At 40.0% G+C, this 72,089-nt stretch overlaps 1 protein-coding gene across 5 annotated transcripts; it reads right to left on the bottom strand.

The window, feature by feature from the left end:
• Positions 1 to 21,401: 21,401 nt before the first annotated feature.
• On the bottom strand, positions 21,402 to 70,076 carry chl1a (cell adhesion molecule L1-like a). 5 transcript variants are annotated; one of them, XM_082518228.1, is made up of 30 exons: positions 55,401 to 55,713; positions 52,082 to 52,244; positions 51,615 to 51,723; positions 51,328 to 51,515; positions 51,103 to 51,225; positions 48,962 to 49,132; positions 48,583 to 48,621; positions 48,324 to 48,435; positions 48,037 to 48,218; positions 47,765 to 47,899; positions 47,099 to 47,239; positions 45,297 to 45,408; positions 44,101 to 44,264; positions 43,619 to 43,784; positions 43,148 to 43,272; positions 42,875 to 42,979; positions 40,646 to 40,843; positions 40,436 to 40,506; positions 40,104 to 40,326; positions 39,166 to 39,281; positions 38,539 to 38,743; positions 38,214 to 38,336; positions 36,279 to 36,464; positions 30,931 to 30,969; positions 30,422 to 30,484; positions 29,859 to 29,972; positions 29,414 to 29,575; positions 28,912 to 29,088; positions 27,867 to 27,939; positions 21,402 to 22,216 (listed from the first exon to the last, which is right to left on the bottom strand). In XM_082518228.1, the coding sequence occupies exons 2-30, from the start codon at positions 52,161 to 52,163 to the stop codon at positions 22,003 to 22,005; spliced, it is 3,918 nt and encodes a 1,305-aa protein (XP_082374354.1). In that variant the 5' UTR covers positions 52,164 to 52,244; positions 55,401 to 55,713; the 3' UTR covers positions 21,402 to 22,002. The 5 variants fall into 5 exon arrangements, with proteins under 5 accessions (XP_082374354.1, XP_082374355.1, XP_082374356.1 ...); XM_082518229.1 differs by lacking the exons at positions 30,931 to 30,969; positions 55,401 to 55,713 and adding an exon at positions 69,890 to 70,075; XM_082518230.1 differs by lacking the exons at positions 30,422 to 30,484; positions 30,931 to 30,969; positions 55,401 to 55,713 and adding an exon at positions 69,890 to 70,075.
• Positions 70,077 to 72,089: the final 2,013 nt, after the last annotated feature.

Below are 72,089 nucleotides of genomic sequence, written 5' to 3'. Positions count from 1 at the left end.
CCTGGAATATAGATCAACACGGGGAAAATGCAAAAGCACATGGATGAAAAAATGGCGGGGGAAAAGAGATAGATTGAGTCATGAATTTGAATAAGTGTGGAGGGAAATGGCACAGGTTAATAACAGGGATAAATCATATCTTTCTCACGGCTTGAGGCTGTGGCTTGTCAATCCTTCTTTGTCGTTAGTCATCCTCTCTCAAAGACCTGACAGAAATACAAACGCATAAATAGAGGAGACAGAAATCTCTAGCAGCAATTCTGACCTTGCTTCTCAGAAAAATCAAATGAACAAAGTGACTTAGATTCAAAAGCAGACAGTGCAAAAGCGCTTTGCTCATATCTTTACACCAGTTTCGTCTGTTTTCAAAACTCAAGAACACACACTTTTTAATTAATTATTATGGGGATGCTCAGAATGAATACAATGCATTCGACCACCCCCCCCCCAAAAAAAGAAACGTATCTATGAGACAATTCTATTCTTGTGAAAACGGTGTATGAAATACATCTTTACATATAGTATGATGTTCCAAACTTAGCCACTACCTAGGTCAATATTCAAGTCGCCTATTAATTTTTCATGACCAAGGATTCACAGGTAGCAAATTTCACAGCTCGTCATTGGAACGATTGTGTTTCGAGCAGGAGTTAGCCTGAAACACAATAGCTCCGAGGATACCCGAGCTCCTCTGGGGTAAACTGAGGTTAATAACAATAATATGCAGTGGCTTTCTTGGGTCTTGAGGTCAGACATTGTGTTCTCACAATGTTAGGTTCCGCTAAACATTCATAAGCCCAGTGAAAATTGATTGATACGGGCATATAGCCAATAGTTCTCCTGTGGCTGATGCAAAGAAAAGCTTGGCTCATCCATTAATGAAAAAGGAAAAGCATGAACAAAATGTTAAAATCCAATGTAATGATTTCAGATAGTTAGTGTTTCTTTGGTGAGGTTTAGCGCTGTTTTCGCTAAGATTTTCCCACTCCATAATTAAGTGAGATGTTGATATTTTTGAAATGTCAACATTACTGCTGTAGTTAAAGGAAAAGAAGAATGAAGCCAGGTAATGGCGCATCAGTCAGCACAGGAAATGTAAGAAATTTCTATCAAAGATAACAAAGCAAGAGCGTGAATTACACGACCTGGGGAACGTGTTAAATAACATGCGCCGTTGCAAAACGTGTGCGTGTCTGTAGAATTTGCACTCGGGCTAGAAGGAAATCAGGAACGCTGATTGGTAGCGAGAAGAAGAATGGAGATGAGGCACAAAAGTAGCTGAAACTTTTAACAAGCGAGCAGTGTGATAAGATGGGACTCCAGAATGATGTTTGAGCCATTATGCCTGTGAGACAGACTTTCAGTCACACACACTGATATGCACAGTTTCCATAGCGACACACGTTTTTTTTGTGCCGAAAATATTACTTTTTTGTCCGATAAAATAAAACATAAAGGTTCAGTCAATGGGAAGGATTGCTGAATTTTAAATGTGTGAGTGTCAAAAAGGAAGTATCAGTCTAACTTTTTAACTCAGATGGATTTGCCAGATGTCTCACTTTGTGGCTCTGAGTGTTAGCTTTGTTTTCTCAACTTGCAACACATCACAGTTAATGTGACATAAAAATATTCAATTATGCAGCAGGTATATATTTTCTGAAATGTTTTTGTATATGGACTATATTTTCTTCTGCACTCACAGGTTGGGACACATCCTGCACTTCTCTTGCCTCTGATTTTTGGCAGTTAAGAGGAGCTTAACAAAATTTATTTTGAGTGTTTATGAGGGAACCATGATAACTGGTTTGAGAGTAACTGGCTTAACTATTAAAACAAGTGTAAAACCAGACAGGAGTGTAAATAGTACAAAAATAAAATTAATCTACATAAAATTGACCCTTTAATGAATCAGATATCAGTTGTGTGACTTCTGTTATGTTGCCTGGTTTGTGAGTGCACACGATTTTACACACTTTCGCCCAAAAGTGTCATCTCCAACTAACAAACACACAGAGACCCGACTCTGCAGATGTTCCTCCAGAGAAGCTGCTTGTCTGTTTGTGCTGCTCAAATATAAACTGTGTGAAGGCTGACAGCGACTGGGAACATCCACGGCGCCACAGTGAAAGTATTTTATTGCCACTTTAACTTGCTGGACAGTTGGCCCTTCTGCTTTGGCTTCTTTTAGTGATCACTAGAGCTAATATTTCTACAGATACTTAATTTTTGATCATGGGGTTGCACAAAGACAGCTATCATGTTATTAGAGGAGATGGCAAAAGTACACAAGTAGAAATACTTGTGTTTAAAAAATACTCTAGTTAAAGTTGAAGTGCTGATTCAACATATTTATTCAAGTAAAAGAGGAAAAAGTATAGGCTCTGAAATTTAGCAGACACATTTAGTAAGAAAGTTGCTCTCTGAAGGGCATTTCTACCAGCTAGTTTTATCCAAAGCTAATCCAACCTGATGCTAAATTAATATAATAATAAAATAATATTAGTAAAAAACTTTTTTTCTCTTTCTTTTTACTGTGCCTCCACACTTCAACAGTACAGGCTGTGATCAGCTGACCTGCTCTTACTGCTGCTCTGAGGTTTACTGCTCTTTATTGATTTACACAGCTGAATTTAGCAAGATGTAACCCACTATTTCAATTAGTATCAAGCTCGGCTTGCCAAAAAATATATCCAGCAAAATTACATGGTCGGTGTAAATGGCTGCATTAATAATAAATGAGTCTGGAAAATAATACACAAAATTCACAAAATATTCACATAAATAAATAAAGTGTCCCGGGTACTTAAATTTAATAATCGAAATTTTAATCATATACGTAGTAGCTTAAATATGAATGTTGCAAAAACTTATTTTTACTCAATGATTATTTCTCATATAGATTATTGTTTGACGTCTTGGTCACTTGCTTGTCCAACAACACTTAAAATTATTGAAAATATTTATAAAAGAAGTTTAAAATTACTTAACAAAAAATTGACTTCCTATCCCCACTGTCATGTGTTAAAAAACATAAATTATTGAACTTCAATAATTTAGTGAAACTTAAAAGAGTGTGCTTAATATATAAAGTTTTACACTCCCTTGCTCCACCACCACTAAAGGAGTTCATTAGGCGTAAAGAAAGCTTAGAAAGGACCACTCGAGCCACAACCTGCTGAGACTTGTTTATACCCCACAGATGGACAGCATTTGGGCAGAACGTCCTCTCTATCCAGGGTGGCCATGGTGGAACAGTCTTCCTCAATCCATTAGAGAATGCTCTACATTCAAATTGTTTAAGATACAGGTTAAAAATTGGTTATGGACAAATCAAGTGTGTGATCATGTATAAGTTGTATAGTTTTAATGTTTTACTTGGGAATAGAATGGTATGTATGTGTGAGTTTGGTGATGGAGTTCTTATTATGTATAAATTATGAACTTTTTTATGAATTAATATGTCCATTTTCTGGACAACAGATGGAAATTAGCCTTTGGCTATAATCTGGTATGTTTACATTCATGTAACTTCTTTTTTTACATGTATGTTCATTAACATCCACTGTCCCAAATAAATAAATTAAATTTTATGTGTCCTGTGTGTAAAGGCCTTAAGAATTAGCCAGCTATTGTGACTAGCTATGCTAACCTGCTGCACTCAGTTTATTATGGTGCTTTAAAGCCACACTGCTGCAGAGACAAAGGAAATAAACAACCACAAATATTTTCATCACCTCCAAAAGTAGGAAGAATAAAATACACATGAGCAAAGACAACATTTTAGGCACTAACAACAGATACTCAGCACCACTGTAGTTAGCATCTGAGGGTAGTTGTTACAATAGTAATAGCCTACATAATCAACAGTGTTGGGGTCTTTACTTTAAAAAGTTGTGTATTACGTATTGCTTGTTGCCTTATTATTATAATACAAAACGTAAAACACATTGCAAAATAATTTATTACACTACTTTCATGTTACTCTGTAACACTTCATATCAATTACCACTTTAATTGTACAAACAAGTACAGATACTGCTCATCGTTGCCTTTGTTGAACATCATGCTGAGCTGGGGTTGGCATGCATTCACCTTTAACATCACTCTGGATTCTTGGTCAGGTTTGTTTTAGCATCCTGTCTGTGCAAATGCAAATAGCTGATCCTGTATTTGCAGTGTAATGCAGTTGTTTCTGTCTTGGACTTGGTTTGCACTTCACTGTCACAGCAACAAGGTAATGTTCATATATCCATGATTCAAATGTTACAGACTGCTCCTTTTTCCTCCTACCTGGCAACACACTGAACTCTGCTGAATAGAAAAAGCATGGCTGATGTTATTTTTGTTAGTTTTTTTATTTCTATATGCCCAATCCTGCAGATAAATGGATAACCTGTGTAACACAAGTAATGACATAATAACTGTATACTATATAATTACTGACATAATAACGGTAATCTGATTGCTAAATTTAGTACAATTATCTGTTACAGTACTGCATTACTGAAAAGTAATCTATTGTTGTAACATATTGTAGCATATTACACTCCACACCGCTAATCAAAACTTGCTTCCAACCACTGACCCATCACTGTCAGTCTGAGTTACTCTGCAATTAAAGGGATCATTGCAATCTGGCCCACACACCAGTGCTAGGTTCGGTTTTGAAGTAGTGTATTTGCATGCAGCGACATACTCTAATTTTGACAGCAGCTGTGAACAAACAGAGTGGCTAGTCGTTCATGCAACGTGCTGAATTCATATTGCATTTGGGCGAGACAGACCTTACAAAGCTAACTGGCAGACAGAGTAAGAAAACCTTGTATTGCCCACTAAGTCGGTGCTCCTAAAAGGACGTAACCTCATGTCAAAAACCTGATATTTAGCATGCAGACATGAGCGTGATATCCATCTAACAACTCTTAGCAAGAACACAAATCATCATATCAAAGTGGTCCCTTTCTAAAAAGCATTCAAAGACATCAACAGGTACAGTTTGAATTTTCCAGAGTGAACAAGCTATGAAGCGTGACAACGTGAGTGACAAGGATGTGATAAATTCTGTGCAGTGATGTTTGATTAAACAAATGAGAGGAATAAGACTGCAAACAGAGTGGCGGTTCTTTTCCAAGCTGCTATTTCACCTCATGAATGTCAATGAGGAGGTGGTGCGAGGTTATATATAGTCGAAGATTGAATGCTGGATCTATCCCTCTGCCTGATAATGCCCCTCTGTTTGTCTTCATGTGTAGATGGAGAGATGTTTACGCTTACAGCTACAGAGCCCTAGCATCACGCTCAGCTCTCCCATACAGAAAGAGGCAGAAAGAGTAAAGAGAACGAAAGGAAGGCTTAGAAATAGAAGGACAACGAGCCTGAGTTATATTTGTAGAAAATGCCTGTAGCAGGCACGCAGACACAAATACACTCACATGCAGATAACTCAGTAGACAGTGTGTGGGCCATGCCCTTCCTGTGACGCCAGCTCAGTGGACACACACAGCATGCAGGAGTCATCCCTGGCTGCCATGGATAATTACCATAATGACTGTAAAGGCCCAGACCTCCAGACCACTGTAAAAATAGCCCACGAGCATATACAATACCAAAATACTAACTGATGTCTTATTGAAATAAAAATTAGACAAGTGAGGCATTGATGTGTGGCATCTCACTAATCCCGCCATCTTTTTGACATTGTGAATATTATTCATGGTCAGCAGTCAGAATTAATGATGATGAAAAAGCCTTCCATAAACTGTATATAGTACAGGCTCATATACACAAAAACTTGTATTTCTTCACAAATGCTGAGATATTACCTCAGTGCTCTCTAGGACATACCTGCAATTGCCCTGCCAACGTTTTTCAAAGGGTAAATAATCTTGAAGCTTCACAGATCATACAGAGCTGCTGAATAATGCATGCTCAAAATTACAGTTGCCGCGATAGCCGCCTCAGTTGTATCACCGCACCCTCTCTCTCTCCTATTGATCACGGCCCATAATTCCCTCTGTCTAAAAAGCGGGATGTCACAGGAAAGACTCCGATAGGATATTCTGCTTTGTCATCCTTGGGAGAAAAAAAATGAGTCCCCCTGTCTGCAGTCTCACTGCAAGTGAAAATTGCACACTCCACCAACCCAAGGATACGAGCTTTGGAAATAATGCCTGTGGAAAAGCCTGAAATAACACTCGGAATACATACGTACCTCTGCTTTGGTGATTCTCTGTGTTGAACCATCCTCATTGCTTGGTTTACTACACATTACTTGTGTCTATGGTTTTCTATAACCCTCAGCAGGATGAAGTCCATAAACAAAGCCATTATTTATGACTGTGGGCAGCTCACAACCAGTTCAAGTGAACATGGAAACTCCGCAGTTTATTTAAAAAGACCAACTGATGATGATGATATAGCTTGAAAAATAGCTCAAATCCAACTAATTCCCATAAAATATAAATGATTTTCATGATGTTTGACCTTGTTTTTATTTGTTTGTGTCAAAAACGTTTCAATAACATGTATTTTGCACTTTTTTTTAAATGCACAGTAAGCTTCCTCTTGAAATGCCTGAAATTAAAAGGACTGTGTGGTAAAACATGGGGTGGCTTTTATTGTGAAGCATTCACTGCAGAAGCAGTGGGGTTTTTTGTTGTTTGTTTGGGGGAGATTAGCAGTGAAAGGTATTTGACCAAACTGAAAAGAAAAAAATTGCAACCATTTTCAGAATCTTTTTATTTATCTTTAATAAATGTTTTAATAATAATTGTAGGAAACTGCATGAAGGATTGGAACTCCTCAGCAAAATAACCAACCCCCTTCACTGTGCTCTGCTGTTGTGTGGAAATCGGCTTGCACTGCGCAGCAATTATTGATCGACTTCTTTACTAATATTGTGAGTTTGTTCGGTTGTCTTGTAAACCGATACAGTACTAGTTCTTCTGTTGTATTCTGACAAATCAACTGCTTGCAGGGATTGTTTTCTGCCTCCAGAATTGCCTTCTGTTGTAGCTACCACAAACCACCGGTACTGCTAAGGGATTATTTTAACTATGACTTTGACTGTGCTTAGACATTTCAAGTTGCTAATAAAAGAAACTTATTTATGTACTGTCATTTCTGATACAATTACCAAAAAAAATAAAGAAGTCTTTTGATTTAAGCCTTTCAACTATTACATCAGATTTTTAAAATTGCTTTTTTCTCAGTAACAATGCTGGAGATTTACAAACCTACCTACCTGTTGACAACACATGTAATACTTCGTCTTCTTCTTTTGGCCTTTAGGAGTCGCCAAAGTGGATCAGCTGCCCCCATCTCAGCCTATCTCTAGCATCTTCTTCTGCCACAACAGTCCTCTACATGTCCTCCTTCACAACATCCTCAAGTCTTTCTCTGCGATGGTCCTATTTTCCTCCTGTCTAGTAGCTCCATCTTCAGTATTCTTTGTCCAGCATGTCCAGTATCCCTCCTCTGCACATGTCCAAACCATACATCACATCAGGTCTCACTTCAATCTTGTAAACCTTCCCTTTCACTCTTGCTGCTATCCTTCAGACACAAATCGCTCTTTGCACTTGTCTTCATCCACTCCACCCTGCCTCCACCCTCTTCTTCATCTCTTTCGTACACTATCACTTCTTTCGAAGGCGTCCATTTTTTTCACTCTCCCTGTGTTTATACACCACTTTGCATTTAATCATTTGTTACTATTAATTTCTGTTTCCCTTTTAAAAGGGAGTTTGTCCGTCCCACTATTCCTTCACCAAGTTATTGCAATTTGGTGCCATATAAATAAAACTGAAGCAAATTGAATTGAGTCCACCTCCCTCCCTCTCATTCACATATATTCTGTCTTTCTACGTCTGACTTTAATTCCTGAACATACCTCCACCTCCACAAAGACTCCTGCCGGCTCTCGTCTGTTAACCTGTACCCACGTTTAATTTAGGTAACATTTTATGCCGTATGTTCTTCCAGACACAACCATTCCCATATATCCCAATTCAGATATAGTACTACAGGTGCTGAATCCACTGAAAAGTTTTCCCTTTACTCTGCAGAACACAAGAGAGCACGACATCAAGTTTCTCCCTGATAGAATTGTGATTTTACGATCTGCTGTGTTGTTTTCTGATTACACTCCCCACTGTGTCATGGATGCCTTCCAAAAACTTTATATACCACTGAGCTACCTACTGTCTGGGGAGACAGAAACACATGGTCCTTCAATAAAAGATAATAGAAGTGACAATAAGATTTACCATCTTCATTCATCTTGTTCATTACCATCTTCAGGATACTGGAAAAAAGCCAAACCACAAACCCTCAAAGCCCACCAGGTATTCTGGAATAACGCTTATGTGAGGCAGCTGGTAATTCATTACATGTAATAGGATGCTACAGTGTAGTTGTGCTTCAGGGCTACTACTTATTCAGTCTTTGATAAGAGATATAAAACCTATTCCTTATAAGTTTCTCTGTGAAAGAAGCTTAAAGTAAAAACTCTGAAGAAGGGCTTCTATAACAAATACACCAGATGGACAATAAATCCAGTATAGAGGATGCTTACACAATAAAATAAAAATACTTCCATATAAATATATACTTTCATTCTCTGTGTGTGGTGCCTGAGATCAGTGTCACCATAGAAGCTCTTTTTTCTCTCAGACTGCAGTGAAAGGCGAAAATTGGTCTCTAAGGACAAAAGTAGTATTAATATACTGTAACTTTAAAAAGGTGTCGAGGTACGGTGAAGTAACTTTTTTGAATGCGTGGCCCCGTTGAGGTGTTATTAGCCACATAAATGTCAAGCAAGTGCCTTACCGTGGAGCTTTGATCCATGTCTGAACATGCTGCCTCCTTGCAGGAATCATAACAAATTAATGATTACACCACGTAGGTGTGAGATTGGGGCTCTTTACTGGGGCGAGAAGAGCTCACAGGGCAATGAGATCAATAATAGTCTATGAACAGCTCATGACCTTTCGTTCCCTTTTAAGCTTCACTCCCTTGATAGGGTCTGTTGGCTTCCTATCATTACTTTGCATGCTGTTATCAATGTGGAGTCACCAAAACAGCGTGGTCATTAGATGTTTATACACATTTTACTTTTTTCCTTTGCGGGAACAAATATAGAGGAGGAAAAAAAATGACTGACTGGCTGAAAATTGCTGTCCCAACGAGCAAAGTTCCATCCAAATACAGCAAACGACATATAGAAAAGAGTGAATTTCACACTCCGCCTTCTATAGAGGCGAATTAGGCTCCATCACAGCTGAATAAGTATGATGGGAAAGCACAGTGAGAGGCTTTCTAGTAATCGTGCATGTCAGGAGAGATTTCTCTCAGGCAGAAAATATGGAGTTAAGAAGAAGAGTGAAGTGCAGATAAATGAGGTAGGCAAGGCTTGATGGATTCCAGAGGAGGATGACTGACCACTAATTGAGGAAGAGGCGCCCCTGTTGTGTCTTACTGCATGTCGCTGAGACAATGTAGGGCAAATTAGGTTTCTCTGAAGACATACAGGAGATATAAGGCGTGATGGAGTATAATGGAGGCAAATGAAATGAGGTGATTTAGACTGAAAGATGCAGAGGATGCAGCTCCTTAGGGGAGCTTGCAACCACTGGAGTGTAAAACGTTATAAGAACTTAGGCATTATGAGTGCCGACAAGTCAAACTTCTTATCATAGGCTGTAGAGATGTCAAATCCAACAGCGCAGGTAAAGTTTGACATGGAGGCCGATTTCACCAAGTTCACGCTATGTGAACATCGGAGGATGAGCCATGAATATGTCATCGAATGTGTACGCTTGTATGTGTATGGAGTGAATGTCAGAAAGTCAGGTTTATTTCTGTTGTCTCCAAAACAAATGTGGGATTCTGTCACAGTTTGAGGGGTTTTGTAATCCTCTTGTTAGCCATTTTTGGTTCCAAACACTGCTTCGGTTTCTAAAATGAACCAAACGCTGAGGGACCACTGATTGTTAAAAATGTTTTAAATTCTACCAGCTCCATTAAAATGATCAGTATCCATGAAAAAGAGGATTTATGAGGTTTAGTGGAATTAGATGTTAGCAGGAAATTAGCAACCTAGCTTCCACTTAAAGATAATATATAGTGTTTTTACTGAATAATTTCTAAAAAAAAAAAAAAACCCAAAACAAAACAAAAAATACAAATCTGCTGTAACTTTGCAAGTAAACAAGGAAGAAAAAAAATGAAATAGCAGCAAAATATGAAGAGCTAGGGAAGTTGGATTAGCTGACATATAATGATGTGCTACCTGGTGGCTAGCTACGTAGCTGTGATTATGCTAATGTGAACGCATTTGCACAGAGATGTTATGAGTTACCGGTCAATGACCATTGATGGTCCCTGATGGGCACAGCCAGATGCCATCACATAGCAGGAAGAAGACGCTGAAAATAAACCAAACCTCAGCCAAGAGAACATCTGAGATGATCCATCCACAACCAGAGTTAGGTGTGATGTATTACAAAGTAATCCCGTAGTGTAATCACAGCATATTTTTCAGTAATACAGTAATGTGATACTGTACTAAACTGAGTAATTACATTACATTTACAATTATGCCATTGCTTCCATTACAAAGGCTCTTCAGTTATAGAAAACTAACAAGCTCTTTTTACATCCTGCTAGCTTGTGCAACAATCAGCTGATTTCAGTTTGTGTGCCTGGAGGAGAAAAACAGTGGAGTGGCTACAGATTCTGTAATTCATTTTATTACATTACTTTTATTTTTATTGCATACAAGGATAAGAATGTGATGGTAAAGTGCAAACTAGATCCAGGACAGAAACTATTGAATTATACTGCTAACACAACTTTAGGTCTCAGTAAGCATCTGCACACATCGCATGCTAACAAAAAGAACCCAGAGTGATGTTAGAGCTGAGTGCATGCCAACTCCAGCCTAGCAGCCAGTGCCCGATCTTCAACAGGTAACAGAGACAATTAGAAGCAGTCAGGCTTGCAAGATTTTTGCCTCAATTTCTGCCTGTTTCTGCGGTAGAATCACTGTGTCTCTTTGGGCTTGTTTCTATCTTTGCTCTGTTTTGCTAGTTTTGTGTTTATATGCAAAAACTAAAAGAAAGATCCTATTGGATGGATTTGCGTTGGTGTGTTTAGCTATAGCGTTATGTTTACTTTGTTAATTGGTAGTTATGTGTATGCCTTTGAGATCATTTTAATAAGTAATGCGCAAGTATTGCAACAGCTATTGTAACAAATTACCTTCTCCAGCGTGTAATTAAATAACATAGTGCATTCCTTTTAAGAAAAGTAAATTACTTTTTTTAGTAACAACCCTGACACGGTCCACAACACGAGGCTAGTCATCAGTATGTTGCTGCTGCCATATTTTTGTGGGGCTCGTTTGTATTAACTAAAACGAAAGCACAAGACACATTAAAACGATGACAGCCTCAATGAACACAGTAATCACTTAGACCCAGGATCATCACATATCCAGCAGATAATTTTGATTGTTTTTTTATATGTCACAATCATCATTTCCTTTATGTTTCACTCTGTGCTTTCTGTTTTCTGTGCCTTCCTCTGTTGTCTGGGTATGGCTCTGTGCTCCATATCTATCCATTACTTCCTGAAGAGTCTTTTCTTGTGTGGCTTGTGTTTTCCTTTCCTCCTTTTGTTCTTTTTCCAGCCCTCATTAATGTCTGATTGAGTTCACCTGTTCCTGATTACCCTTCTCTCCCAGATGAGTATTCAGGCTGTGTACCTTCCTCTAGTCTTTTTCAGTTCACCAAAATGCCATTCTTCTGCCTAGTGTTTCCCTTTATGTTCCCACAATCTATCAGTGATTACCATAAAATATTATCAGTATCAAATACATGATCTGTAAGTATACCAGAGCATACTGACACCTGGCTTATGTCCTCCACATCAAAAAGTGTTTTGCTAAACAATAAATCTTTTTCTGGATGGTTTGCTCTAATTCCCATTCTGAAGATGCATGCTGCTGTCATTTCGAGCTCTGTTACATCCAAAACATTACAAATTATCCGCAAGAAGCAAGGTAAACAGAAGGCGCAAGTTTGTCAAAGCAATAACATCTAGTACCACTGACCTTGTATCCTAGAAGTGTTTGAAAGGTGCCTTCAAGGGAGATCACATCATTATAATAAATGTTGTAATAATGAAAAACACATTAAAAAGAATAGAAAACCCAGTAAACACATAGTACCCATCTGTGCTCATTGCACCAGTATGTGACTGTGTGTGTACGGGCATGCGGTTGAATTCTCAGTGGTAAACATAGCATGCAAAAGGATCAAGTAGTTTCATGGTGTAGTGCTGTACAGAACCATTACAGTAATCAGCCTGTGTTGAAGGGAATTGAAGGAACCGAACATGCAGCCTTTTCTGTTCGTGCTCCAGCAGGATTTGGAGTCGATTGTGTGATTATGTCTGGCCAAATGATGCCTTTTGCACCAGTTTTATTTGCCATTTTCATTCATTGTGATGTTTCTCAGTTTCACAGTGAATTGAGATATTAAAGAGCAGCACAACTGGGAGGGTGAAATGGAAATCACACATGTATATTGGGCATTACCCATGGGATGTAACTTTAATACACATGTAACATGAATGGATAGGTCGAATCCACAATTGAATAGTTCTCTGTCTCTCTGTGTTAGCTTTGCAGCGGACTGGTAACTGTCCAGGGTGTACCCCACCTCTCGCCCTACATCTGCTACCCACACACAAAAAGCTCAAACTCAGCAGATTAGAAATAACTAATATGAACACAGTATCAGCTATTAATAAATAAAAACAAGATAATGTTTTTTATTCATTTGAGCATTGGGCCTTTTAGATGTTGTTTTCCTATTAGATCAAATCTTAGATGGAAGTATATGGTTCTAAATATTTTACTTAATGAAAACCTTATTTATTATTATGTGTGAATTTGTTCATATGTCTGTCCTGATTTTTGGGGCAGCACAGTGATGTGTTAATTATTTTTGTTACTTCAGGCAGAGCACAAAAGCTCATTATCGGTGTGTGTTTGAAAGGAGCAATAACAATGAATGGGGCCATTGTGCAGAAGTCGGCTTTCACTGCGTGTATGCATGCATATTTTATTTAACTTCTATGACTCTTCAGATTTGCCTATATGGAAGTATCTCACTATTTTGAAAACATGGAAAATAAATTTAGGTCTGAGCAGAAGGAACAGCCATTGTTAGCACGCTATGTACTAAGGACAAATTAAAGGAGAATGTAACATAAAGCAGTGCAGTAAGGTTTTAGGTCACCATGATATACCAGAAGAACTACAGTGTTCTTTGGCATTTACTATACAAATCTCTCTGTAAGGGATAAAATCCACTATTTCTAAAGATAATTTGGCATTTTATTCATAATAGTGCTAATAAAAGTGTTGGATTGAAAGTGTAATTGTGAAGATCATAGCATGTGATTCACATCATTTTCATATGCCTGGAACACACCACCTTCGCAAGGATAAAAATGTTTCCTCACAGAGCACCATAACAACTTGATTAGTGCTGATTAGTGACCTTTCGCTTCCTGGAAGAAAGTGGACCTAAACATGCTAGCAAATTACCGAGCTTGCAGCTCCTATCACTAAAGAAATCAAGTATTCATTTGCTATGCTGTTGGTGTACGTTACAAATCCACGCATCCACTTGTCAAGAACAGGGTGAAGCTTGACTCATATATTATATACTCCATATCGCCAAAAGTATTAATTCATCCACCCAGATGTTCCAATCACTTGCCATCAGTCGCGTTGAAATATTCCTCAATCGACTGTTAGTGTGTCCCTCAGATTAGCCTACGAACAGTGAGTAGAGATCTTCATGGAATGGGTTCCCATGGTCAAGCAGATGCATCCAAGCCTTACAACACCAAGCGCAATGCTAAGTGTCGGATGCAGTGGTCACTCAACTCTAGAGCAGTGGAGACGAGTTCTTTGTAGTGACAAATCACGCACAAAGCCAAATCCAAAAAGACATGAATGAGCGAGTTTGGTGTGGAAGAACTTGACTGGTCTACACAGAGTCCTCACCTCAACTAGGGTTGCCAACCGTCCCTTAAAATACGGAATCGTCCCGTATTTCGAAACAAAAGTACACGTCCCGTATTGAGCTAATAAGGGACGCACTTTGTCCCGTAATACAGTGAGAATCAAAAGTAGTCTATAACTTTTAATGGAATTAACGCTTTGTTTGAAAACATAATTCCCAGCCCCTCTCCTGCTTTGTGACCAATGAGCTGACAGCACACTTATGACAATTCGAGTATGACAATTTAGATTACCGCTCATCTCATTGGTCGAGGAAAGGTCGCTTACGGAGAAAATACCGGAAGACAACAGATGACCACAACAAGAAGCATGGCCAACAGGGAAACAAACGCCGACACGGCGGTGCAAGTCTCGGACGACAGTACACCTAAAGCTGGGCAGACACTGTGCGATTTTTTCAGTCACGTTATTCAGCTCCTGCTCAAACTGCACGATTGACTCGCAGGGGTTAGAAGTTGGTAGGTCACGATGCAGGGTCTCACACTATACCGCCCGATGCTCTGATGCGACCTGAGTGCTCACACTGTGCCTCCATAACACGAAGGTTATAACAGAAAATCTGTCGCGCTCTCTCTCTCTCCGTCTTACACTCACACAGACACACACACCACCACCATCAACTTTGCTAAATTGCTAATGAAAAACATGATCAGGCAGCTGTGATTGAGCAGCAGTGTAAATCCAACTGTTTTCACGGTTGTTGTGGTCGTGATAATTTTGTGATGCCACATCGAAAAGGCTCGGATGAGCTTTCCAAAGTTCTACAAGTTGTGCCTCCATCGCTTGTGTCCAGATCACACGCTGCACAGCCGTGCTGCTCCATCTTTTACACCAACGTTTACGTGTTTGCGCGCGAGCAGTGTGAGCGGCTGTGATGAGACCCTCACGAGCGATTGATGATCGGGAGCTGGTCGTGAGGTGTTAATCACTTCTCGTTACCCCACGTATACTACACGATGCACGATGAAGGCCAAAATCGGTCAAAAATCAGCTCAAAATGGGCCTAAAACCGCACAACCCCAGCATTAGAGCAGCAATGTTTGTTCCCCTCAGAGAAAGGGAAGAATGGGAAAAGGAAAACACCTGGCTGGAAAAAGTTAATATGGGCATGTGCAATGAATATCAGCGCTATGTGGCCAGAAGTGTGATAATATAATTTATTTTGTAATAAACAACTGCAAGGATAGATGATTACAACAAATAGATGACTAATACATAAAAGTAATACATAGATGAATAATGATGATGAGTTAAGATGCGTAATCATGGGAACAAGCGGGTTTACAAACAGGAGCAGCTGATTAGCATTAGAAAAGCTGAAATAATATTTCAACTGAAGCCGATTGTACTAAATGCACTAAATGTGCACTGTTACAAGAATGTTTTTCTTTCTATTGTTTTAAGTTAAGCAGGACAGAGTTCTTTTAAAGAAAGATTTACTTATATTCTCAAAAGTTAAGCATGACAGGCTTCTGTTTAAGAAGGAGACCTGTTTTATTGTGTTAATGTTTTCATTTTGAGCTAAAAATAAATGGCTAAATGATCATTTGTTTCACATGTGTTCATATCACAAAGAATACACATCTACTTAAATCAAATTCAAGTCAAAGGGTTAAAAAAATAATTTCACACACAAAAAAAGAGCTAGAAAATTCACCACACTGGGAAGGGTGAAGACAACTGGGTCGCCCGGCCCTGGCCACGAGGTGTCCCTTATTTATTTTTCAGGGAGTTGGCAACCCTAACCTCAACTCAATAGAAGACCTGCGGGATGTGGGAAGACTAAGTCAGGCATCCTTATCCAGCATCAGTCTCTGATCTCATAAATGCCCTTCTGGAAGAATAGTAAAAAATTCCCATGAACAAATCCCTAACCCTTGTAGAAAGCCTCCCCAAAAGAAACTGAAATTAAAACTGTTATAGCTGCAAAGGGTTCGCTGACATCCTCTTAAATCCTGTGGATTAAGAATGGGATATCACTCAAATTCGTATCTGTGCACTTTTGGAAAAATACTCTATATAAGCTATTGTCATTATGTTGAAGTAAACGTTAACAAATGTTCTTGCTGACAGTATGCTCAACATGTCACTTTAATCACTATTCATGCTGAAATACAAGCCAGCTGAGCGGTGTTTGTGGCTGAAGCTCCTGCCATCTGCGCCACAACAATGTATCCTCTTCCAAAGTCACTAAAGAGCTTTTCCCCCTTGCCACAATTTAATTCCTGCCACAGAGCGTGATTTGATGTTAACTGTTTAATTGTACCGTGGCGTGCACCTGTGTGGCAGAACCTGCAATTATTGTTTCTTCACTCATTTATTCAGGATTTTCTTTTAATTTTCCTCCACCATCAGCAAGTTGTTTTAGCACTGTTGCTAAAGCTTGTTTTCAAGTACAATATGTGACATTACTTTAAATTAGCAAGGCGAACCTAATGCACCCACAGAAACATTTCCCCAGTTAGACACAGTATTAATGAAGTTCATCTGTAACTGTGTTTTGGGCTCAAAGAAAAGTACTTACACCTGTCTTTCGTGCATCTTTCCACAATTCAGTCTGTGCTCATTAGATTTATTGTCGCAACCAGAGACCAAATGCAAGCAGCAGACTTAAAATGTGATGGGTAGGTGGCAGTCAGGTCAGGTCGACATGGGATTGAGGAAAATTTGCACAGTCATTAGCAACACATCTGGAAAAACACATTTGCCAGACAACAGTCACTGCCTCCATCATGTCCATGTCCCCACGACTCATCACTTCTTTATCATAGTTATTACACCACAGGGATCTTCACTGACCCACTTACATCTCATCGTTCAAACTTTAAGCCCAATAACGTTTATTATGAGATTGCTTTTTTCTTTTTCCTTTTCTTTTTTGAGACATTTAAAGACTTCCATGTTAGTGGTCCAGTTAAATTACTTGACATGTACAACAGGATCAAAAGCCCTAATGCATCTTACGCGGCCCCGGTGTGTTATGCAAATAGAAGTGTTTTAATGAAGGCATCATGAATAATTCAGGAGTGGTGTTCCACAACAAATACACCACAGGAGCAAATTCTCAGGAAAAAAAAAAAGGATTGCTTTGGAAAAATAAAAAGTGAAGTATCTCTGGCTTTCGCTTCATATCCACAACTGCTCATCACTTTCTTATTAACAAATGTCAGCAAATGGAAATAACTCATTTAACTGCTTTGTAAAGTGCAACACATGCACTCGCTGCATCCACTCAATTTTTCTCTCGCTGCCACCTGCCTTTTTGAGCATTAATTTTAAAAAAATGAATGTAAGGGCAAAGCTTCAGACTCAATTTGTCTTTTCGCAGTGTTGCTTGTATAATACCAGAGTGTGATTACTGCCTGCAAAGCAAAGAAAAGAGGGACGCTCTCCAAGCGAACTGAATGATTATTAACAAGCTGCTGGCGTCCTAAATATAACACCAAAAACATCAACATTCAAACAAGAACAAATTTTTAAAAAAGACACGTTTGTTTTACCTGTGCTAGTTAACGGCTTGGCTTAGCTGGACAACACATGCTTCAACCATGTGACGTGGCTGTGTCACATGGTTCCAGCAGGCTATTGTGTACGGATTGTCTTTGATGCCAAGTTGTTGCCTTGACAGCCCTGAGCTAAGCAAGAAAGGTGAGAATTATTCTCCACCCACACAGCACTTAGAAGTCTCTTATCTAATACTCCAGCAGTAATCAAGATGAAATCCTTCTCTGGATCAAACTCAGGACATGTTGACCTAAAATGACCGGGGCCGCGTTCTTTAATTTCAAATTCCGCTTCGTCATGCTTCGTTGTTTTTTTTAATGTGTTTTCATTATCTAAACGACAGCCAGCGTGAGCATCATTTTCTGCATCTCCACCCACTGCCACTTCGCTGTCGCTCACAGTGATGCGGACGCACCGCAAATGAATATCTCAATGTCCACTATGACCTGTGCAGATGTCTCCGCCAAAGCGCCCCCCTGGTCAGTGACATAGCCAGGCTGACTTTGTAATCATATTACTAATGCATGTCTCATTAGTTTGTGCCAAGGCTGAGTGTCTCTGCTTCCTCCTGCTCTTCTCATCCTCTCTCTCTCTCTCTCTCTCTCTCACACACACACACACACACACACACACACACACACACACACACACACACACAAAACCACACACAACCATCTAGTCAATTGCTGGCTGGCATTTGAGAGTGTCTGGGCTTGCATCTAAAGCAGTTTACTGGGGAAATAATAGCCCTCTAAATGGATTCTCTGTATGCAGAATCATCCCATTCTATTTGAATTCTGGTGAGACAAATTAAATTTTGCCAGGTGAGTCTTGCACCATGTTGAGACGACAAAAGAATGAGAGGCAGGGGAGGAAAAGCTAAATTAGACGAGAGTTCTGGGTGCGACTGTGACAGATCTTGTTTGAGATATCGATGCATTTAGATTTGATTTATTTTCGTTCTTTCAAAAGTGAAATCAATAGAAGGTATGCGTTAGGAAACTTAATGAAAGACTGAGAGAGAGACAGACAAAATGCATCTTCAACTATTCCCATTAGTTTCTTGAAAGCGTGTCGAAACGATGACTTGCTCCACAGCTGTTCTTTTTGTCTCCTGTTAGTTTGCATTGGATTTTGGTAAAACAGTAAGCATCCCACATCCTCCTTAAAAAAAAATTCCGACCTGGGGAAGGCCATTACAGAAAATATTACGCTGTTATTTGTCATGAGCTGCCTATCTTAGCTACTTTTCTCCCCCTGCACTGTTGCTGAAAGATGCTTGAGTGAAAGTAATGTTGCCAAGGAACCTTCAACGCTTGCCCACCTTTCTTTACTTTTAACCATTTTCTCAAGCAAACCTCTCACAGATTGAACATGCAAACTTTTATGTGTTGCTTTAAATAGGTCCGACTGGATCTAATGCTGAGTTAACTCCTGATATTGATCCCATGGAAAAAGCTTTAAGTGCATTCCTTCAAAACAAAAAAGATCTTCCTTAAGAGCATCTTCAGAAACAACTGTCACTACTGCCCTTTCCATGAACCACACAGCGTTCAATATTGATGAGATCATTCTTTTTCACTTGGTTTTTGTAGCATAACTGCAATATGTGGCACCCCGAGAAAACGACTTGTTTTCGCACAGCATCCTGTCCTTGCAGCGTCAGTCGGTTTAAAGTTGGTACCATGCCGAGGCAAACACGCAGCATGCATGAGCATACTATCAATTTCCTCCCACCAGGCAGTTTCCAAGGCACTTGGCCTAAATATCAACTCCAGTCAAATCGACTGAAAGGGAGTGATCTGCTTCGGGCTGTGATCTATAAGTTTGTGTGTGAGTGTGCTGCACTCTCCAGTGATAACAACAGCAAAATGCTTTACAACAAGTACTGGCAGTCCTTTGAACGAGGATTTGAATGATACTAACGGCCTGACCTGTAATCGTTCCAAAACAGAGCTAACATAACTTTATTTGCAAGGGTCACTTATAGGTCCTCAAAATAGATTTAGTAAAGCCCAAAAAAAGGAAAAAAAAGCTGGCTGTGTGACACTCGGAAGAGCTTTGACTAGAATAATCTTCTGTTGTTGTTTAGAGGCTTTAACGTTTCACTGAGAAAGCAATTTTAAAACGGATGAGGGCGTAATCCCTGACAATACTGGGATTATCTCTTTAAATGACCTTTATCTTGCCATGAGCATAGAGTGCTTTTCAACTCCACTATCCCAAGTCTGGTTTGATTACAACATGAATGCCTCTTTAAAATCACAAGGCTGTGGACAGGCTATATAGCTGCATGGAACCTGTGCATTCAAAAGGAAAGATAAGGGCATCAGGTGTATTTCAGAGATATGGAACAAGCCAAGTGGAACGCTGCTCCAAAATAATAATAATAGAAAAGTTTACTAAATGCTCAGATCGTGACTTACAAAAATGTGTTACTACTACCCATCTCGCTGTCTTGTGAATTTTAAACTCACATTTGAAGCTGTTGATTTTTTTTTTAGTTACTTATTTTTTGATTTTGAAACAAACAAATATGGTAAATACAGAAGAAAGCTGTTGGCTGTTTTTTTTTTTTTTTTTTTTTTTGAACAGCTCAAAAATAACAGAGTGAAGCAGAGGGGTAGCTGGGCTGAGTGATTTAAAGAGGCTCCCACCAAATGACAGATTAGTCAATCATCTCCCGTCTTCGTTAGTTGGAATTTCTGCCTCATCAAAGGTGCAACATTTTCCCCTCAGAACTTGAAGGGAAGTGCAAGTATCGCTTTGGTTCAGATAATTGGAGCCTTGGGACCTGGTACAGTAATGGGAAAGAGATTGACTAAAAAGTTGACTATATTTCACAACTTGTGTTGTTTTTAAGTCTAAGGCTCTCTTTATTATCCACTGTTCTTTTCTCATGTTCTTTAGAACGTGTGCAAATGTTTGTCTTTAATATATTTGAAATAGTTGCAGTTCTATAAGTATAGGTATGTAAGTGATATGCTTTCCACAAGGATCTCCTTTAGTTTTCAAATGGTCTTTGTACCTTAAGAGGGTTCAAAGGTTAATCTTGCACCTAAAAACGAGCATCTAACCAAAGAAACCTTTAGCACTGCTGTATCCCAGTTTTCTTAGTTCTGCTTATCGAATAGGTCAAATTTCAACTTTGAGTTATATTCCTAATGAATATTTTAGCAACATGCATTATGCATGTGGCGATTTGCAGCACGTACTGCAGAGATAACGGGAAAAATATTGTGGGGATTTAGAGTGTGTTTGACCTTTCATAAAGTCGAGCTTAATTCAGCCGTGAGTGTATCATTTTTCAGTGTTGCTTTGTGAACGAAATTTCACAAAGAATGGGTTTCCATCATGTATTTCCATCCCTCGTCCAATGAGAGGACATCTCTCTTCAACTTCAACGGGATTTTTTCTAAGTTGCCAAAAATGAACTGATGCTGATGAGTCACCAAGTGGAAAAAGAAGAGAACGTACCCGACATTAAGAATTTGACAGGAAAAAAAAAAGTCTTGCTTCCCGGTAATTCTTCGAGGATGTAGAGTGATTCATCCTGTTATATCCTGGATATTTAAGGCACATAACTGAAAAAGTCCCAAAAAATTACAAATAGGTTTATGACAAATTGTTGTGAGTGCTGAGGGCTTGAGGTGAAACCTTTTTTTTTTTTCATGATTGCACTCCACTGCAAATGCAAGAAGATAACTCATCTGTCTTTCTAAAAACTAATAAATGCTGCTGAAACATTTGTCTGTTTGATATGTAAAAGCAAGAAAGCACACGTTTGATATATTGACACAAAAAGAACATCAACATTTTGATTATAAAAAAATTACAAATGATCAACTTTGACATTTGCATATTAACAACCAAACTGTACAGTAAAAGAACAGTATTGTAATCATAAGAGTGATTCTGTCTTCAATAAATATGACACCCTGCGTTGAACTATACGGCATGAATATGTAAACATGCTGCAAACACATAAGCATATCTACTGTATGTGTTAGTTTCATCTGCTGTGTAAAAAAATGTTTTGACGTTTAAATGCACACTTACTCTGTGGAAAGTGATTTATCTTATGCCTTTGTTACAGTAAAAAACAAAAAAAAATTAACAATGTAGATGTAAAACTGTGGCTGAAAGGTTAAAAACACTTCATCATTAATAAAATTATCAAACTTTAAAATCTTACATACAGGATGTACAAAAACACACTTTCCCCCCTTTTTTCTTACCATTAAAGGCTGTGGGCAAAACTTCTACCCGCTTTTTTTTTTTTGCTTGAGTCAGTTCCCTTATTTGGGTGTTTGAGCTTTACTGAATGTTGGGAATCTGAATGAAAAAGTATCCTGAAAGGATCTCAAGTAGAAGTCAGTTCAGTTGGAGCTCGGCTTTTATACGTTCACAAGACTGGGTCCGTTGGGCTCGCTAACAGAGCCTCTATGCCTGTGTCCAGAGTACTCCCCAATAAATGAGCCGTCCTCATTGAACTCTCTTCCACCGTCTGCATAGTCGCCTAGGGTGTATCTGCTGACACTGTCCCCAGTTGCATCATCTCCTTTCAGGGAACACAGGCTACCGCCCTTCAGTGGCTTTTCATCGCTGTCGCTGTCATTAAGAAGAACAGAGAAGGATGGCTGAGGTCAGCGGTGCAGTGGGTAAAATAAACTCGTGGTATAGCACATCAAACAGTTTTGAGCGCAAAACATGTCGCCTTAAGAGGCCGTCTTTGACACGAGCACACTGCACACTATGTATTTCACACGAAATTAAAAGCTACACACACAAACACCAGCAAACAGAGAATAATCAGCACATATAGCCTGCCAAATACTTGCTAAGAGAAACACGGGCTCATGAAGCAAGTTCTTATGGTTTCAATACATCACTAGAGGCAGTAGGCAGGGGTGGATCCAGCGGCTGCACAGCAGGAAAGGGAGCACAAGGGAGGCAGGAACGGGTTGGTACAATCACTTCACTAATTGCTAATTGCCAGGGCTTCAGGACCGAAGGCAATTTCAAATCTCTTTAGAGCCAGCAATGGAAATTGCCAGAGAGCAGTGAGAAAGAAGCCGAGAGGGAGGTGTGTGTGTGTGTGTGTTTGTGTGTTGGGGTGGAGGGCGGAGTGGAGGGTAAAGGCTGAGAAAGGGAGAAGGAAGAGAGGAGTGGAGGTGGGGCATATGCAATCCCAGACAAACAGCCTGTCATTCGTAGTATTCCCATGGGCCCACACTCCGGCTGAGGAGATTAGATGCCAATTTAAGGCTGGGCGACTGGCCAACTTGCAGGTGTCTTGCTACAAGACGTGGGGGTCACCTCAAAGCACTGAGGATATTTTTCCTCCCTGTCTTTCTTTTCAAATTCCCTAAACGATCAGTGTTTGGCAACACCTCTATCCCTCTCTCACGCGCGCGCCCGCTCTCTCTCTCTTTGTATTCATAACACAGAGCGTCTGCGTTGCTCAGGTGGCACATGCATGATAGCGCCATTTGAGATATATTGCAGTTGACACCTGTGTCAAACAAAAGCTCAACATTTTGAGCAGGATTTTAGCACAGAGACCCGGTTCAAGCTGAGATTTTAAAATGGCTCTCCTTCGCAGGGATTTTTTAATAACCAATCTTATCTGCCCGTTTTCATGAGGCCGTTTACAATGCAAGCCACATAAGGTCCACATTTCAGCCCTTATCAAACCTTCTTTCTCTGACGACTCTAGAGTGCTGCAGATAAGTGGCTGTTATCTAAGAGCAGTGGAATGCCACCGCCGCTGCAGCCCGCCCACAGTGACTTTGAATGCCATGATAAAATGGGGCTGAGTGCTTTTGAGCCCCTCACTCAAAAGCTACAGGTGGAAAGGGGGGGGGGGGGGGGGGGAGGTAATTAAATTTGTCTTCCTGTTGACCTATGTTGACTTGGTTTTTTGGGGTTGGGTAGAGTGGGGGCAGCAAAACTTCAGGTGCAAGGTGTATTTTTCCCGATCGTGAAGCTGAAGTTGTTTGTATTCTAGTTTCAAGGTGTCTGGAGAAATAACTTCCCTGCATCTGCTGCCTTCTCCCAAATTGCACATAAAAATATGAGCAGTATGAGAACATGAGAGCTTTCACCAGACTAGGAAGGGGAAAAAAAGAAAAAGAAACACATAAACCGGCTGAGGAAAAAATTGCATCACACGCTTGGCTAACGGCCTGCTCCAGCCATGACACCTGCTGTTCTTGCAGTGGACAGAGGGGCAAAGCAATAGAGGGCTGTCTACAAAGAGAAATCATCTGAAGCATAATTACCACTTGTCAGCTCCCCAGACACGTGGCATACCGGTGGGTGGTCTATTGCCTTTAGAGATTCAAAGGGCACTACAGAGCCCTGAATCCAGCTCTAAAGCCAGGAAAACAACATCATAGTAAGGCTAAGGGCACTCTGGGGGACAGTAGTCAGAACAGACTCATGAAACTAACCATGAGAAGCATTCTAAACAGATAGTTGCAGCAAAGCATCTGCACTGGCTCACAAACAAACACCAGGGTTTCTCCTGCCCTGTGAGCTCCGAAATAAAGTTTGTCAGAAAGAAATTCAATATCACAGCATTCTCCGTTTTTTGCCAGTTCTTCACATGTGGAAAAAAAGGAAAAAAAAAACTTGGGCACATTCTTGAGACTTTCTCTACCATTTCATCAACCTTGCAGAAAATAGTACTTTACCAAAAGGATGCCTGGAAGTCTTGCAGCACCTATGCAGAATCGTAGCCACCACTTCATTTTTTCTTTTTTTTTAAAGCATGCAGCCCTAAATGAATACATGTAACCTATATTGAGCCAATTAATGCATAATACAGTCGCAAAACTACTAGAAATGAGTCACTCAGAGGGTGTGGACACAGTTATTTCTTGCTTGCCCTCACTGTGTGAGCGTTTCTCTTTCAGAATACAAAATCTTCAGAGTACAGAATCACACAAATGTGATTTATTAAAGTTTGTGGCTAGCAGTTTACTGCACGTTGCACCATTTCTTATCTGGCAGCTGATTTGGCTGCGATAGTTGCTGCTAAGAGTGTTAATTTATTTGGAAAGTCAGAGGGAGAAGTTATGAGAATGAGCATATAAATAGGACTGGTGGATGGCCCAAAGCTGTGAGTGCTGTGCCAAAGCTTTGGCTCTGTCCTCTACCACTTCACCGTGATTATTTGGAGCTGTGCCCCAACATATTTGTGGTCGTCAGTAATACTGCTACTTTGATTCAACAGAGCAGAACTTCATGTGGAGCATCAGGAGGAGAACAGCTGTCCAGGAAAAAAAAAAGAAATTTAATTAAATTTTAAAAACGCATATGTGCCAGGTACCTTTACAACTGTTTATACTGACCCTGTAATAGAGGTGACGTGTCCACTGCATACCTTGTCTCTTGCCCTATGATGGCCAAGAAAGGCCCCAGTCTCCCATGAACTGGATAGCAGGTGAACCAGGGCTGTTAAACATAAGGCCCGGGAGCCAGAATCGGCCCACCAAAGTCTCCAATCCAGCATGTTAAAGAGCTTTAGAAAATGTGAAGGAGTGCATAGATTTAGCACTTTTAAGTATATTTTTTACAGTTTTAAGTTTTACAGTGTTTCCTGACAAAGACTGCTCCCTTACACCAAACACTAACAGATAAACACTGAAATAACAGGGACGTTCTTGTTTTCCTACTATTACAGTAAAATGAATTTTTACTCGTTTTTATAATGAATTTTCTGTGAATTAATGAAAACTTTATATTTTATAATTTTTATAATTACAGGCCAGCTGTGGAAATGGAGTAACATAGTTTTCTGTAAATTTACACATTTATCATAAGTGGGTCCCATATGTGGCGCACGTTGTAAATTGAGTTTGACAGCACTGGGTTAAAAATAAATAAATGGATGGATAGTATCAAAAATGTCTCTAGATGCTCAGACCTGGAGCAGGTTAGAATATGTCCTTGTAATTTTAACTGTAATCTTACAGAAAGTGATTGTTCCCACAGCTGGCTGAGAGTAAGATTCCTTGATTTGACTTAATAAATAGCTGCAGCTTCACACGGCATGCACGAAAAAACAAAAAACAAAACAGGGATGCCTACTCTGGATAAACACTCCGACTGAGCGATTGGATTTACCAAGAGAACAGCTGCCACAGCCTCTGAGACCCCACAGGCGTTTCCCCTTGCTCCAGAACGAACAGCTTTCTCAGGAAACGCATGGATGGCATTTTTTCTTAGTCAATTTCTTGCTCTATCATCAGGTCCGCTCATTTTTGACCTGCTAATTTACACGTCTCTTGCTAATTTGTTTTCATTACTGAAACGAACCGACTGCATCTGTTCATTTAGTAGATTTCCTGCAACACTTTTCACTCCCATTGGCACGTTTTATCACAATTGCGACATCAAGCAAATCTGAGCCACAAAGTAACTGTGGTCCGTAATACAAAAACAGGGTCATGGACACTGGACAATCCATTCTTTCCTGTTTAACAGAATTACAGTCTTGGCAAGAAGCACAGGAACGCAATTGGCAGCAACCACACAATTGTGAGTAATCATGTTCTGAATAATACGATGACGAGAAGAATCAAAGCAGGCAGAAGAGGCTATTTTAGGTGCTTTCTGCACAAACAAACACACCATTGTCACACAGTTGCCGCAATGCTGTCAAGCAAAATAGGATTCGCTCGATTCCCCAAAATTATCACCGTAGCAGCTAAACAATGCAAACAATGGAAATTCAACAGCTATTATAAAGTACAACAGCTGCCTGCCTCGGGCTCAAAGGCCTGGTTTTTCACCGTATATTTTCCATCAGCAATTATCGTGTATCCAGAATCTGTGCGTGTGCAGTAGGAGCTTCCTCTTTTTTAAAACTACTTAAAATTATTTAAGTAAATCTGCATCTATTAAGTTCCCAAGTAAGCTGAGGCACTACAGACAGGAACTAGTTATGTTTCAATAACCTTTATTATCCCTAAAGTCATCTTTCCATGTTAAAGTTTGCTAAACTATTTTATATATACATATGAGCAAGCACTTGGCAACAGTGGGAAGGAAGAACTCCCTTTAAACAGGAAGAACTATTAGTGGGTCTAAGACTTAAAGCTAAACTGAAATTAAAACTTCCTTTTGTAAAAACAAGAAGCATGAAAGAGAACAAGACTTGCAAACTAAACGAGCTTCCTGTTTCTAAGTGGAATCCAGTCTTAACAGTATGGCGTGTCTTTCACTATGCGGCCGACTGCAAATGTCTAACTTTTTACGCAACACAACTGTATTTGAAAGGAGAACTTTGTCAGTAACACAGGCTCATGTCAGTAGTGTGAGACTGCAGTGAAATCACAGTTTAATTGTTGTCTAGATTTACCAAAAAAAACCCAGTTTAAATAGCTGGTATCAGAGCTGTTGTCTGAAAAAGATCTTTTAAAGACTGATCATATCTATAAATCTTTTCTCTGTTGGATTTTGAAGCCGTGCAAATGCCAAGTAAACAAATGCATTTCGAGGTTTGTTGATGCCTCCAGCCTGCCCCAGCTGCAGTCAAGGGTGTTTGTTAACTTTTTACCTGAGAATTTTCATAAGGGAGGGCAAAAACTATGGACATTAGAAGTCTATGGAATAATTGTAATATTTAGACCTTTTGACTAAAATTTGCAGCATTTATGTCAAAGAAATATATGCAGTAAGTTGCGTTACATAGAATGACAGCAAGTTAAAAAAAAAAAACACCAATAAAACACTCAAACGCACACACAAAAGGAGGCAAGCAGTGCACAAATATCCCCCCCCCCCCCCCCCCCCAAAAAAATCTTAATGTCTATATAAAAGCATACACAGACTAGCACACAAATGGCCTACTGATGCCTAAAGCAACTACGTGACTTAAGCACTTTGCAGAACAGACACATGCACGTCATCAGGAGTAAAAGAACATGATTCCAACTAAAAGGGAACAAAGCTTGTGCTGTGTGTTAACCACTACTTTTAACTACACCGTGTGATTACCTAGCCCATTAAATGACGAGAACACTGGCTTCTAGGTTCATCCTGGTAAAGCTCATGAATGCGTGGTTTGCTTTTAGGTTGGGAGGGAAAGACATCACAGTGATACATGACAAAAAAATTATTTTTCAGCCAGAAAACATTTAACATATGCACAACATATTAATTACAGCATAGTGATTTTTGAGATAATAAAAAATAGATATTTCTCATCAATCTTTGGTACTGCAGCGTGCAGAAAAGGGGTATAGCTCACCTGTAGTCACAGAAGGTGTCATCATTCATTTTCTGTGACTCCGTGTCAGAGTGGGGCTCTTCCTTTTCTTTCACTGCAGAGAGGGCAAGACAGGCACTTCAGCACCATTGTTAGTGCAGCACTTTCACACAAAGATGCAATCACATTTTACTCGTGTGTGCATCCATAAGTCTCCAGATTCAGATTTATTTTAGAAGATCTTGTCTTTACCATCCTACAAAGGGAAAATAACTCAAACAGCAGTATTTCTGGAAACTGCAGAAATGTCAAAACTGGACATATCTAAGCTTAAAAGATCCACTTAGCGATACGCAATCTCAACACTGTAAGATTAGAAATTGAGAAGTCACGACCAAAAGCATCTGAGAACAGCTAAATCTGTGTAAACATTACATTAAGTCTTTACATGGAAACCCTCTCTTCTGCGTGTCTAGCACAAAGTGCTAGATGTCAGCTCTTTGTGCAAACAACACTTTGAAAAGACCAGTTGCGTTTGAGAAAGCTAAAAGAGGGGTTCCTTGAAAAGAACTGGATGGGCAAAAGGGGGGAATCCAAAGGAGCTGATGAAAAATTCAGTACTTTTTGTCTACAGCTACAGCAGGCAAAGAAGTGGAGTAGGCAGAAGATGGGGAAGCATAAAGGTTCAGAGGAAAGAAACAGAGTGAACAGACACTTTGCAGGCAGGCCCATTGTGAGACTGAATTTGACTCTGATACATGGCAGCACAATAGTGAGATGGAAGAGCTCGGAAGGTCTCCTCAGGTGAGCAGTGGAGAGGAGTGCAACAAAGGCAGCTGATTCCCGCTTGTCTGTCTTGACAAGTATGAAATCAGCGGTACTAAGACAACTAACACGGCCGCACCAATTGTTTGCAGCTTGTAGCTGCTGTGCAAAGGTGACCCACATGCATAAACAGGTTTGAGCTCAGGGTTGAGGCCCAAGTTATAAAAAAAGCATCATCCTGATAAATTGGTAGTAGTTTTAGGATTTCAATTTTAGCTCAAAATGACTTAGGGGACTCAACCCTGGCTAAGGACTAACTGACCTTTTTCCATGGCGAGATTTTCTTGTCGCTGTGGCGATGGCGTACCTGCATACTTGCCACCTTTGTTTTTCCGCAGAAAGCAGGCAATGACCACAACAAGGGTGAGCAGTGCCACAGCGCACATGGTCCCAATCATCCAGCCGTGGGTTGAAAAGCTGCTCTGCTGACTTGCAGCACCTGAAAACAAGTGAAAGAGAGCTCAAGAACCAGCTTTACACACCGACTCTATTAGGTGGGCCCAACCACTCGAGCACTCTTAAACAACTTGATCTTTGATTGAAAAAAAAAAATGTGATGAGCTCAGGTTTGATGTCACACTGACTCTTTACTCAGATGTTAGACAGGAAGAAGACAAAAGCAAATGTGCATGGATTCATAAGAAAGAAATGAATAAATTCACACGTTCAGCACAGTCACTCACTCACTCAGTCAGTTTGATAATGATATGCTGGTGTTGTTATCACTAAAATCTACTGACGCTGACAGTCTTTGCTTCTCTCACCTTTGGTGCGTGTCTCGATAACGTCTTCGAAAATACTAGCGTTATCGAGCAGCCTCTTAGCCATGAGGCGCACAGTGTACACCGTCCCCGGTTCGAGCCCGTCAATTATGTGGAAACTTTGAGAAGCGTTTACAGCCTCTGAAATCCGCCAGTTCCCATCACCTACACAGCCAAGCACAGGAAGTGCACAAGCAGCAAGTCTGTATTAGCAGAAGAGGATGTGCTGTTGGCGACTAATAAATGGTTCTCCAGTATTATGGTTACACTAAATATAACTTAAACACATCTGAATCCATTTTTAAAGGGAAGGGATTGAAGCAACCAAGGAGGCTTACGCTATATTTTTTAGGTGTTAATATAAAACATCCCTAGGTGTACCTGAACATGATACAACCTTAAATTCCTATCAATTTTTAGCAAGGCGGGGACAGGAAAAGTAGCTTACGGTTATTCATATAAGCCACATAAAGCTGCAAGCTCCTCTGCTCTTCTCTGGCAGTCCAGCTGATTTTGGCAAAGGTGTCACTCACGTAAGAGCTTATGTTCAACAGGGCTGGAACTGATAAAGAAAGAAGAAATAGGGGGAAGTAAATAAGGAGGAAAGGAAAACACAGACAGGCAGAGAGAAAAGGAGAGAGAAGGCAGGAAAAGAGGATTAGCAGAGGCAAATAGGATCCCCTGCAGCTTGAGAACAATCCGTCTAGCAGAAACCCTTCAAAAAGACAGTTCAAAAGGCATTTCCCGGCCCCAGACTTAATTGAGTGGAGTTGGATTTGGGCTCATAAAGGGTAGATATATAGATCGTGGGCGGGAGTGACATCTAGTTTTCCCTCTACGTTAAATAAAGCTGGCATTTCGTGGCGCACCCCCCACCACCACGAGTAGATATCAGAGCAGATTGAAACAACTCCATGCCTCGAATACTGTTGTTACTTGAAAGTTCAAGTACATCAAGACGAGCTCACAGGCTTAATATTGGCTGCGCATGTGTGAGTGTGAGCTATATACCTAAAGGAGGATGAGTAGAATTGCCTGAGATAGAGCTGGGAACAGAGAGAGAGCAGTTGTAGCCTGGAATGAAAGAGAAACCTCAGATGTTAGATTCCTTCTACAAAAGCTGTCAAGTCTAATATATTGTGCAACAAGCGAGACTACATAAAGGCGGAATTTGTTAGAGCGACTGGGAAAACTGCATTAATGGCAGTAACTGCACAAGCACAGCGCAACTTATACCGCGGTAGACACCCTGTAACTGCAGCACAACAATAAATCTGACTTGCAAATTTAAACCATAACTGTCACTTTCCGGCAAATGATTTGCACAAAGAAATGTCTTTCTGTCTCTCCCGAAGTGGTATACAGGACTCACCCAAATTATATTTGTACAACTATAAAGGACATGTTTTTGCTGAGGCTATGGAAAGCTACTTGCTACACCAACACGCCTACAACCTCGTCTGTCTCTACCACCACTTCTATGTTGGCTAGCTACACCAGCTGCAGGCGGTGATACATACTGCTCTGAGCAGGGGCCACAGCTGGAGTCTGGGACAAATCTTCAGAGGGATAAAAAGAAATCGAAGAAGCAGAAGATTACATGTTTATGAAAATCCCGCTTTAAGGTTTATAGACCAGGCACACAAACACATGCTGACACATTTGCAGGGCCACCGGAGAACAAAAGTGCATTCTCACAAACATATACAAGCTCTGTGTGTGTAGCTGCATCAAGTGCTGTTTGGATTTGAAGTCTGGTTGACATCTGCACCACTAGAGGGCACTGTGCAACCAAAAGATGACACCTATGTTTTTTTTCTGACAGTTACCTACGGAAAATTACTAATAACCTTATTCTAGTGATGATACGTGCATATATAGCAAATAAAAACAAGAAAACACAAATATTTTTCGTTTTTTAAAAATGACTGAATTCCTGTTTTTTGTCTAAATTTGATCTGGTTTCTCTAATTCGTCATTTTAAACAAAGAGCTTGCACATACAAACATAAAAAATTATTTTGGTAATAACCAGTGTTATAATTTAGTCCCTTATATTGAGGGCTGGTCTTCATACGATGAAGCTAAACATGTGCTACAGAGGTGTTTCCATGGAGAACAGAGAAGAGGATAACATCTGGAGAGGTGAAAAGCACCAGCAACAATACCAGCAAAGTATATAATTATAGCTAGCAATATAGTTATTGGTTAATTGAGGTTATTTAACAATTTTGACATTTTTCACCCTTTTATGTCTGAAATGCTGCATTGTTTATTTCAGAGCTGTTTCTTTAAATATATGGAATACACAGATGCAGATGCTCAGCCTCAATTAAAATGACCTGTCTTTATTTATAGCCAGCTAAACTCTTCATGTGTTTAGTGAAGCAATTAAGTATTAAATGTAGGATATAACCTCAAACTAAGCTACAAAGAAAACGAAGCTGCGCCTTGTGTTTGTGGGGTAATTCAAACTCCTCATCATCAGCCGTCAGGTAATGAGTGATGTGTCGGCATGTATGATGGGATAGTCGACAGCCGCACATCACCTCAGCAGGAGAATAACAGTGATTGCTGAATGGCATCGAAAGGGTTTATCCCGATTCAGCTTGAGCCCAAAAATTTAAAAAGGAGGGAAATGAAGATGAGTAATGTGTACAGGGTAAAGGTAAGGCATTTGTTAACAATGTAGATTCGCTTGTGAGGTGGAAAGGGGAGCTAGTGTTTGAGCCGCCTTGCTAAAAAAATGTCAGCAAGCAGACATGTTGTGGATGATAAAGGCTGTGTTCACAGTTACACGCGGTTCCTTTTAAACTGCAACATAAACACTGCTCTGCCTCTGGTTTTACTACTTGCACTTCAAAACAGATGCTCGTTTATTGCATTTTAATATGCTATTTTGTTTTCATCTTGTGTTGCCGTCCGCACATTTGCAAGAACGCTGGTTACATTTTCATTCCAAGTAATGGTTTCATTTAGTTTGTGTTCATCTGGACCACAGCCCAGTTTATTTACTTATTGTTTTATTGTTTTCTCATGTTGAAGAATTTCGTTTCTTAAATTTAAAAGAATAACAATAATTTTTCTGATTAAAATGCAGCACCTGGAGCCTCACAGTTTACCTTTTATTATCATTTTCTCGGTCAACCGGAGATCGTTGAATTTAGATTTACCAATCTAGCCGCACCCCCCCCCACACACACACATCTTGCATTGGGCCCACCAAACAGCTAGAACCAGCCCTGCATGTTTACATTATTCATAGTTATATGAATTTAAACAAGGTTTGAATTTCTAACTGGGGAGGAAAAAAGGTATCTTTACCTGTGGCACACATATTACCTCATTTGTGAATGCGGTGAATTCCTGAATGTATTATCTCTCACATCATTTGGTGCGAATTAAGTGTGCCGCTACCTGAGCTTACATTAAAATATCCAGGATCCAAAAACAGAGCGCAGCATGCAAGCAAAAGTTTAAATAACAAGAAAATCTGCAGACTGAACACTGGATAGCCGGGGGGGGGTGTACATAGATATCCGAGGTATAAGTTCAGACTGTGAGTGTTTTTCTAAAGAAACTCAAAGTAAATAAATAGATGCGTTCGAGCCATTAGCAAATTTGTTGCCGATAACAACTTAGGTGTTCAAGTGCTGTGTCGGGGAGCAATAATTTAATCTCCAGAGAAACTGGTTATTTTTGTGTGACTTTTGAGGCATGTGCTCCTCTGTGCTTCTTGTCAAGTTTGCAGCCTGCTTTATCTTTGCTCCTTTGTTATCTCCTGAGACCTGATGGAGAAAAATAGATATTTCTCCTACTGTGTGCCACGCTGTTCTCTGTGGCTGTTAGCTTTGTTTTTTTCTCCCGTTTTTTTTCCTGCTCGTGTTTCTCATGTTTCAACACATTCTTTTACCCTTTTTTCCCCCCTTTTTTTGGCTTGCCCTCCAGAAACTCACTGGCATTGCAAACTTTTCAAGCACAGACATGTGGACGCGTGCACGGGTCTGCGTAATTGTTGTAGTTCAGACATGTCACTCTGTGATTTGTCCAGAATATTTTCAAGGCAGGCAGCTGTTTATCCTAGCTAAATGGTGAGAGGCATTAAAAGCTTATTCAGTCAAAAAGGTGAACTATAAAAGGACTACTTCAGCGCCTGACCTCACTAGCTCCCGTGCATTCATCTTTCTTTTTTGCCCTGCTGTCACTCCATCACTCCCCGTTAACGTCTCTAAATTCACTCTGCCCCTGCTCTGTGCTGTTGGTCTCCATAAATCTCCTCCACTGCATTGTGACTAACGTGCCCCGAGGACAGCTCTCTCAAACAGAGCTATTTTATCTCCGCATCGAGCCTCTACTCAACCATATTTACAAACAATGCATCTAATGGCTCTCGGGCCGGACATCCACCTACAAGATGCAGAGCTTCTCAAAGGAAGCATAAAAGCTCAGGAAGACTGAATAACTTTTATCAAAATATGCAGAGCCAGCAAATGGATGCTAAGCACTAGAAGGAGGAGCTCGTGGAGAGGATTTTATTCAAGATATAAATTAAAGCCACCACCATCTGTGTAGTTATTTGTGAATTAGTGAGCATTTTTTGTCAAATATAAGCTTTATTATGCTCTCATGTGACTGATTTGCTTCTACCTGACATCAAGGCTAAGCAAGTGATCTGCTCCAAGTCTACAACTTCTGGCTCCTCTGATAAATTCATTTGGTATAACATGAGTCAAGTTAGCCCTTAATTCTAAGACTTTTGTGAGGGTGCAGGCATTTCTTAGTTAGCAAAGTGGCACCAGCTTAATTCCTGCTTTCACTTACAGTCTCTTTAATCACATTATTGTAATTTCTCACATCGCTTTATTTAAAAGAGTCTTTAAAGCATAAAATATTTGCACACGTCCGCCGCCAGACTTCAAAACAAAGTCAAAAAGAGGAACCACAGCGCTCCGGTTTTAAATGAGCTGCACTCAATATGCTCAGCGTATCCTTTCAAAATTTCCAAATCGTCGTTTTGCTTTTAAACTCTAACTGGCTCAAGACTAAACCGCAGACTCGGAGGTTCACTCGGATCCTCTGCTCGCAGGTTTGTTGAATATTCACAGCCGCTGTCACACGAAAACTGGAGATGTACCTTTTTATATGCAAACTGCGGAAAGCATTTACAAGGACATTAGGGAGGCAATTTCACCGAGCTTTTTAAGGCAGCAGCTTGACACTTAATTTGCCCGTTTCGGTTACAGTAGCTCCCTCATCTTATATATATAATTTACAGTCTGAGGGGGCTTGTGAAGATACTTCTATTTTGCATTTGCTTCGCGTTCAATATAGCTTTTCTCATTAAAAAATGATATGAGCTTATAAATTTGGGTAAAAAGTTTAATCTTCAAAACATGTACATAAATTCTAGAATTCTGTAATATACTCAATGCTCTGCCCAGCTTTTGCTTTAATGGCATTGTGCACTTGAGCTGGAATGGACAAGCTGGTGCAAAGCCTGATAACCTGGTATGATTCGATGCTCCATGGCTTTTGAGCTTCTTTTAGTATTCAAGTAGTTCTACAAAGCTTTGAGTTGTGTTGGGCTCATTATCCTTCAGTGGTATGAAGCCTTCTCCACAAAGATGCAAACCACAGAGTACAGCATGTCATGCTGGAGTGCTACGTCATCTGGAGTTGATGCAATGCAGGTGCGGGTTTGATAAGCTGCTTTTTCATCCTCTCTTCTCTTCATACATACACATTTCTGATTGAAGTGGGATTCATTAGCAAATAGGATTTGTTTCCAGTCATCCTCTGTGCAGTGCTGGCACATCTTAGCCCACCCCAAGTATTTGGCTTCGTTTCCCCTCCTGAGAATTGGTTTAGAGACGCATTAATGATCCACTAAGACCACAACAAGACAGATGTTTTTGATAGGACTTTTCTGATAGGGGTCTCGCTTTCTTTAGTTAGCAAATGTATTAATTCTCATTTTCTCAGTGAACAAAGCGTCGTGTATTGATCCTCTGATGGTGTGGTCTCTTTTGGTCTGCCTGATTGTGTTTTGGATACATCTGAGTTCAAGCAGTGTTTTAGCCCCTTTAGAAACATTTGCTCTGAATAACAATCTGACTTCTAACACTTTTAGTTAGTTACAATGTCATGTTTCCCCCTATCAAAATACCAATTAGTCCTTGAGCCACAGACATATTTGTACATTTCTGCCCTAGACAAGCACATCAAACCCACCTTAGTATCTTGAAGGACATTCTCAACTGAAGGATTTGTACAACAGAGCTAAAAATGTTGTAAAATTGCCCTTTCGTTTTATTGCTGACCTTGAAATTGTTACACCTTGTGTTTTTTAATGATTTAAATGTAGTTGTTCTCAGCTTTGCATGAAAATATCACAAATTTCTGATGTGATTTCAAAGTGGATTTTACTACAAATATTACTATATTCTGCTGAACTAAACAAAAACTGGTGCTAGATTGTTAAACAGTGTCTGACAAACACTCCTCATTGGAGAGGTTAAGCTGTGATGAGTGAGGCTCTAGAGAGGAAGTAATATTTCAACACACAGGTTTTTTCCAATCTCATCTTTCTTAGATGGTTTCTAAGTTCAGTTAAGTCCAATATCACTATCAGGACAATCCCTTCTTTTAAAACACAGCTTGTATGCACAAAAATGACAGTATGACCTCTTCAAAGTCTGATCTGTACTCACTTGAATTATACAAAGTAGTTTTGGCCTTAATAATGATGTTTCTCCCTTGTATGAATGAATACATCACAGCAGTGCTGTGTTTTATCTGTGGGATTTTCATATATTAATCCAATAAACAGGCACACTACCACCCAAGTTAAATGCATTTCATTAGCTCACCTGGCTCTGGAAAATCAGTTCGGCTCTCTTCGGCCTGTGGAGGCCCACAACCTGCTCGAGTGCACGCTCTGAGGTCGAAGCGGTAAAGGCTGTCCCCCTTTAATCCCTGAAGTGTCCAATGGTTGGTGTCAGCCCCGGTAATGTTGATCTCTTTGGAATCAATCACCTCGAGTGCAGTCTCATTAACTGTAGACGAAGAAGAAAGATGGTCAGGTCGGTTCACGTGCTGAGAGCGAGCCTACGATGTATCGATGCAGAAAAAGTCATCGCAGCTGGGTCGTGTGGGAGGTTAGCGTAACACGGCTATAATGAGGGTCAGCGGTCGAGGGAAGGAAGAGATGAAGAGATTTTATGCTGTCTCATGAAGGAAGTGAATATAGCAGATACATGTTGTGACAGGTAAGCTGAGGAGGAATACATTATGAGGAAAGAAGAGAGAAGATGAAAGAGGGAAATAAAGAGCTCAAGAGGAGGGGGGGTGTAAACAAGTGGCAGGGCACGGATGAAAAGAGGAGGTGGAGAAGATGAGAAAAGAGAAAAGTAATAGGAAGTGGTAACCGAGCAGAGACTATGATGGGATTTTTTTTAACTCTGCGTAAAAGGAAGAAAAAATTACAAAAACAAGTGATGGGAAGGAAGACAATGAGGGGGAAGAATGCATAAGGAAGCAGTAGAAGGAAACCAGAAGAGCTACAATCACAAGTAGCACAACATATCACCAAATATGCATTATAGATCAAAGTACAGTATGTGTGCACTGCTGAAAGCAACACTTCTTTTGAAACCTCCCTCAGTGATGCCATTACTGTGCCAATACCGAACCACAGGTGAGAGCTGATGTGCCAAGCCCATTGTGCCACTTTGCAAAAACAATGTTTGGGTTTTTTTTTTTGGGGGGGGGGGGGTTGCAGCGGCAGTAGAGAGCACAGGATATTTTACGTTGCCGACAACAGATCACACAGTGCTGTCAGGAAACCAAAGGATACTGCACATACAGCGCAACATATATTGTTTATTCATAGGAACCAAATTTTCATTTAAGTGATATGGTGAATCAGTTCAACTAAAAAAACAAAAAAAACACACCCACAGATTGCAGTGTGTGGGAATAACTGTGTAAAGTCTTACATCTGATATGGGAAAAAAAAAGGCAGAAATAGAGGGACAGAGTGTATTGAAGAGCTGGCCAGACTCTGTGGGTGCTGTTGGAGGCGGCACAGGGCTGTCTCTGCCTTCACATTTTACACAAAAGACTTCAGAAATGTCAGCCAACGAGAGTGTAGGCTTTGAAAACAGAGAGTGTAATGAAAGCCCCTCACTCACTTGTCCATTCTTACTGTACTACAGCATAAAGGTGCTTTTTCTTTTTCTTTTGCAAAAAGAAAAGCTTCTGAGTGATAAATGCAAAAAAAAATAAATACAAATAAAATAGCACAAGAGGCACATAGAGCACTGGTTTAAATGCTTCTTTTGGGAGGAAACATGCAGGAGGATATGAGATAAGAAACACAGAGGAAAGTTTCAAGCCACGGGCTAAAGTATCTTGAAACAATTAGGCCGTTGCAGACTGGAGGAGGGTTCAGTGTCACACAGTGCCACCTACTGTCTGGGACGACGCCACACGAGATTAGAAGGGAAAAGGTGATGTGCAGATGATAGTGTATGCAACAATGTTTTTTAAATCGAAATTAAACCTCCATATGTGTAAATCGAAGCTGTAGTATCACATATCCACCCCCTCTACACCTCCTTCTCTCTTTAATAATCTTTTCCTCTCTTGCGTCCCCTTTACCGACGCTGCTGTTGAACGACTGTTTACACTTCGCCCACTGTAACACTACAGACAAAGCCCTGAGTTACAGCAGAGACAACTCTGTTATGATGGAAAACCTCATGTAGGTTCAAAGGTCTACAAAGTGTGGTGTGTTTACATACTGAGGTGGTACTGCAGGAGGTAACTGGTGAGGATGCCATTTGACTTTGGCGGCTGTGCCCATTCCAGCCTAACTGAATCTCTCTGGATGATGGAGGAAGTAAGGACGGTAACTTGCTCTGGAACTACACAAACAACAACAGTGGTAAGATAAGCACACATTTTTTTAAAAACTGGGATGAAAAACACACTGATCTAAAACCGATCTTGTCACAAGGATGCAATTCATTTTAAAGCTGAATTCATAGTTTGTACAGTTTTCAGCACGTGTGCATAAACGCCTGAAGCATGGGTTGTTTAGCGTGTGTGATCACAGTATCACCTCACCTCCCTCTGGTGTATTAAAGGTCACCGGATCACTCTTGGGTCCATTGCCCTTCTTGTTGAAAACATAAACAGTGAGTTTGTATTCAGAAAAAGGTTCGAGTCCTGGCACAATGACATGACTTCTGTTTCCAGAAAAGGACATGGAGTGACTCAAATCTAAAATCTTGTCGGGATTCAGGAGACTTCTTCTTCTCACCCAGTGAACCTGTGAGAGGGTGGAATATAAAACAACAAGAAGGACAGTAAGATAATGAAAGAGCTCCTTTACACACACATCTTTTTGTCACTCTTTTACTTTGCCACTGTGCATCCTTCAAACTTTCAACACAAGTACAGCATTAAAACTCATTAAATGATAAATTTGGGTATAATTTTTTAAAAAATGTTTAAAAATTATATCCAACCAAAAGTAAAACTCTCAAAATGTGCTGTCACGATGAGAGTACATGCAGAGATCTCATTTTAGAGTTTGTCCTCCAAATGACAAAAATCATTCCACCAGAAAAAGCGCGCTATTCAGAAAGCAGACATTGGAGGATTTTCAAATACCGAGAAAAACACGCTGCTGTTTGAAGTTCCTTTGCTGGAATTGAAAATGCAGAGATGTTTGAGAAGCTGACAACTTACATTATAACCACCCAGGCGACCTCGCACCGTGGCAGGCGGAACTGGGGTCCAGCTAACCCTCAGAACAGTGGTGTTGATCACCTCCACAGCAATGTCCCGTGGTGCCGCAGTAGGAACTAAAGACGGTGGGAGGAAGTTGAGAAACACAGAAAGTCTGTGAACAGCAGACCTTTATTCCGACTTTTTTCCCAACATATTGAAAATAAAATGTTTGTAGTTGCAGAAAGTTACAAAATACATCAACCTTGTTAGATTAATACAGTGTTTTAAGCTGAGGAATGGTGTTCTGTTGCTTGATGAATTGATGAGTCAAAACATTGGTGCTGGTATAAAAAGCCAAGAAAGTGCACAGAAAATATGCTGAGCTACATGCAAAATGAAGCAAATTAGCTACTGAAAGCAGGGGGAAAATCCACACCAGACACAAAATGGCACTGTAAATATTTTCTACTCTACGCGTTACTGTAACGACAGGAGCACGGCAGACACTGGAAAGTGAAGCAGCCCTCGTGCCTCAGTAGGCCTACAGCGCAAAGCGTGTCGTGATCTATCAAATCCCCAACAGCTTCTGAGACAGAAGTGGAAATTTGACATCCCTCTCCTCTACAAAGGTTATCTGCCACCTGCTAGCAGTGGTGTTTTTTTGTTTTTCCTTTTACAAAAGGAAGGAAAAGTCACTACTGCACCACCTGCACAGGGTTAAAACCTTGGGTAAGTGGAGGGGGGGAGAAAAAGAAAAGAACTTAACCTGACACATTTTCCCGCAGACAATGCCAAAAGACAACTGAGAACACGGTAAAGAATCATAACACGAGAAGTTCAGAGTTAAAAGAAAACCAACAGACAAATATGCCAGTTCAGCTTTGGGGTATGTTGTAATGAAGTCAGTTGCAGGTAATTATATCGTACACTGAAATATATTAATACATACTACTCACCATCTTCCCCAGAGTAACCTGTAACAGGCTTAGGCTCTGGCCCCCAGCCGTAGCTGTTTCTGCTCAGGATTTTAATCTCGTAGGGGACAAAGGTGGGCGTGTTGTTCACGAGAAACACAGATCTGTTGACCATGTGCTCCGTGAAGCTATCTTCCACCCCGAGTTGGCGGTACTTCACTTTGTACTCAAAGCCTGGGCCGTTGCGCTCAACAGGTGACAGCGGCTACAATATGACAGTGCAGAGAAATTGTTACAATCCTATAACAACTTCTAGTGAAAATTCTTACAGATAACAAGTCTTTTAAATTTAAATGAATAAACAATTCTCATACCTCCCAACTGATTTCCATTTGATGAGGATGATGGCCTTGAATTTTGATGTTTTCTGGGTTCCTATCGGGTGCTTTGGAGACATGTGTGCATTTGTATAAATCATTTTTTGCAGAATAAAAAAGATGCCATTTTTAATACTAAAACTTGCATGCTTTGACATGTTACACATAACCAGAGAGACATTTTTAATAAATAGGAGCTGGTCTCACCAGCAGGGGGTGTTTTGTGTCGTTCAGTCGGCTCACTCGGGGGTCCGGGTCCAATGGCATTAACAGCATACACTCTGAACTGGTAGTTAAGGTTCCCGTATAGTTTTAGCTCAGCTGTTGCTTGGTTACCGGTGACTCTCTGTAGCTCCTTCCACCTTCCAGGCTCCCAGCGGTTCTCTTCATACTCCACTACAAATTCTGTGCTCACAAAGAGAGAGGACACACACAGTTGTGACAATGACACTGATTATTAAAAGCATATATTAGGCTTTTATACTTTTGCTTAGATTATATCATATAGAGAGGTTATCTACACCGCCGATCAGTATCTATGAGTGCTGATTTACCCCTTCCTTGATAAATGAATAATTCAACATTATCTTATATGAGTGTTAAATGAGATTACCAATACCACTCATGCATTTCTAATTATGAACCTGGAGGCAGGGACCATTAGTGTAGTACAATGTGAGTAAGAAAAAAAGTACCAGGGAGAAAAGGATTTCTGGTGGTATTATGAATTCTCAGATAGACGATTCATATTAACCCCTTTTATCACCCTTTCTGTGCCACGAAACTTCTAGGATTAAGGGTTGTGCTACCTTCTCTAATTTGAATTTATTAAATTAAGAACTGACAGTGGTATTAACGCTAGGGCCAGAGCTGAAGGGGATAGTGAGAAGGCGCTTTACCACGCTGTCATTAACAGCGATCAGAAAGACAAATTGGCACATCACAGAAAGAGCTAAAAGCCTCCTGTCCATTGTATATTTTTGCGCTTCTGATTTTGTTATCTTCCTAAAGACTAATTATGTTCATTACTTTACAGTTTTCTTTCAATCCTATATTTTTGGTTATGATGTTCATTAGCATGCACTTAAATAAACTCTGTATAGATATGTAGTATATAGGTTTTTTTTACTGCTAATGTTTTGTGTGTCTTTTGAAAGCGCCCCCATGAGCCTGTGGGTGACTTTGTAAATAATCTGGGGGTTTTTTGTTTTGTTAAAAAAAAGGCGTTATGTTGTTCCTGATCAACAGGTGGTGATTATGTGCCAAAAAACCTAGAAATGATACAAAAAAAGAAAGAAAGGAAGAATGAAACTAGTAAAAATGGCTATAATGAAAGATTCTTCTAAGAAAAAATGCTGTCATCCTTGTTAAATATTAACACTTATTGATGAGTATCACGGGATTGAAAATGCTTTTTGTTCTAAAAGATTTATCTGATTTCAGTCACAAAAAACAGCCATTTTTTCCCCACTGTAACAACCATCACAGCTAAGAATATTAATAACACAACACTGATGAACCCATACAAATTCTTACCACCAAAAATAATTTCACCCTCCCTTTTGAAGCCTAAATGAGAGACAAGCTCCCCTGCTGGGATTCTCAGCGCTTTGCAGCTTTCTTCACTTGTTTAAGTGATCACAGCATCAACTAAATCTCTTTTTCACACGGGAAGTATGAAAACGCTCAGTGATTTGCAGTAAATCACTTGAAAGTTGCATCGAAAAAACAATTTCAGTTTTTAATAATAACCTGCAGACTTTTTTCCAACTGTGAAGCAGCTTTAGTCCGCATACTCGGGCTCTGGTCAGTGCATGCACGTACAGCACAGGTGTGCCTGAATGCTAATTTCAGTTGCTCCCTTGTCACAAGGGGTCGCAACATCGAATCGCCCTGGATGTTTTGATTTGGCAGAGCTCTACACTGGAGGTGTTCCTGACGCAATACCAAAGGGTTTTGTGTCTTCAGCTAGAATCAAACAAGTGACCTTTCTCTTACCAAGCAAAAGTGCAAACTACTACACTATGGAGGCACTACAGCTGTGTGCATGCATTTTATATGCTTTGTTTACTGATTATGCATTATACGATTCTTTTTCCCAGTGGCGAGGCTAAAGAACTGCAGAACTAGACAATGATATTGGACTCTCATCTGATGGTTGGGGTTGTGTTCTAACATTGCAGGGTCTTTACTTTAGAGCATGAAGTGCCTTGAGGTGACTCTTATTGTGAATTGGTGCTATGTAAATGAATAGTATTGAACTGAATTGAATACTCTGTTCAGTTAGGGTGTGTCTTACATGTAAAAGTAACTAATAAATGAAAAGTATTCAGTCACGTTCCATTTTTTTGTTATCCTATCTTTATTAACAAGTATTTACAACAATACACAAAAACCTTCTTCCAGGCTTTCTGCTTTTTGCCCATTAACTTTTACCTGTTACGGTGCTGTTATGATCGCTTCCAGGTATCCAAGACAAAACAACATTCCTTGGACTGTCAAGTTCGGACAGGTCTAACTTTATCGGAGCATCAGGAACATCTGCCGTGCAGAACAAAAGAGCCGTCAACCGTCAACGTGATAACTAAAACATCTAGAGAATCTCAAATGTGTTAATGAACAAATACCAGAATATTTATTTAACTGTTTGAAGCCAAATCATTTCCAAAAATGTGCGATAAATATTTAACCATACATAATTCATCTTACCCCGTACAGTGAGTACTGCAGTGGCAGAGTCCTCATCTAGGCTTGTTCTAGCAGTGCATGTATATGTTCCCTGATCACTCAGGTTTACATTCATGATCTCCAGCATGGCACCTTTCACAGAGTATCTGAACATAAGTGAAGATTTGTCAGAGTAAGTAATTTCAATCCACCTCTCAAGCAGAGGCCCCTCCACCAAAGCTGCATAATAAAAGAGAATTTAAAGCCATGCATAATTTAGTCATGCTAGCCTTTTATTATCCAGTAAGTGCACTGGTTGATGCTACAGCCTAACTTTCTAATGTCTGTAACTAAAACCGTAGCATGTTAAACGATAAATAGAGATGAGCAGACAATATGTCAGCAAAATGCATCCTCCGATCAAGATACACATAAAAGTTTATATTGATGAATTTATTATTCTACTCAGTAAGAGCATCAGCATAAAAGCACCATCAAAGCAAAACCAGTTACCTGGAATTTTTCTCAGAGGAAAGTGGGATCTCCTTGTTTTCCTTTCTCCACACCAGCTCAAACGTGTCCTGCAGACTTGCATCATATTCAGTCTTGCACATCAATTTGGCCAACTTCCCACTGTCAACCTGCGTGTTCTGAGGTGGACCTACAATTTTTGTAGCGTCTAAAGATAACACAAAAACCAGGGGGGAAAAACACAAGTGAAATAATCCTCACAAGCCCAGCTTGATTTAAATAGCAATGTGAGTCTCTGAAATTGAGCCAAATCATTGATTTCATAAATGACTGTTTATGGCTGGAACTTCCTTCAACATACATTCAACATATATATATGAGAGAGACTGCCTAGCTTTATTAAACTACTTAAAGCACAGAATATTCAAAAGAAATACATTCCTTCTTTTCTTCATTTTACCTTTGTGCGCAGCGACTACGAATATCCCTGCCTACAAAAAGCAGTAATTATGTTGCTGAGATACCTTTCACATCCAGCACAGCAGTGACAGCCGACGAGCCCTCCATGTTACTCGCAACGCAGATGTATTTCCCGCTGTCACCTTTTTCCGCGTTAATGATTTTCAATGATTGTCCGCTCTCAAAAGCAAGGAAACCTTCCCCCTCGATGGCTTTTTCATCTTTGGTCCTAGGAGAGAAAGTTTTCAACTTTACTTGGTGCTTCCACACAACTTATCCAACACCTCAAATGCAAATCAAAAGGTGCCGATTTGCTGCAAGTTCAGAGTTTGAAAGCGTCTGGTGTTTTCACTTTTGCGACTTTAAAGAATGTCATATATTATTCCGTGTTTTATTTTTAAGGGCTTGAAAAATAGGAGGCAACTAGATCCTATCATGTGACCTATTGAGGTCACCTGAGACAAGGTGTGAGTGGGGGTTGAAGTATTCAAAGGACTGCGTTGTAGGTGGCTGATGTAGGTCAACGATGGTCATTCACAGCAGACAAAGATGGCCTCCTTTACTCCTTTTTCAAACCATCTTGATGCAAAAATGAGAACTTTGCCATCCTCAAAATATTTTTTGTCCTTTAGGTGTAAATGTACAGGTGAGTCTCATCCTGTGGAGGTGGCTCTTCTATGTTGTTTGTGGAGTGGCTGTTTGATTTCTCCAGTGTAGAGCTCCAAGCACTCCTTTATCCTTGGGATGAAGAAGTTTTTCAAGCTCCCAAGACCACCACTAAACTTTAACAGATGGGCTACACAGTTTACTTAATTAAAGCAACACACAGGGTTGCTGATTAGAAATGAAGCGCAGGTTTTCTACAATGACAAGTTCTATCTTAATATTTGGCATTTGTGGCATCGTCTGTGTCTTGCCTCGGACTGTCTGTTTCTCTTTTGAGCAGCAGTGATAGTAAATGGGATTCATGTTGCCCAATTTCAAGGAACAGAAGATGATTATCTCATTAACCAGACATAAGTGTCAACATCACAGCGTGTCATACAGACACCTGAAGCAGTGTGGGAGTGATAGCATGACTCACTGCTGTGATAGTGCTCTCGGGTTCATTCTTTAGACTGCTTCTCTTTACACTCTTCCACATTAATATGTAAAAGTGGCTATTTCTTATATTTTAAAAGGCAGGCAAGTGTAAATTACTAATGACGCTTTTAACTTGCTTGCTTGTCTTACTTGTTAAGACAAACCCAGCTCTACTTACCAAGAGATGCTGGATGGTGGAGAGCTGAAAACACTGCAGTTCATGGTGATTTCCTTTCCTACTACTGCAGCATACTCCTGGTTGTTCTCTGTCAGTATAAGCGGAGCCATATCTAAAAGCAAGAGGAAGGAGCTGACTCAAATGCCAAAGAAAATACAGATAATCACAGGCTCTGGTAACACTGCACAATTCTACTGATCCAAGAACATGATCTTTCTCAGTCCTGTGCCCTAATCCATAGATACACACCAGTTAGTTATGTCCACACAGCTGGATCAAACACGACTGTAGAGATAAAACTATTTGCCTGTTAAACAATACTTTAATGGACACAAACTAAACGGACGTGATCTTCATCATCAGTAAATTTAGTTCCATCTTTCGAATGACTTTTCTAATTTTCACATATTCGTGATTGATAATTGATCATGAAAGTAATTTGCACATATAAGATCACCGCATTTTGGTCATTTGAGGCAGCTAAGATAATAGCTAAAAGGAACAAAATGCTGTTGGTGTCCTGCGGTCTTGAAACCAGATGTGAAGATAGAGACACAAGGCAGGTCCACTCTAACACATATGTTGTTTTATCATTGTTTTTGATGTTGTATCAGACCAAAACTTACAAAGATCATTCAGTGAGTCCGGGAACTAGCAACTGAAAATTGTAGAAAACTAGATCAGATCCCTAAACCCTAACCAAGGAAGGTAAAAAAAAAAAAGGCAGATTAGCTTGGGTAAAAGACCGAAACACGTGTGAAGTTGAGGCACACAACGATGTGTTTCGCTGGTAAAGTTTCTGGGCTGCCTTTCCTCATAACAGCCATCCCTCAAGATTTTCTCCATTTGAAGCAAAGCATTATCAGGGATTCTAACACGTAGTCCTTTTACTGAATAAGTGTAATAAGTATTAGAATAATCTTAATTTATTTTATGTATTTATTTGGCTGAAATCTACAAATTCCTCCTAAAGTGTTGCTAAATTTTTCACACTGGTCCTTTAATGTCTCCTGGTGACTCATGCCTTAGAAGTAATATTAACAACTAACATTAACCAAGTGTTAAAATGTAGTAAATTACTTACTCAGCCTTAAAAACTGGATAATCTAAGAAAGGAGTTTTTATTCAAGGCTGTCCAACCTAAGCAATTCTTGCTGCTAAGACTGGCACAGACCAGTAGTTGCTTTTTCCTCCAGGTATCTTTGAAGAACTTTTTAAAATGATCATTTGAAAACTACATTTGTATTTACTGGGGTTATCTTTGTGTAATATTAAAATGTGCTTAATGATCTAAACCATTTAAGCATAACAAATACTCAAATAACTAAGAAATCAGTTACACTGCAGTTAGTCAATACGCTGAACCCTGAAATTGCTCCTGATGATCAGGCTACGCTTGCATTAGAGCTCCTTGCCACCACTGTGTGAATGAGAGGAAAGAAAGAAAAGAGGTGCTTTGGATAAAGGCTCCATTATCATTTCTAAAGAATACTACAGCAAATGGAAGTCCACTCAGACTTCAGCTGAAAGAAAACTCTACATTCACCCTAATAGGCAAATAATGATTAGATGTGGATCTTAGATGTACAATGATAAGATACTGGAGAAAATCTCAGGGCTATGAAGCAGTGGGTGTAAGTGTTTCTTCTTATGAATCATACCAGGAAAACAATCTCTATCAGCAAAAATAATGAGACTGGCTAAAGAAAACTGGCTTCCAGTACAGTTCCTTATAGCATATTATTATAAGATGTTATATTATGAGCTACTTTTTAGGTAAAGCACTACAACACAGAACTTACTCATGATCACGATGTTAACGTTGGCTAGAATATTTCCGTGTCTGTTGGAGGCTTCACACTGGTAGACGCCACTGTCCTCTGCTTTGGCATTGAAAAGTATCACAGTGTCATCAAACACTTGCATCCTCTTATCTGGGTCATCTGACAGCAACACAGACATAAATAAATTACCAATTTTATCATCATAAAAGCAACTCAATATATCAACATGTTCTTTTCAGGATAGCACCAGCATCAGTGTTGGATAATTCTGTAAAAAATCTAGATGTTTTGAATACAACTTAAATATATAAGAGTCAGATAGCAGCTTCTCTTTAATATAACCTTTTAAAAACCCACGTAATTATGTGTATATTGCCACATTGCCACAACACATTTCCTTTTGAGAAATTTAATAATATTCAAAACAAATGATTCCTACTCAGACACTGTACAAGAGAAGGCACCAACTACTTTTAATTAGCGCATGCTTCTGTTCAGCATACCTTGCCTTTCAACTTCTGAAGGAGAAAAATAAAATCTGTTATCTCATCATTTCAAACACTAAGCAGACTGTTGCCTGTCACATTACTCCAGCTTGACGTCAGGGATAGCTGCTCATTGCACTGCCCTCCTGCCCAGAGGCGCAATATGAATTAAACCACATCAACAATTATTCTCACTCACCTCTGAACATTACTCCATTCCTCCTCCACGTTATTGCTGGTTGTGGTTTTCCACTGACGGAGCACTTGATGTGCACATCAGACCCAATCACAGTGAGCTGGCTCTGAGGAGGCTCTGTCAGCCACTTTGGTGGCTCTGGGAGATGTTAAGAGGAGTCATGATGATTTCAGATAAAACAAACAGCCATCCACGTGTCAAGAGCTTTCTCTTTGATGCAAATAAACAAATGTGCCCACAAATAGAAGCGTAATTAGCTCCTGATGTTGACTAACCTTCCACTATTACATCAAAGTAGTGGACAACCTTCCCAGCAGAGTTCTCAGCTGTGCACATGTACTTCCCCTCATCACTCTCTTCCACTGCTGATAAGCTCAACAGCTTGTTGTAGTTGTTAAATTTTACCCGAGGACTCATGACTTCTCCCATTTTTATCCACTTCACAGATGGTGTAGGGCTAGATTGTGAGACAATAGCGTGTTAACACCATAATGAACAAAACGGTTATTTATATATGGTGACAACATGACTGCAGAAGCGATGATACAGAATGTGCACTTACAATCCCTCGGGTATACATTCGAGCTGTAGATCCTCTCCCTTCAACAACACCTTCTCAGTCTGAACACCAGAGGGCAGCAAAAGGCTGGGTATTCTCACTGGGGGGGCCACAGCTGCATCGAAAGCAGACAATATCATTTCTTGCTCTGATGTATAATTTTATCCACTTATTTTCTAAACTGCACACACGCTTTATTGTCAATTTCTAGTGGCTGTTCAGATAATATGAAAGAAAGCTTTGATGTGTGGTTATCACTCACGAGTGTGGCTGCTCTCTGAAGAGTCATTGGCAGGTTTTACTGGAACATAAAAAAACATAATAAAATACAGGAGCAATTTTACTGGAAGTAAGAGTGTTGGCTTGTTTTCACCAACAAAAGTTACACAATCAGCAATATCAGTCATCAGTCTGAGTCATAACAAAAACTTCCTTCAGCATTAACATGACAAGGCAAGCCCCGCTTCATTACAAGATCAAAAGTTGCTTTGAAGAAGTCGTAGTGATTTGGTCATCTTCGATTGTGTGATAAGATGAGATGTACCACACGTAACATTTTTGCAGGTCTGATATTGACAAAATGCTAAACAAGTGAGCTACAGTGCAGTTTCCAAGCCAGAGAGATTTTGTCATAAACCTACAGCGTTTGACCACGACAGCCATGGCGTTTTTCTGGACAATTGTGCGTATCCTGTTGAAGGCAGCAAAGCAACCGTAATCCTGGCGACTGTCACTCTTTAAGGCATTAGAGAAGTACAGGTTGCCATCAGTTCCCATGGAAACCCTCTCATTCTGCTCAATGTGCTGGAGATCTGGAAAACAACATAGTTGTATAAATAATGTGAAATCACTGTTACAACAATTGTAACTCTTCATAGCATGTGCCTAGGAAATTCATGTTGGCTGATAAGAAGGCGCCAATTGGACAGAAACTTTTAAAGGGTGCATCAGAGGGATTTTTTTTAGATGATAACACGTCAAATCAGCCATGCCTGAAAATTAACTGCAGTGTGGCCTAATATCTTATATGGAAGTTATTCTCTAAAGAGTGTTCTTGCAAAGACCTGGTGAACTCATAAGTGCACTGCAACAGAATATAAGGTATATATAGCCAGTATTTCAATAATGGATCGGTGACACGCACAACTGTGGACGCAAAGCAGACACAGAGATGTCACCAGATGGACAACATCTGTTTAGTTTTTTAAGCTTAATGGCAGCCTTTCGATTCCACATTGCATCTTGTATCAAGAAACTAATAAAAAAAAAACAGATTGAAACATAATATAAAACAACAGCTCTGCACAAGTGTTTTCATTCATTCTGCCCTATGGCTTTGGATCTATCCTTCTGAGCAGCTGAAAGCCTCTTAACTTTTTCTTCCTGACATCAGTCAGGTTTGTTGGAGGAGGTTGAGGATCTTCAGTGAAGTACTTCAGACACAACTGAGGTGACCTTATACACAGTGAATCACTTTCTCTGGCGGTGGTGGAGGGAAAAGAACCCCGATGTGCAATAAACACTTGGACCTCAAGTGTGTACCTTTACCTGAACTGTCTTTACTGTCACTGCTAACTTTGCTGATAGCCGGAGAATACAATGTGTCACCAGCCACATTCATCTGTGGGGATTTTCTGGTGCAGTCAGATAGAGATTCACACTATCTAAAACTACCCCAGCTTTGAGCGCTCCACAGTGCAAGTCCAATAACAAACTCAGGAACAGCGAAGGCATGGCTTAAACTAAGTACTTTTTGTTACGTCAAACACCTTCCAAACTACTAGATGCAACATGTCAATCATAGACAGTAATAGACTGCAGTAGTCATTTGACCACACTGACAATTATGCTGTAATTGACCGGATATGTGGAAAATTAGGAAGCCAGGAATCTTTATATTATGTGGTTGGCACATTTATGCCCCAAGTGTGCAAAGCAGATCAAAGCATGTGGTTAAGCTCTTCCTGAGACACTACTCCTTTTTCCTGAATTTCTGGGTGCCTATTTGAACAATTTCAATAGCACTCATTAGAACATATGACCAACTTTACTAAAAAGTGGGGCTTTATCATGTAAAAATACAATAGTTAGTGTGCCTTTTTCCTTTTTCATCTACAAACCATTGAGGAAAAATTAAAACACTAGCTTGAGTGTTGCTGTGATCTTTTAAGCAGTGCTTTTAAAGCATTTCCTGGAAAAATGTTCATCGTTAGACTATCATTAGGCAGGTCAGCCTACTGATGAAGCACTGCTGCAATAATAATCCAGTTCAGTATGAGAGAAATTGTAGATTTAGACATCTAGTTTATGCACTCAGCTGGCGCCCCAATGTTGAGGAGCTACCATTATGACTGAATGCCTCAATATCACAATCCTGCCTAGACGCAGTGATACTGTAGTGTTGTGGACCTTTGGTTGGTCTTGCATAGCCAGCTCCACCCGGTGAAGGAGAGCTATGACTGGACTGAAGGACAGCTGAACAACAGTCACCCCTCTCCAATCTTACACTCCTGTTTGTGGAGACCCTGGTGATCAATACAGCTCCAAGTTCCTGTGGAGAAGCTGGGGCTGTATTTATTACTGCATTAAATACAGCATCTGGTTCGCCACAAACATGAGTGCGAGCCTGGAGTGGGGTAATAATCGTTCAGCTGTCCCCCAGTCACTTTTAGAAAAACTGCTTTGAAGCAGTAATAAGAGTTGTTTTTTCTTTTTAACAAATTAATAAACTGGAATACGCAATATATAAATCACAAAAATGATAAACCGCCTCATGGCTTACCAACAGTCATCCAGTAGATAAGACGTGGGGCCACACCTTCTGGTGGGTTGCATTTCAGGGTGATTGGTTCTCCCTCAGTAACAACAATGGGACTGAGGGTTTCCTTTGGAAACTTAGGGATACCTAGTTGAAAAGCAAATGTTCAACAACATGAAAAACAAAACAGTGATGACATTGAAATGCAAAATTCTGGGTTTTGATCTTTTTTATCTAAAGATTACTTACTGAAAGCTTTAATCTCGATCTCATTTGTCATAGCAGTTCCCAACTTGTTCGACGCGTAGCATCTGTATTTTCCCTCGAACTTGGACATGTCCTCACTGTGAAGCACAAGTAAGCCCTTTGTCTGGTTTGCTCTGATTGTTTGGAAGTTTGGGGGGACAAATGCTTGGCCATCCTTTTCCCATCTGTACCTGTTAGAGCAAAATACGATTCACATCCATGCAACTGATCAAGGCTTCAATGTTTGGCTTGTTTGTTTTTTTCAACTCATGTCACTTGACAACACTTACTCTGGTGGTGGATTGCCCCGGGCTTTACACTTGACAGTAATGGCCGTGTCAAAATGAAGTACAATTATGGGACCTGATGTATACGTTATTATGGTCGGAGGCTGTTCCACTATGAAATAAAGCCACATACAAAAATCGTTACTGAACGGTGACAACTAAAGTTGTTGAAGTAAATAAGATATAATACACACAAGTGTATGCCAGCCATACTGCACAAATAAAGCCTTGAACGGTCAAACACAATGATAATAATAATAATAATAATAAACACAAACTTACTCTTACTCAGTTTATGTCAATTAGCTTTAAAAAGCCTTAAAAATGAGTGTTGATTCTGTGGATCTTACGGTATTCACATGAAGCAGAGCACAGGCATTCCATGTGAATTTAACTGTGTTAAATGACTCTTCATATTTCAGCACAGCACAAGTAAGAACTAGTAAGCACTTGTGTCATGACACTCATACCTTCTAGAGGGATATTAAGGCCTGAGGCCATGGTGGTCAAGGCCAAAAGCAGACGAAGCGACAGGCTCCCTGCCAAAGTCATCACCCTCCACTGGAGACAACAGAGATCAGGAGAATGTGTTGGTCAACTGCTGTCACTTGTAATTTGGAAGGCAAAGAGGACCTGTAAGAGTCAGAAAACAGAAGTCCTACGCTCAGTAATTCAACCATAAAAGCCCTACAAAGAGTTTTCAATGACCTTCTTCTAATCGCTGACTCTGGGCGCTTAGTTCTATTGGATTTGACTTCAGCCTTTGACACGGTTGACCATGATATCCTTTTGGCAAGGTTGGAACAAGTAGTAGGCCTTAAAGGAAATGTTCTATCATGGTTTAAATCATATTTCTTTGAGAGGTCGTTCTCTGTCATGATGAGAAAATATTCCTCTTCTTCTGCCCTTTTTCGCTGTGGTGTGCCCCAGGGCTCGGCATTGGGTCCTGTGTTGTTTTCTCTGTACATGCTGCCCTTGGGCTCCATTTTTGAAAAACATAATGTCTCTTTTCACTGCTAAGCTGATGATATTCAAATCTACCTCCACCTGACTGGGGATGTTTCATCTTCACTACATCCTCTGTTTGATTGTCTGAGGGATGTCAAAGACTGGTTATCGCGTAACTTTCTTACTTTAAATGATAGAAATATGCCTCTGGGACAACTGACTGGCACACTCGGGCCTGTTGCTAACCACCTCACTGATGCTGCTAGGAATCGTGGAGTTTTCATGGATAGTTCCTTCAAACTAGATAAACAGGTTTCTACTGTGGTAAAAACCAGCTTTCACCAACTACGCCTAATTTCTAAGGCTAAACCTTATATACCACGCAAAGATCTGGAGAAACTCATTCATGCTTTCATCACTTCAAGACTGGATTATTGTAATTCTCTCTACGTGGGCCTACAATCTTCTCTTCTTCAGCAATTGCAGCTGGTCCAAAATGCTGCAGCACGTCTCTTGACCGGCACTAGAAAGTATGATCCTATCACCCCTGTTCTGGACAACGTACATTGGCTCCCTATTAAATATCGAATTGATTTTTAAAATGTTATTGTTTACTTATAAAATCCTAAACAATATGGCACCTGTCTACCTAGCTTATCTCCTCTGTCTGTATAGCCCTCAGAGAGCACTAAGATCGGGCCAACTGCTCTTAGTGCAACCTGGTCTTGGCTGAAGACCAGAGGAGACCGTGCCTTTGCCGTTGCCACACCCAGGTTATGGAATACTCTTAAACTCTTCATATTCGCGCATCAGATTCCATTCAGTCTTTTAAATCACGTCTAAAAACTATTTGTTTAACCTGGCATTCAAGGCTAATTAGGGTAATTTACATCTGGCTTTGCATTTAGATTATGTAATTATTTTATATTTTATTTATATCTGTAATTTCTATTTTATATTGTGATTTTTATCTGTATCATGATTTTACTGGAAAGCACTTTGGTGTACTTCGGTCTTTAAAATGTGCTATATAAATAAATTTTGATTGATTGATAAAGCACAGACAGGCTCATTTCTGAAAGTCATCAAAGGTGTTGTTGAAAACACATAATGCAATAATAATCCCAGTTAAAAATATATTAAATGTTCTTCCTTAGTTTGTTATTTTAAATATGCTGAATGATTTCTGAACAGGCTCCATGATAAATATCAATGGATTACAAAACAAAGCAAACTTAATATTCTGAAAACGGTCAGTTTAAAGAAGCTGTGACTGCTTGATGCAAGATATCCTATTTAAGACAACAGCCATTTCATGTCCTTCATTGTTGTGAAGTTGTGGCAGAGCACTTGTTTTGTGATTACCCTTTGAACTGTAAAGCCTGGCTGGTGGCATCGCATGACATGCTTACAGTAAACCCGACTGGCACAAAAGCTAAGCTGCTGTCTGCAACGATCGCTAGATCCAAGATGGCAGTTTATAAATTGGTCTAAGCCCGTCACTGTTTCACGGCTTAGCTCTCACAGTGTTGAGACTGTGGCAGCAGCACCGGCAATGCCAAATGGGTTCACCCTCCAGTTAATCCTGCTATCAGTAGAATGAAGTCGGTGAGCTCCAGCAGTCATACAGTACGCTGCTTAACAATGGCTGAGCGCTACTCTGGGTTCTTCTAAGGACACATGGCTGCATGTGCTGCTCCCACTTAGTGAGCAAGGTTAATGTGGTGATTGTTATAGACTCGATTTAGGATTAAGCCACTCGAATTTAGAACCAATTAAACAAATTAAGAGAGATTGCTGCAAAGTATTGTTTGCAATAAGGTCTTATTGTGATTATCTTTCCTGAGTTGGAACAGTTACAAAGCTTGTTAGATGTTTGTTCCAGTGGAGTGAACAAACATTTTCATGCTGCAGTGAAGCTGGAAGCCACGCTTCCAGCTTCACTGCAGCCAGTAGTGTGTTGTACACACTACTGGTACAACAGTAGTGTGTATTTCAAGCCCAGAGGAAAACACACACTCGCACACCGGCACACACAGATAAAGTTTTTCCACTGGAGACCACCCAGAGTACCACTGCACTGGCATTAAAAACAACTTTAGTGACAGTGTTGAGATTTATGTGACAGGAAGAAAACTCCATCAGCCAAACAGACTCTGCAAAGTCATCTTCAGGCAAGAGGCCCGCAAGTCCTCAAGTGACACAGGAGGGGGGGAAAAGGAAGCTCGAGCTTTTGAAAAGATTTTCAGTTATCCTAACAACACGACAACAGATTTTAGGCCAATTTCATTCATGTGGTACATGCACTGTTGGTTGCTTTGTTGGTCAGGCAAATTACTCAACTCTGCACACACGTCGAGATCTGCAAACCTGCCACTTCACTGAGAACTCAAACAAAGCTGACATAGTCCATTTCAAAAATCCTTGGAGCATAAATGGGGTGGAGTCACTATGTAAACACATAACAAAGGATTTGTTTTCGGAGCTGAGAGATGCATTACCTGACACATGACAGCTCATAGCCACAAATCCACAGGGATTGTGTAACCCAGGCTAATACCTGGCCAGAAGAGAGTGTGTCTTCTACATGACTAATCCTTGTCAGCCCACACTGTATACAATGATCTCCTCTACTTCCTTAAAAGCAAACTTAGTACAGCCTTTCCTCGGACAGACCAGAAGCTCTGCAGACTGTACATGTGCAGCTGCAGAGTACAGGCTGCAAACTTACAGACAACTGATTTTATGTCATTCCACTCAAATACAGAGGGAGTAAGCACAGAAACCAACCATTTCCCAAGGACTACAACTTAGCCTGTTCATGAAGTAACCAATACTTACAGTTTTTTGAGTCATTTGACATCTTATGTCCACCTCTAGCAGAGGCTCAAGGCAGCAGCCCTACAAGTCCGCATAAAAAGTACAGGACCTCCAGGGGATCATTCCAACAACTCTCTCTGAATCAACATCTCTGACATGTCCTTTCCTCCTCCACCTCACGTTGCTCCCCTCCTGGTACACAGACACGCCTCCCTGCCCGCCCCTCTACTCAAGCAGCTCAAGGAGCGACAGGAGACTCACTGAAGTGACATATGTCGCCAAAGCCTCTCACTTGGCAAAGAAGCTCTCTAAGCCTGTGACAATAACTGGGACAAAGGGTGCACTGCGGGGCTACTCAGTAAGCATTAAAGAATGGGTGGAGAGGAAGCGCAGGCATGTCTGTCCCCCTCTCCAGCTCACTCTCTCTCACCCTTTTTCCTTGATCTTTCCATCCTGCCCTCTACAAACTATGCACGCCCATTTACACCGGGCTCGGTCTCAATGATTTTAATGCAGTGTGTCTTAGCTCCATTGAAAAGAGAACGGAGTCATCTTCTCTCAGAAGGCCAGATCTTTTGTGGAAGTGTACTTTCATTCCCATGCAGTGCTCCAGGGTATTGATAGACGGAGGCATGGAAAAACACTGATAAAAGGCATGACTTGGCTTTACCTTCCTGTATTTTCTCAAGGTAGTTTCTTATCTGGAGATATGTTACGAAGGTTGCATTTCTCATTCAGCTATTCAAACAAATATTTCTCGTATGTAGAGCCTCTGATGTTATCTAACTGTAGTTCCCTCATCAGGTCTTGTTTATATTCCAAGTAAAAAAAAAAAAAAAAGCAGGGATTTGCAATATGGGCAAGACATATTAAATTGGTCTTGAGTTTGTTCCAGATTTGTTTTACAATACTCTACCTTAGACATCATTTTTTTTATTCTAATGGAGACATAATGACTGAACTAAGAGGGTGAAGAATTCTCATGGTGCCTTGTAGGGTCATCCAAGCAGGAAAAAGAGCTGACATTTACTCTCTAGTATATTAAAGTCTGAAGACTGCTAGTGTAAGCTCCTTGCTTGGCTTACACAATATTCTCTCACTTTTAGGACATCTATAACCCCAATTAAAAAGTAAAAATAAGCAATTAAAGAAAAAAAAGAAAAGCATTTGCACTAAAATTAGAAGTCTAAATATCTTAACAATCTGTCTACAATTACAATTACAAAAGCTGCACTTTTTAGTTTTACTGTTCAGCTTTTTTACTTTTAAATCAAAGCGTTTTATTCACTTGACTACAGTTTAACCTAAAGTCGCTTTTAGCACTGAAGGGCTGGACATAATTATGCACTTCATTTAAGAGAGCTGTCATCGCTTTAAATGAACCTATTCCATGTTTAGAAGAGCACAGTTCCTGTAAACACATAAAAACTTAAAAGGCCAAGCCTCTTACAGACTTCCGAATTCAGTCATCGTTTGACATGCTATTAGGCTGAATGGGCATTCAGATTAACGTGAATAAAAAGACAATCGCTGTAGCACGACCACTTATCTGATCTAAGTAAATACATCCAGTATAGAGTTACCTCGTTAAAGGTGGCTGCAGCAGGCACGAATTACAGCCCGATGAAAAGGAGAGAGGAGAGACTGTGTACGTTTGTGAGTGTGTGTGTGTGCGTGTGTGTCTGTGTGTGTGTATACGGATATTAACATTTTTGTGGGGACCAAAATTGGAAGTTTACTATACTTGTGGGGACCAACAGCCCTTATGAAGACCAAAATCCTGGTCCCCCACAAGTTTGAAGGCGTTTTTGAGACTCAAAATGTGGTTTTAGTGTCAGGGTTATGGTTAGGGTTAGGGTAAGGGACTAGCAAGGCATTATGTCAATTAGATGTCCCCACAAGATATGAATACCCGACATGTGTGTGCATGCGTGTGTGTGTGTGTGTGTCTCTCAGCATGTGTGTGTCCATGAAATAAGGCAGGTTGCCCGCCGATTGCTTAAAAATTCTCCTGAGAATTTTATGTTTTGTGGCATTGACCTAATATATTGTCCACTGTGTTTTAGTCTTTCGGCTATTTGCTAACTAAACCCCATCAAATTCTTGTGATTGGGACAGTCACCCGCACCTTCCCAACTCTAAGTCTAACAGCCTTGCTCTTTCTTAAACTAGACAGGACCAAATATTTGCTATTAAACTGTGTTAACTGACAAAAAGAAAAGAAATGATATACTCCAGATCCACAATATCATTATTCTAATTATAGCCCACTCCATAAATGACTCAGCTTAGCAAAGCTCCTACACAAATAAATAAAGAGCGTTCCAGGAGAATGGACAAAAAAAGTGTTTTCAGAGTCTCTGCTCATGACCAGCTTCACTGTGTTTGTTAAATCCACGCATAGCTTTTAAAACAAACGACAGAAACACGTCATTTGCAAATTCCACCCTTTCATGTTTTAAGGAGACTTTCGGTTCCCTGCAGCGTAGCCCTCCCCAGTACCTTTGTCATAATGCATGTCCTCTCTAACCTTCTTGGTACTTTCTGATAATTACAAGGCTTCTTTCTACAGACTTCATGGTAATTGCAAAATATCTACCAAACAAACTTGCCTTCAAAAAAGCTTGACATACAATAATGGAGCAGGGCGCGTAGTACGAGATGACTAGGTTAAAACAACAATACATGTCTGTGACGTGCATACAATGAGTATCATCGAAGAGAGGCACACCTATGCTTTAAGTCGCAACGGCAGCTAAGATTGTAACTCATTCTTTCACATTCTTAGATGTTGAGTTACAATTTCAGTGTGTCAGGTGACAAAAGCGCACAGGAAAGCATGACTAGTTTTGCTGTCAGCATTGAAATGGCAGCTATCGGGTTTCTGACAAACATCTGCTGGCAAACAACTTCTTCAGAAAACAATATAATCATGAAGAATATTTGTTTGTAAATCAGAACTACTATGTTACAGAGTACCTTTGATTTCATAGTAAATAATAGTTATTTGGTTAGATTAACTATTATAAGTAATCCAAGCTGCCGTTCTATTCAGATTGTTTAGAGTTTGATCTACAAAATTGGAGAAAAAAAACTAACACCCAGACAAAATAAGTGTAAGCAATGTTTTGTGGAAGTGGAAGTGATATTTCAACTGTCCACAATTATGACAAACCCTGAGATCTCTTCAGATAATGACTTTCTTTCTATGATTTCTTTACCTACTCAGTCTCGCTGATGGGTAAGTATCGGTAGGCCACTCATTCCGGCTGTAATAGTACTAAAAAACAAAAAAATGTATTCAAAAATACAGAGCCATCTTAAAAACTACCTGTACTCACCAGTAAACTGGTACAGTTCCAGCTCAAAGTGGCTGTAATACAATATTAGCATTAGTGATATGTAATGTGGCCTTAACTGACCTGTTTCCCCTGTCAACAGCAACAACGTGCCTGCTCCTACCTCCACATTCAAAGCGTTGATCTGTAGTAACTTGTTGGTTTCATCGTTTCACTTTAAGTCCTTCAAGCAATTAAACATGCCGGTAATCATCTATGCCCGGAATTCACACAAACAGCTCCCTGACATACATCAAACATTTCCACATCAAACCTGTGCTGCCGGTGTTATGTAAAGAGGCCGGAGCTCTCCGCTTTACACTCTATACAGGCATAACAGGTTTAAAACCACAGATGTGCAGCAGCTCACACTCGAAACTAGAAAAAGCTACAAAAAAAACATTGTAATGCATACAAAGGCACGTGGCAAGTTACACATAAAAATGCTCCTTGTGCTATTAATCACTCTCCTGAAAACACACTTGTCTTTGTGCTCGTTTCCTGAAATTCATCTCCTCCGCAGATTTGTTATGAAATTTCAAACACCACACAGATTTTCAGTCATTAACACATGCTCATTCAGTTTAGCACCACAACAGAGGTTTCCTTGCGTCACTGCCTAATGTGAATGTAACTTGCAAAGCACATGTGCTTTGCGCAGGCCTGATGAGTGTGTGTTGCTCATGAAAGTGCTGCCAAGCTCACTCAGTTGTGCTTTAAGTGCTTCCCGCTGTGGAACACAGTGATTTGTGGAGTGACATGTGAAGAGCTGCCTCAATAAACAAGAGCTAGCCTGGCACGCAAATGGCACGCATTCCACGCACGCTATAAGGATTATAAATTCCTAATGCTCAACCCACAGTCTTTAAATTTCACTATGCACAGGATAGTTCATTTGCAGATCTTTCATCTCAATAGAAATGATGTGTTTTCTTTAAAAAACTGCTAGATAAACTGAATTTCCATTCATAGAAAAAGTCAAAGTCCTCTGAGTGAGACAGCCTATAAAAGAACATGAATCACTATTGAAATATGTCCCTTGCAGTTGTAGGGTGACAAAGGGTGGCATTCAGAAGCTTAATCAGTTTCCATAGCTAGCAGCAAAGAGACAGACAGTTTGGAGACAAGCTGTCACACTCAACTTCCTCCCTTCAGACAGTCAGGCCACAAGAAGACCTCATCAAACCTGCCTTCATCTCAAAACATTGTTCATCACCGTTGCAGAGAAGCAGATAAAGGAGCAGTGTTGTGCTCTGTTGTCTGAACTAAGCCGGTAATTAATTTATGGGATAATCTCGAAGGCCTAAAGTGGTATTTAGCTGGGTTAGTAAAGTCTTGTAAGAGTTTTTGCTTCAAAACAGTCATCTGTGCAGCAGCTGTCCTTCGTTAGTTTGCTTAACCCTCCTGTTATGTTGCGGGTCAGATTGACCCAGAACAGAAGAGATGTCACACGTCATCTGCATCACTACAGAAAACAAAAAAAATAAAAATTATAAAAGAAAATTGTAAAATAATCAATGCCAGTGTTTCTGACACTTTTGGATGAGTAAATTTGCCCCGGGTCAAATTAACCCAGGACCATAAATGGTGTTCCAGGAAACCAACATAACAGGAGGGTTAACAAACTTGCAAAAGTTGTCAGTTAAAGCACAATGTTTACATTCTGACCAACTTTTGACATTATATGTTTCTATATTACAACAGAATTACTATTATTGAAGACATTAGAAGGAAATCATTTAATATGCCCCTATTGGCTTCTGTTTGTAATGTACTAAAAATGATCAACTCAGTTTTAGGTGTCAGTGTGGCTTTTTTTAGCTATTGGGAGAACACATAATTCACATTGGCAGCAAATTTCATTTCATTCAAAGCAATGTTTCCAGTGACCCATAAACACATTGCTGCCACTGTTTGTGAAAGAAAGTAACAAATAAGAATGTGGTTTTCAGTCATAATTAATTCTTTTTGAAATGCCAGAGAATATGTGTATTCAATCTGTAGTTTTGTCATAGTGCATCAAGTATTTTGTGATGGATCCATATGGATCCACTGTTTGTAAGTGTAAAAAGAAATCAGTTCCACAGACAAAGTAATAAATCCTCACAGAAGAATGCAACTTGCCTCATCTTGTAGGATGAACACATAATTGCGGACACTCTCACTCTACTCAACATCACCTCTCACCTCGCCTTTTAAAGACTCAAAACACAGTTTCTGGCTGTTAAAACAGCAATCTTTGTATCATTTTAAAAAACATAAATTATTCTATCTCGCTTCAAACAAATTCAGCCCGCAGCCTCCTCAGTTAAGAAAAGCATTCACAGACGCAGTTCAGGTCACTTTCATATGTGTGTGAGAATAAGAAGTGACATGAGTAACCAGCACAGAACGTGGATTATATCTATAACAGCCAAAAAATAAACAAATACCACAAGCAAAGGTAATTTATTATGTATCAACTAATTTAAAAAAGAATTCACTCGTGAGAAACTCATCAGAAATAAATTAGTTGTCTGCCTATTGTTGATGAGCTGGAAATAAATGAGTTTCAAAGCATCTGCTGCAACATGTCAAGAGAATAAGGCTCGTGAGTCACTTCGAAGTTTTCCCTCAAACCTATACCGCAGAAATCTGCGGATCCCAGTAACTCAGTTAGATAACTACAAAGCTATTTAGAAACCAACTGAAAAAGATGTTATCGTCGTCTACTTCACGTGGTGATCACTTTCAGTCAAATGCAATCTGATTTTGAAAATCGAGGTTTGTACTTGTCCAAGTAAAATGCTGGGTAAAATGTAAATAATGTCCATTTGGTGACTGTTGAGGGCATTTCAGTACACTCAATGCTCTGTCATGTTTAGGAAACCAGTTTGAGGTAATCTGAGCTTTGCAACATGGTCAGCTATCCTGCTGGAAGCAGCCATCATTGGACTGATACACTGTGATCATAAAGGGATGGTTATAGACTACAACAACTCAGGTAGACTGTGACGTTTAAATGATGCTCATTTAGTACTAAGGGGTCTAAAGTGAGCCAAGACTTTCCCCCACACCACTGCACAACCAGCATCAGCTTGAACCATTAATACAAGGCAGGATGGATCCATGATTTCATGTTGTTTATGTCAAACTCTGACCCTACCATCAAAATGCAGAAGTCCATTAATTTTGGGTGAGCCTGCGTGATTTGCAGCTTCAGTTCTTAGCTTAGGGCACACAGTGTGGTCTTCTGCTGTCATAGTCCATTTGTGTTTGGAGATGCTCTTCTGCATAGCTTGGCTGTTATTTGAGTTACTGTTCCCTCAAAGCCATCTTTTCACCAAGCGAACTTTTCTCTTTTGGGCCCTTCTCTGTAAACTCTAGGATAATTAATTATATGGGGAAATCACCTTAGTTGTAATGTAGCTCAGGAGGTAGAGCAGGTCACCTACTGATCAGATGGTTAGTGGTTCGATCTCTGGCTCAAGTTGCATGAGTGCAGCCATCGGAGTGTTTGTGAATGGTAGTTAGTAAGCACTTAAAAAGCATAGAAGACAGTGCTTGTGTGAATGGGTGAATGTGGCATGTTGCATAGCGTGCTTTGAGTACTCTGGAAGAGTAGAAAAGCACTACATGTGAATATAAAGTTACTTAAATTACCTTTGTTCCCCTTTCTGATGCTCAGTTTGAGCTACAGCAGATTATCTTGACGATGTCTACATGGCTTAATGCATAAAGTTGCTGTCATATGATTGAGTGATTCGATATTTGTGTTAATGAACAGGTGTACCTAATAATGTGTCCGGTTAGTGTATATCATCGATTAAATGATGAGAAGTCTCTCAACCTGCAGATTAATGGACTTTGACCACACTTGGGAATCCATGGTCTTCTCTGCAGCTTGGTGAGTGCAGCACAGCAGCACATGCAGTTATCTGCTGAGGTATGAAGATCATCACCAAATGTTGGCTGTCACTTGCATACAGCGATTCCCTGGAAAATGTTACGTATCTCAACTATGACATATAGAAATTCTTGGCACTGTCCACATCGTTGACAGCGTAAAAGGCAACTGGGGAATTTCAAGAATTGTTTGAGAAAAGGCGACAATTAGTTCTTCAGAATTTCAATCTGGTTTTTCCCCTGATTTCTTCCATATATGCCATGGCTCAGAGCCAGGTGCACTTGAGAAGATCGTTTGCCTTGGTAGGTTTAAGTTACTGTTGGGACAACTACCATAAGAGCTGTACCTTGCATCTCTCTGTCTGAGCAAAAGCATCACTGCTGTCTAACACAGGCTCATGACAGGGGTACCCCTGTGAAAGTGTCAGGGCCTTGCTTCATTAGCATTTTTGGAACACCATGAATGAAAGTGTTTGTTCTGGTTTGTGCGTCCAATTGAAAGGGTCCATTAAAGAGTGTTTTAGGGGCTCTTCTGTGTTAGGTCGGAAGTTTGGGAGCTGGTGTGTAGAGGAAAGCGCCAGAAGATAGACGAAAAAGAACAGACAGACACGACGCTACCTTTACCCTCCACCCACATTAGTTTATATGAAGACGACACACTGCTTTGCGTCTTTCAGTCACGAACAGGTGCACCGCGTAACATGTGACAACAGCAATCAGAATAGTAAATGTTTCAACAAAGACTCAACAAGCTGGCAAGCTGTGATTAAAACCAGGGCGGCTCGCCCCACATTCAGAGCCAAGTATCAAGTGAAGTCTCATAACTGCACCTCAGAGATTGCAACATCCCCCCAAGCGACTCTGCTAGCTTGCAATTAGCAAATACCTCCACTTCTCACACAAGGTTACTACTAGGACTGAGGAAGCACTCTGGTAGCTTAGCAGTGAAAAATGAGACTTCAAGGTAGCACAAAATATTGCCATGAAGAAAGAAGTCTGACAGTTTTAATAGTTTTTTTAAGTAGTTACAAGTACACATTTTAAAACACATGTTACTGCTACAATTACAGTTAGATGGAGCCCATGGACAGTAGTCATATGGTTACTAGTGCTGTTTATTCAGTTTTGGCAATAGCTCATGATGAAAAAGTCAAACAGTGAATAACTGTGGAGGATACACAATCACCATTTTCATACAATTAAACAGGTCTAAAAGAAATTTATTGCTATAACTGTCATTTTTTTAAGTAGCAAATGTGAGCCACAGTCTTTTTGCACTGGAGTTTTAGGGGATTTCTCCACCATAAATAAATAAATTATGTCCCCCAAAAGAAAAATTTTATCTGAATAGAAATATTAAGCCATCTTATCTTCATGGGAAAGTAGCATCTCTGGCAAGAAGGAAAATAGCAGTTGATTTTTCAGAGCCGCTGCATGACCTGATGGTGATGCATATGCATATTAATACCTGCTGGAAAGGTAGCGCTGGGTACTACCAGTTTAGTGCCAGATTGCTGTGAGCAAGGTTTCGACCCTGACAAAGAATGAAAGTTAGAGAGTACGAGAGAGACAAAAACAGAAAGAAAGCGGGGGGCTGTGTTGTTGAGTTTTGTGGAGGTGATATCTATGGCACAGGAGAGAGAAATCCATGGGAATTCTGCTCATTAGCATTTGAATTGAATTCCAGCAGGCAGAAAAGACAGACACTGAGTTCAGGACTGTTGTTAGTGAAATTATTGCACTGAATGTTATGGTCAAAGCTAATCTTTGCAACAAATGGAGAGCTTAATATTTCAGAAACCTGGGAAAGATAACAATTATTGTAAAAAAGTATTATTATTGCATACTGTGGTATTACTGTTGTAATGTGCACAGAGCAGTTAAACTCTGAAAGGCATCACTGCTTTTGAATATTAAAGAAGCCCCTGAGTTTAATTTTAATATATGGTAATAACATTAATTAGCAATAATGACATTAGGCGTTTACTGCAATCAACTGAACAGTTAGTTGGGACAAACAGTCACTGGCCTCTGTTACTGGTTATCCTCACTAGCTCTTTCAGTGCAAACATTGACTATTTTCATCATCTAAAAATGCTTTAATTACCTTTAATTACCTTACCTTAGATTTGAAAATGTTGAAATGGTTGTAGATTTGTAGATTTCCCACTTTAAATAAAATGGGCCCCATGCTGACCAGCTACAACTATGTGATTATAATCAAATGATAATTATTTTAACACATAAATAAGAAATAGTAATCAAATGATATAGAGTTACTACTAATTGGAGGGAAACCTGATAAAACAGTGGCTTTTATTTACACACAATCTTTAATATAGAGCATTGTAAATATTCCTTTCACAAAAGTCTATCCTTTTTGTGAACATCAAGGAATACTGCCAACTAAATGAGTCATGTGAGCAGAGAAGAATGAAGTCTAAAAGAATTGCTTTCAGCCTTCTTGTTGTGTAGTGTGAACTTGTCCTGGCTCATGTAAATCAGTCTCAAAGCAGGGCAACATGTAAGAACACAGAAGGTATGTGTCATAGGCAAATTTTCTTGACTCCTGTTCAACAAAAGCACTCTACATTTTCACATTTGTGACCCAAGTGCAATCTCAGACTTTGTTTTGGTTTTGTGATATGCCCTAACTTTGCTGAAGTCTATCTAAAGGTGCACATCTCTCTCCAGGTTCCAGGAAAACAACAAAACTCCAATGATATATTTTGCTAGAGAGGATGTTTACTTCATAGCCGGGAACAGGAACACGCTGTCCCAGTCAACAGGGCGATGTGCTGAAGATGGCGCATCTTATTTCTGTCCCTTCTGTCTAAAAGTATGTTTTTGTCCTGGAAAAGGGGTTTAACAGTGAGGGCAGTGTTCAAAAGCGAGAGTCCAACAGAATGCTGTGAAGAGCATTTCAAGTGCCAACACACCATGCTCCCCACTCACTGGAAGGAATTCATCCTATTGTCAACTGAACTTGTCGAAAAACTCTTGAAGGTGCGGCATGGGGGGTTAAAGTAGGCTGAGCACAGCCTTCGTGACCGCTCTCAAAGCCAGATCATCCCAACCTTCTCGTGTAGAAGTATCAGTTGCTCCAATTTAGACGGGGTCCCCCTGCGTGAGGCGTTGATTTCACCCAACATTTGTCGGCTGGAGCAGTCATGACCTTTGCTCCTGGTAGTTAGGAACTGCCAGAGCTGAAAGGCAGAAAGCCAAACAACCATGGTAACAGAAATACTGGTATCTATGTCGGGAAGATTTACTGGGAATTTGTAAGGGATTTCCAGAGAATAAAAGCTTTATCCCATGATGAGTGAAAGTTTGATGCCTGCAAAAGCTGTCACCAATTGTTTAAATAGATGGCAAGATAGACAATCTGAAGACACAATCAGTTTCTCACGCTGCAGTGCCCCCGCTATTTTAAACCACTGTGTTGATGCGCAGTGACTCCCTGTGTCAGTGCCTGCTGTAAATATTTTACAAGCATTCCAAAGGTGGACTGGCTGTCCTTGGAGCAAAGCAATAAATTCCCCCACCAAATACGCACAGAGCTGTAGTGCATCTTCAGTGGTCATCTTCTAATTAACACGGACCAACGAAGCAGAACTAAATTATCGACCAAGTTTAAAGGCAACGTCTTGGAGCAAAAAGAGCCACCTTTGTCGAACTTTAAAAACCTCTTTCAGAGGTTTTCTTTCATTTTCTTTGGTCGATTTGTTTTGTATCAAAGGCTGTGCACAGATCGCGTATGGCGCCGTGGTACTCGATAGTGAATCAAATGCAAGAAAAATATACAAATACAGTTTGCACAAAGCATTAGTTAAACCTGCCAAGATCAATCAAGACACTATTCTCACAGCTGTTATCTTCATTCTCTACTCTAAAGAACAAGTTCAGAAGCACACAGACACACACATGCTCCTCTTAATTTATTCATATGTGTGGTATTCTCAGATTACCAGTTAATCCACACAAACGTGTTCTCTGAGTCTACTAATATGCAAAAGATGTGATCGCTGTGCTTCTCTAGGATAGTAATCATCCCTGTTTCGTTCACATTCCTTTTTGCTGCAGTATCCTGCTGCCTTTGCCGTCTACTTTAAAACACTAACTTTAATTTGTTCCCCTCAAACAGATGAATTGTTTGAAGCCTTCTGTGAATTATCTGTAACTTAACTTATGCAGCAAAGAATTTATTAGTTTACAATTTACTGTGGCTGCATAGCTGTGCACACAAAACCATTTAACATCTTCTGCCCATTAAGTCACAAAGACCATTATGATAAACAGCTAATCGCAGATCTGAAAATTTTATTTGACTTTGTTCTTTCACTTTCTCACAATGGCAATCTCCAACCGCCTCATCAGCAGCTTCAAAACAGAAATCAATTTCTGTTGAAAACAAGAAACGCGCACATTAAACTGCCTGAAATGTCTCTGGAAGCGACAGAAAAGCAAAGCCATTAGTAATCAGGTCTGTTCTACCATTAAATTTGATTATTGGGTTATGTTATAGTCATTCAAGCAGTGGCCTCATGTTGATACCATAATTTTGTTGACTATAAGTGACTGGCATGGAGTTTTACTCTTCCCCATGCATCACTGATTAAGTGGCTGAGAAACTCACCCCCTGCCTGGTAAGGCTCTTACATTAAACTATCTGCTTCTAATGGATAACCATGAGCTGCTCAAATGCTGACGGCAGCTAAATATACTCTGTTCTGTCACAACACATTTGGCAAGATATTAAATCCACGCGATCTATAAAGCAACAGCTGACTGTTGGAAACATATGCCATGTACAACAGGATATTAGAGTGTAACATTAAGTCAATAAAATGTGTATGTTACAGAGTTATGGAGGTGTCTCTGTCAAGTTTCAGCCTCTGAATAGAAGGACATGATTTACTAATGCAGCAGGCTCCAATTATATAATGCAGTAGAGTATATGTATGCAGTAGAGGGTTATGTAGGTTGCCAAAAAGCAATTATCTCGTCTTTTGCCTCAAAAGGTAGCTGAGATAGGTGGAGACAACATGCCTAGCATGTTACAACACATGCTGAAAAGCCGGTACCGGGGTGACAATGTATTGTACAACCTGTGAAGTGAAAAGCAGGAGCAGGAGGTGCTTTCCTGGCACTCCGTTTCATTTATGGTGTCTCATTGGTGCCACTGTGGAGCTCCCGTGTTTGCTTTTGAAAGTTTTGATTTTTATTTCACAGTGTCAAAGTGTTATGACATTTCCTGCATGAATCCACCATCAGTTTGCATTCAGTCACTTGCTTCACAATAAGTGCACTCAGAAAAACCACTCACCATCTGACATTTCAAATTTACCATCCTTTCTGTGCCTGTAATAAACCAGAAAATGCCGGTGAGTCATGAATGTGGAAGGTTCAATTCATGTTGTTCTGGAAGCATTTATTTAAAACAACCTGGATGATAAAAAAAAAAAAACTGGGAAGAGCCAAAATAACTGAGTGTTTCTGTGCACTGTTTGAGCCAACAATAGAAAATTGAACTGACTAGTTTGATCAGCGTATTGTTTGCAGTCGTTTCTTCACCAAAATTCTATCCTGAACTGAGGATCTTTGACTTTGATTGCATAAAAAACATCAAATGCAAGCTTCAGTTTGGATTCAGGGAAACTGCAGTGGGTGTTTGAAATTTTTTATGTTTCTAAATGTGAGAAAATCGAATGTCTGGTTTTGTTTGACCAGTAAATATTTTTTCAGTATAAACTGCTTACCCTACTGTTGAAGGTTAAAAATCTGCAGCTGGACTTGAGGATGTAGAGCACCGGAGGCTGAATTCTGTCATTAGTCATAAGGTAACCAGTCATGGGTGATTTCTACATCTTGGAAAATGTTGTCCTATCTGCGGTGGTCATCAAAATTATGATTTGTCCTTTAAAGATGGTCTTCATTAAAAAAGAGAGATATATAGTAGTTGCTACTGTACACATAAATATGTCTCCTTATGACTGATTGCAGGCCACCCATCAGACAGACCAAACAACATTGTTGTCACATTCGTGTGTGCGTGTGCGCGTGTGCGTGTGTCTCACATATCCAAACAAAAACAGTAAAGACATCTGCAAAGAGCATCTGTATGCACATATTCACAGTGTGTGTTTCCATCGGCTGAGACTACAGGACCCTTGACACGCGAGAAAAATCTGAAAAAGCTGACAACAATCGCAACACAGGATGTTTTTTTAAAATTAAAAGCTGACCCTGTTCTCGTGCCACAGCCTGTTCTACTGTAAATTACTTTATTGAAAGCTTTGTACAAACATCACCACAGGGAGTGAGGACCGCAGAATTCCCCAATTACCACATTTCAGTCATGTTGGGTCACGCAAAGAAAGAGATGCGACCCATTTCACCATGACAAAGCTGCAGAGTCCTGAATAGGCCAGCTTCACAGGACTAAGCCTGGCTAATGCTCTGGGCGACTCACCCACTAACCCACCACTGCTCCTCACCCTCTCAGAGGCGTAGTAACCGAGTAACAGAGAGTGAAACGCACTATTAGTGCTGGGCCATACTATAAATTTTAGTACGGATCTGATTGCAATATTTTTAACATATAAAGGCAGCTTATTTAGGGGGTGCCATGATTTATGAGATGAATCAACATCAATTTGCGCATTTTAAACATTTAATGACCACTAAATGGCTTAATTTCCACAATAAATAGATAAATGATACAACCCAACACACCTTTCACTATTTCATGTATTCTGAACCTTTTTTTTTCTTCTTCTACGTTTTTTTTGTGGGGAGAGATGGAATTTAAATGTATCTGTCTCTAAAGCACTTTAGGTGTGACAGGTGACACTAAAAGGCTTGTGCATGTATATAGCAAGGGATAGAAACAAAATACGGATCAGATACCAGTACCAGTGCTGGATCTTTTGCCCCCTTTATTGGCTATGAACCGTTTGCACGTAAAGCTTCCTCCATTTGGAAGAGATGTAAGGAAAGTGAGCAGGTGACTTTAACATTAAAGTAAGAAGGTAAGAGTCTAATGAGAACCTTTGCAGGGATTTGTGGCTCTCTATCTTCACTACATGATTTGGCACTTGAGCTCCGGTATCATGCTGAGGTAAAAGTGCAGGTTTTTAAAAGTCTGCCTCTGTATATAAACACTGATAAATAGCCCATCCACTCTTCTCGCATTATATCCCTCTATTACAAAGCTGAACGCCTCTTTCTTCCGCAAGTCAGACTAAAATAACATAAAGCAGTCACATTTTTTGTTCTACTACTCACCCCTACGAAGAAGAGCAGCTGGAGTGATGAATCAATCTATCAGGGATTTGCCCTCAGCTTTCACGGTAGGCGCTTCTGTTATTTAACATTTTAAGTGGATGACAACTTTTTAGTCCACGCTATGATTAAGCGCTGACGGTATGACAAACATCTCCCTCTGGAAGACTTTACGTCAAGTTAGCTGCATGCCCACTTTTTTTCCTCCACCTCATCTTCCGCTTGTGAGAAACTTTTTTTTTTTTTGAACGACAGCCAAGAAGTGCGGAGTCAACAACTGCAACAAGTCTCCACAAGGTCTTTCTTCTATTTTGGAAGCTTCAGAGGTCAAAGGACAAGCAGTGAGTCTGTGCGTGTGTGTGTGTGTGTGTGTGTGTGTGTGTGTGTGTGTGTGTGTGTGTGTGTGTGTGTGTGTGTGTGTGTATGGACTGCTGTCTGTCATATATCGGCACCTGGGCTTGGAGTTAAATATGCGCGTATAGAAAACCTTGGGAAATATTTTTGTCCGCATGTGCGTGCGCGCGAGTCTGTGGCATGTCAATCAATCGAGGCAAAAAGCCCAAGCCCACAGGTTCGTCACTCCCACGCATACTGTACCTGCACACACACGGGGCGCCCATTTCTAATATTCAAAACAGTTGAGCCTCTTTATTGATGAATTCAATGCACAATTACTGCTCATTCATGCACGTAATTGCCCTTTCCCGATATATAAAGCGGGTGAATGGCTGCTGAGTGGACCTTACTTTCCCCATCGACGCATATCAACCATTTTACCTGCTTGAATTTGAAGTTGATACCGCTAGAGAATACAGTTGCCCAGTCCTGCTCTTTTTATGCCCACAGAGAGGATGTAGGTTAAAAAGTTTGTACAGTATGTAAAACTGAGTCCACACCCACGTGCAACTGATATCAGCGTAATAAGTGAATAATACGGGTTACAAATGCAAATAAAGATGGGCTGTGTGTGTCAACTGTCTGCAACCATACACTTGACAGACACTGTCGCCTGAAGTTATTTTTCATGAGCATGAACAAGAATGTGAAGTGCAGATAGACACTGAAAAACAAAAACATGCTGTTTACCCTCTGCAAACATGAAGCAGTAGTTTTGAGTTAAGTCCAAATGAAATGTATGAAAACAATGTTTGTTTGTTTGTTTGTTTGTTTTTTAAGTCATATAATAAAACCATTAAGGAAAATGTGCCTGGTATAAACTGAATGTCAAGTAAATTTCATCTGACCAGGATCCATTAGAGGCAACATTTTAGACTGTACCTATGTGACAAAATGACATATAAAATTTACATGCAATTAAATTAGTCAAATTCAGCATTTTGGACAGATTTATTTATTTATTTATTTATTGAGTGTGTGGAATATTCTTTGACATAAACACAAGTGGACAAAGGCTATTATAAGTACTAAACTGCAGACTGTGTTTAGATGTTTTTGTTTGTTTAATTTAAAGTTTCCTCAAATTATTAAACTTTTGGATTCTGAGCATTTTAATCTATCAGTTACTTTGATTTAGGCAAATTCTAGCATAAAACATGATTATTGTGACGACGCTGGGCTAAGTCATTTGAGTCCTGTTGCATAACAATAAATGAAATAATTTCAAAGTGTGCTAAAAGGACATTTTATTTTAGTTCCTTACACTTTAACACAAAAAACTGATCAAAGCAGTGTATACATGTAGTTCAAGCTGTGCATCGGAATAGCATAGAAAGGAGATTTAAGTGGCATTGCTTGTACCAGAGTTGGTCTGAGTATCTCTACGGTTTACAGAGAATGGTCCAAAAAACAGAAAACATCCAGTAGGCTGCAGTTCCCTGAGAGGAAATGTGTTGTTGATCCCAGAGGTCAGAGGAGAATGGCCAGACTGCTTCAATCTGATAGGCAATATTAACTCAAATAACCACTTGTTACAACCGAGGTATGATGAAGAGCCTCTCTGAACTTAAAGGGCATCAAACCTTGAAGCAGATAAGCTACAGCATCTACACAAACTGTCATAAACAGTATGAAAGCATGGATCCATCCTGTCTTGTATAAGTGTTTCAGTGGTGTGGGGGATATTTTCTTGGTACACTTTGGACTTTTCAGTACCAACTGAGCATAATTTTAATGCCACAGCCTACCTGAGTTTTGCTGCTGATCGCGTCCATCTTTTTATAACCACAGTGTACCCATCTTCTGA

This window comes from Aulonocara stuartgranti (genome assembly GCF_965226115.1).
Source record: "Aulonocara stuartgranti genome assembly, chromosome: 20".
NCBI lineage: Eukaryota > Metazoa > Chordata > Actinopteri > Cichliformes > Cichlidae > Aulonocara > Aulonocara stuartgranti.
The sequence above is the reverse complement of the archived record's forward strand: the minus strand, read 5'-3'. Positions and strand labels throughout refer to the sequence as shown.

Coding starts and splice junctions, on each gene's coding strand:
- chl1a (XM_082518228.1), bottom strand. CDS start 52,163: ATGACTTTGGCAGGGAGCCTGTCGCTTCGTCTGCTTTTGGCCTTGACC. Junction 48,622..48,961: donor GGCTGTCGTGGTCAAACGCT/GTAGGTTTATGA, acceptor TTTATGTTCCAG/TAAAACCTGCCAATGACTCT. Junction 45,409..47,098: donor CGTTAACATCGTGATCATGA/GTAAGTTCTGTG, acceptor TCTTGCTTTTAG/ATATGGCTCCGCTTATACTG.